This window comes from Protopterus annectens, chromosome 2.part1 (genome assembly GCF_019279795.1).
Source record: "Protopterus annectens isolate FY-2018-M chromosome 2.part1, PAN1.0, whole genome shotgun sequence".
NCBI classification, from domain to species: Eukaryota; Metazoa; Chordata; order Ceratodontiformes; family Protopteridae; genus Protopterus; species Protopterus annectens.
The window spans coordinates 272,693,461-272,765,549 of NC_056729.1; the positions used below are offsets into that span (position 1 = coordinate 272,693,461).

General features: G+C 39.5%; 1 long non-coding RNA gene across 1 annotated transcript; it reads left to right on the plus strand.

The window, feature by feature from the left end:
* The first annotated feature begins 5,344 nt into the window (after nt 1-5,344).
* Nucleotides 5,345-39,666, plus strand: LOC122794742. Its single transcript, XR_006363683.1, has 2 exons — nt 5,345-5,441; nt 39,491-39,666. It is a non-coding gene; the product is annotated as an uncharacterized LOC122794742 (long non-coding RNA).
* Nucleotides 39,667-72,089: the final 32,423 nt, after the last annotated feature.

Here is a 72,089-nt window from a genome sequence, read left to right on the forward strand (position 1 = left end):
GAACAGATGCCCCAGGATGCCCCACAGGGCAACCCCTCTTCTTCCAAGACCTCTCCTGAGCATGCCTAAGAAGAGTTTCTCAGGAATAAAAAATGTAAGAAGAAGCTTGTGGACTCCCATGAGTCCATCACTTCTGACACGGACTTGGATGGCTCGGAAGGGTCCCCATGGTCTCCCTCTGAGGATGTCTCATTCTTAGACATCCTGGAGATCCTTAGGCAGGGGAGAAACTGGAAGTCCCTTGCCCTTTCTGAGGACGAGTCCATGTACCTGTAAGCTTTTGGTTCCCGACCCTCCACCTCCTGGGTGTCTCCGCCTTTTGACCCACTTTTGTCTGTAGTGAGTCAAAAGGCGTAGAGTGCTCCAGAGACCATGGGTCCCATTCTGAGAAGGCCTAACAAGTTTATTACCACACCAGACAACAAGACATTTCTCTCTAAAGGCATGCCAGTTGATGCTATGGTGTTGGCAGCAGCCGCCAAGAAGGAACTTGCAGAGACTTCCTCCACTATCCATCCACCAAACAAGGAGTCTAGAGCCATGGATAGATATGGGAAGCATGTTTTCTCTTCAGCAGCCTTTACCCTTTGGTCGCTGAACTATTTGACACATATCACAAGACTTCAGAGGGATCTCCTTAAAGAGCTGGGAGATACCTTCCATGATCCTTCAGCTGTGAGAACGGCTTTCAAGTCAGCTAACCAGCTAGTGACCCTAACTTCCATTGTTAACTCCTCCATGCGCCTAGTTTCTTATGCAGCAGATGGAGCAAGTAGGTCTGCAGGCACAGGAGTGGCTCTTCGCAGACACTCCTGGATGCCCCTTTGTCAATTTGCAGAGCCTTTCAAGTCCTCCTTTACTAATGCCCCCTTTGATGGCTCGGCCTTGTTCGGGCCGCAAATTAGAGAGAGACTTACCAGGAGTGAACATGATGGCAAAGCTCTGTGCTGTAGGAGTCTGTTTTTCCACTCCATCTAGGCCTTATCCCAAAGGCCAAAAGAGTGGTATAATGTGGTTCTGTAAATCCCAGTGAGCTTCGCCGGACACTTGTGGAAAGAATTCCCCCAGGGGCAGAGGGGGAAATAATAACAGGAGACGCCGGCCTTGAGGCAGGGGGGGGGGTCCGCAACAGGATGACAGGGATACGTTCTCTGACAGGCCCTTTCAGAATCCCTGAAGGATTGCCCGGCTGCCCACATCTGGAGGCAGTCGGGGGCAGAATATCACTGTTACCCAAAAAGCCTGGCAAGATATAACAGAAGACATGTGGGTATGGTGCATAATATCCAGGGGTTACAAAATTCCCTTCTCCCAAACACCCCCAAGAAGTCAAACACTATCAATCCCAGATGTTCCACCCAATCTTCGGGATCAAGCAGCCTTGGAAGTAAAACGTTTGCTGCAAAAAAGAGCCATTCAGGAAGTCCCCGCAGACCAGATCAAATCTGGAACTTACTCAAGTTTCTTTTTAGTTCCAAAAAAGACAGGGGAGCTGAAGACCTCTCCTGGATCTCAGCAAGTTGAACAGGGCAGTAAAGAAGACCGAGTTAAGGATGGTGACACTGCAGTCCATTCTACCTTTTTTGGGTCAGGATGATTGGATGTGCTCTATTGATCACCAGGACAGGTGTTACCATATAAAAATGGATAGACAGTCCTGGAGACATTTACGCTTCTGGCTGGGAGCCAGTCATTACCAGTTCAGAGATCTGCCCTTTGGTCTCAACACAGCCCCCAGGGTGTTCACCAAATGCATGGCAGTAGTGATGGCTCATCTGAGACGTTTGGGATTGCAGGTCTTTCCTTATCTAGACAACTGGCTTCTCACTGCCACCACCGGGCATCATCTCTGAAGGGCCATGAACCACATGATTTACACTTGTGCACGTCTAGGAATCACAATAAACTGTGAAAAATCTGCCTTGTTGCCCTCTCATTGTATTACTTTCATAGGCGCTCAGCTAAATACAAGAGACATGGTAGCCAAGCTCCCACAGGAAAGGGTGCTTACCATTCGACGTTAGGACTCTCTCCTCTTGTCAAAGTCAAAGGTTTAGGCATGGTTAGTCCTAAAGGTCTTGGGCTTGTTGGCAGCTGCCATTACTCTAGTCCCGTTAGCTTGTTACCATATGAGGATTTTGCAATGGCTCCTTTTCTGTCAGTGGTTATATCAGGATCTACCAATGTCACACACAATCTTAATCACAGATGCTTGCAAGAAGGATCTACAGTGGTGGCTCCACTCTCCCCTAGTCATGCTAGGCAGACCCTTTGTAGCCCCTCATCCAGTAGCCACAGTGACTGCAGACGCTTCCCAGATAGGGTGGGGGGGGCATTATCTGGTACAGACAGTCCAAGGAACTTGGCAGCCTCATGAGTACCATTTGCACATCAATGTCCAGGAGATGAGAGCAGTGTTATTAGTGTTGCAAGCACTTCACAACTCTCTTCCTTTGGGCTATATAGCAATTCAGACGGACAACATCTCAGTGGTGTGGTACATCAACAAACAGGGTGGAACCAAATCTTACCCCTTGTGTCAGGAGTCCCTCCGAGTACGGCAATGGGCGATTTCCTCTCAGCATTTTCTGGTTGCATCACACATCCTGGGGAAGTCCAACGTGATAGCGGACAAGCTCAGCAGGGCAATTCTCATGCCCCACGAGTGGTCTCTGAAACAAGATATGGCGGATATGATCTTCTGCAGATGGGGCCTGCCATGCTGCGATCCTTTTGCCTCACACCTAAACAACAAATGCAGCAGCTACTTTGCCCTAGTTCCCCCACTGGGACAGTCACCCAGAGATGTACTTATCCACGATTGCCCCCCCCTGAGATTCTTTATGCCTTTCCTCCTTTTCCTTTAATTCCAAAAGTTCTTCAGAAAGCAAAGTTGTTGAATCGCACAATGATCCTCATTGCTCCTTATTGACCTCATCAGATATGGTTCCCATTCCTTTGGCATTACCTGCAAGAGGAGCCTTGGATTCTGGACCCGTTTCCAGATCTCCTGACACATCATTCGGGTGCTCTTCATCCCTCCAGTCATACTCTCAAGCTGACAGCTTGGTTTCTCCACTTTCAGTCCTAGCCAGGCTTCCGGATGTCTCACCTATGGTTCAACATATTTTAGTCTCTTCTCACAAGTTAACTACTAGGAAACTTTATGCTAGTAAATGGAAGAGGTTCTCTTTCCGGGCCGAGCAAAATGGCATTGATCCCTTTACAGCACCAATTTCAACAATTTTGGACTTCCTAGCCGAAACCTTTGAGAAAGGAGCAGCGGCTGCTACGATTCGAATTCAACTGGCTGCTATTTCTAACTTTCATGTGGGCCTTCTAGGTTCTAATGTCATGTCCCACAAGCTATGTAAGGCCTTTTTGAAAGGTGCTATCCTATTAAGGCCTCCCATCTGAAAACCTCTCCATCCTTGGGATTTAAATTTAATACTAGCGGCTCTAATCCTCCCTTCCTTTGAACCAGCCGCTTCTTGTCCTCTAAAATTTTTATCATGGAAGATCCTCTACCTGATTGCAATTACATCAGCTAGTTGGGTTTCCGACTTGCAGGCACTTTCCATCCGCCCGCCTTATATGATTTTTCACAAGGATAGAATATCTCTTAGAACTAATCCTTCCTTTTTACCAAAAGTCTGTTCAGAGTATAATTTGAATCAGTCAATTGAACTCCCTGTATCCTTTCCAAATTATGGCAACAAGGCAGAGTATAAGCTACATCAATTGGATGTCTACAGGCAGTTACGATTTTATATTCAAAGAACCAAGGACTTCAGAAAGTCAGATCAGCTGTTTGTGTCCTTCTCACAGAGTAAGCAAGGCTCATCAGTTTCCAAAGTGACTTTGTCAAAATGGCTGTCCAGTGCTATTACTTATGCTTATGAGTCTCGGAATGTATCTGTCCTGGGTAAGGTCAGGGGACACTCTACTAGGTCTTTGGCTACCTCTACAGCTTTTCAAGCCAAGCTTCCATTAGATACTATTTGTGCGGCAGCAACATGGGCTACTCCCCATACCTTCATTACTCATTACAGAGTGGACATGGCCTCGCAGAACAGGGCATCTATTGGTTCCATGGTTCTGAAGTCTCTTTTCCAGTGAGCCACCCATGTTTGTTGTCTTTTATCTTGCCTTCCTTCTTGCATCCCTCTATCCTTCCCCCATCCTGGATGATTGAGAGAGATTCCCTTTTTGGCTGATTTGGCTGAGTTCCTTTGCTTTTCAGTTGTTGATATAGTCCTTGTCACCATTGTTGTTGTGTTTTTTCGGTACAAGGAAGCAGTATTGTCTGGTTACCTCTTTGATTTGGTATTTTATAGTTCTCCTATCTAGTGGTTAGTTGTCACAAATGAAATCTGGGTAGCTATCGCTAAACATACTGAGATAAGGGGCTAGCCTCGAGCCAATAAGGACTCTTTGAGCTTTAGAAGTGGCCAAGCTGGAGCCAATCCAGAAAGGAGGAAGGCGAGATAAAGTACAACAAATATGGAACGTTATGGTAAGAACATAACTTCTTTTTTTATGCAGTGGACTCATTAAATTTAATACAACAAGACAGTAATCAAAATATGTTTCTACCAAAGGCCAGGTGAATGCATTTCAAAAGAGCTAAATGAATTACAGTGAAGGCCATGTTTCACACAGTTTCATTTTTTCCGACAGAATCACTTGAGGGACACATTTGAGATGCATGGTTAGGCTTATAAAGGCCCTACTGGTCATTAGCCTAGTATACGCCTATGAACTTGTATATATATGACAGTTTACAAGCAATGTTAATAATTCTGTCCGGCCTGTATCAGAACCTTTAATTCAGGGTTTTGTTTCCACACCTCATTCACATATTAGTGGATATCATTTTATTTTCATGTTTATAGGTCCATATGCAGGAGTAACTTATATACATGATACACTTCTATGTTTCTTTTGTAAACTGAGGTTATGTCATAGGTCTATAGTATTCAGAAAGTTGAGTCTGCACCTAGGTCTGAATTCATAGCTTTAAATGCAACTTCCATATTCCTCCATTGTTACTTTTATATATATGGTGATTTTTTTTCCCTAGGCCATATGCTGAAAGAAAATTATTAAACAAAATACAGTTATGTTCTTTATAGTCACAAAATTCTTTTGGAAATGGGGACAGATACTTTCAGGACTTCATTTAAGGCTGCAGGTTTGTTTATTGGACTTGTATGAAATGTTTTCTATTAAGTTATTTTTTTTTTTCATACAGTATATCCAATAGGATAGTAAATCTTGTCGCATTTACCTTAGGAAACAAATCTTTTATTAACAACTACTGGTAAATATATTTTTGGTAGTTCACAGGTACTGAAGAAAACATCTGCATGTAACAGCATCAGCAACAGAAAGTTGCAGTCTTGCAGCACCATTTTTTCCTTGAAATGTCAAGCATCAAAGTAAGTAAGTTAGCTTTGGAAATGTCCTGATATTTATATTATTTCGACAAGTTTTAACTTTTCCCAGTAAATTTGCTAACAAATAGGTGCAGATGTATCGATATGTATTATCTAGATAGAGTCAGTGATGATGCGGAATTACAGGCACAGCTTTAACTTCAGTCTTCCTTTAAATCTGCTTTGCAGTAGTTGACAAGCTGTTGTGTCATGGATCTTTCCTCCTGTATGATGATGGATTGGATACGAGTTCAGAAACTGGACTTCTCATGTATATGTTCATGACATTAGCATTCTCCAGCTGGACAGGCACTATTCCAAGCAACTTACTTAACTTTGTCCACTTTTACAAGAGCTAGTTGAACTTGGGTTACAGAGGTAAAATTTGTTGTTTTATTGTCAATTTTGCCTATGTTTGAAGAACAGATAATATGGAAATACCTCACTTGCATTATGAAGGGTATATTTATAGCCACATTGCTCAAGTCACTTGTAGGTAATGAATCAGGTTCTACATAAAAGTCTGTCTTTCAGCTGTTCTCTCTAAAGTCTAAATTTAGCGTCCTGTCTTTTGCAGAATGATTTCATCTTGTGCAAAACAGCTTCCATCATTATGATCATTATGACAGTGTCAGATATATAAAAGTTGTGACAGTGGTGTTTTTAAGATAGAGCTCAACTGATTTAGTCCTTTGAATGGAGGCAGATAATATTGGAATGCTTGTTATTGGCATAACAAGAAATGTAGCTACAGACTTAGCAGTTAGTTTTTCATAAAACTTTTCAGTGCATTGGAATTGCCATCTCAGTCTATTAATTGCATTATAGGCTGTGCAGTTCCATAAAATATACAGTTATTATTGGCTCTGTATCTGTATTTATCAGAAAAAGCTTAGCTGAATGAGTATGAAATACATGGTCAAAGTCTTAATCAAGTTTTTAGTAATTGTGTGCTAGAGTTGTAGTACTCTAGGGCTGACAGATTTTGCTGCTTTGCCTTTTTATTTGGAATGGTCCCCTTACGTTGAGCTGCGAAGGTGACATCTGATATGTCCACAGGAATCTTGTACCATCTTCTGCTATAATTTTAAATGGTAATTGGTCAGTAGGGCAAAATCTACATTTTGTTTTGGGTTGCAGCAACTTCAGGAAATAATTGTCAATGATATGGAAAATTTCCCCTTAGGGGTACAGAATTTGCAGGTTCAGTTTTTGTCTTCCTTCTGATTTTTGATGGGTACTGATGCTGCCTGGATGTTCACCTCTCTTTAACTTGTAGATTTTTGGCTCCATACTGTTGAATATTAGGTGGCATTGTACACAGAGGGCTGACATAGTTTAGGAGTTGCTAGTTGTTGATCTCTCAGTCTGGCTTTATCTGTAATTAGATTAATGGTGCTTTCTTAGGACAAACCCAGAAGCTGGCTTTGGAAGCTGGACATAGTGGTTGATTTTTAATTTGCACTAGCTTCATGGTTTAGTTTGCGCTGATTGGGTTGGTATTTCTCATATTTTGAACAAGTAAAACCACAATAACAGTCACCAAACCACACAGGTTCCTGAGTTCTGAATAAATTAAAACTCAAGTAATGAAGAACTGAAGAACTAAGGTACGACCAAAGTTTCCAGTTTCAATTGAAGTTTTAATGTTAAAACATAGGTTCATAGGTTCATAGGTTTATACTAGGCTATCTGTCCTAAGGCATTTATAAGCCTAGCCCAAATTTTTGTGGCTTACGCCACCCCTTATATGAAAAAATACTGTGCCCATTAGTTTGTTGTGCCTCTGTCCAGCAGTGACACAGAGATGATTCCCGGGGTAAACCTACGATCTCCCATCCACAGGTCAAGATTTCTCTTGAACAGAGCCAGCGAGGTGCTCTGCCTCACATGGACTGGGATTTTATTCCACAGCATAGGGAGTCTCTGAGTGATAAATCTATCCCTCCAGCACGTCCTATTTATATCCGTGCTAAGGTTTAAGTCGCTTGCTGTAGTGGTTTTGGTGGATTTGGATTTTTTGAGGTGGAGTATGTCCATTAATTCCGGGTTGGACATGGCCTTGTATGTCAGGCACATGTCACCTCTGAGCAGACGGTATGCAACTGAATAGAGCTGGAGTTTCTTCAATCTGGCAGCATATGACAGATTTTGGAGTCCCTTTATCCTTTTGGTGAGGAACTTTTGGGGTCTCTCCAATTGCTGCAGATGTCGGGTGAGATACATCCCGAATGGGGCATTGTACTCAATCATTGGTCTGATAAGTGAAGAGTACAGGGGAACAATGACCTCACTAGATCTGGATGTGAATCCCTTCATGATCAGGTGTGCAATGTAGAAGGTCTAACATGTAAAACATGTAAATTTATTTCTCTGCTTAGGCTATTAGAAGTTTTAAATAGCCCATACTGCTATTAAGATTAATTTTCTGCCATTTAGTAAGTAATTCACGATCACAGTCTATATGTGAGAGCATTTTAAGAATACGTAGCCCCGACAAAGCCTTCTCTCAAGCAAACCTCCAAATGGTATTTCTGATATTGCTGCCATTTAAATTTAGAGTTCTTTCTCAATAGCATGCATCTTGTTCTTCAAGGCTATAATATCCACTGACAAACCTTCATTGTCAGCAGTATCTGTTATGCAATCAATAAGTGGGTTTGCTTTTCAAGGTAAACTTAAGAACTTTAACAACTTCTACATGGCAGAAAATTTATCTTAATGCCAGTATGGGCTATTTAAAACTTCTAATAGCTTTAGCAGAGAAAGAAATTGACATGTTTTATCATTAAAACTTCAGTTGAAACTGGAAACCTTGGCCGTACCTGAGTTCTGTGTTTTTATCATTACTTGGATTTAGATTTATGCAGAACTCAGGAACCTGTGTGGGCTGGTGGCTGTTTTTGTGGTTTTAGTTGTTCAATTTATCACCATACCTTCCAGGAGCATGGCTCACTCCTCCTCGAGTGGCTTTCTGAAAGACATGTGCGAATGGGTGTGCATTCGTTGAAGGTTGGGCGTGGAGCTGGCAACTCGGCACCGTAAAAATCTACTGCCAATCATTAGCGGACTGGAGTTCCTCTGTGGCGACCCTTAACCAGGAAAAGTCGAAAGACAAACAACAACAACCTTCCAGGAGCATGGCTGAGGGCTGTGATATCATCGAGTTGGACTACACCCCTATGGATTCTTTACAAGGTAAACTTAAGAACTTTAACAGCTTACTTGAGGCTATTGACAACAAAGCAACCCCACTTATTGACTGTATACCAGATGCTGCTGACAATGAAGTTTTAATGTTAAAACATGTCAACTTCTAAGTGCCTCAGCAGAGAAAGAAATTGACATGTTTTAACATTAAAACTTCAATTGAAACTGAGAAGGCATCTTTGCCTAGCTTACAGGGCTTCTTCAGACCCAGTCCTGATGGATCTACTGTACATGTTCAAAACAAACCGCACCAGAAACACTAGATCCAGGGATCTGAACTTCACTTGTGACATAAACGGAACAAGCTGAAGAGATAGATTTGTGTTCCAAAGGATTCCCACATTATGGAATAGGCACCCCACCCATGTAAACAGAGTTCATCCCTGACCTTATTCAAATGAAACCTTGACAACTGGATGGGAAATCTTTTATTTACCCCTGGTCTGCCCCCAGTGTTCCTAATGGACAGAGGCTGTCAATAAGAAAAGTATTATCCTAACTACCCCCCCCCCCCCAGAAAATCCTTAGTCTCCTCCCTGCTAGCATGCCACCCCTTATAGATGCCAATTATACATGGGACACAAATGGTTTGGGGTGTGTGGCTAGGCTTGGAAGGACCCCAGTTGTTAGCCTAGCAACAACATATGAACCTATGAACTATGAACTATGAATCTATGTGTATTAAGGTAAACAGGAATATAATTAATAATGGTAATTATTTACTATCAGAAATTGTTTAAATGATTAATAAAAAAGGAATACCAGTAAAGTGTACAGTTAAATACAAAATTCTTGTATTTCTTTTATTATGTTATTTCTCAACTCGTGGCAAGTTTGCTATTTTAGGATATAGTCATTTGGAACTAGTGTTAGGAAAACAAAGTCAGAAAATTAAAATATAGAAATAGAGTTTTAATGGTTTAGGACAGATAGATTTTGCTGCTTTGTATTTTTGTTCAAAATGGTCTTTTTACTTTGGGCTGCAAATTTGGTTTGTGGTATGTCCATAGGAATTTTGTGTCATCTAATACCTACCATATAAGGGGCTTAGCATGTTTATTATTCATTTGCAAGTCTACAGGTTTGTCAAATGCTGGAAGAATATTTGCCTACAATAATATGTTTATCAATTAGTTTCTTGCTTCACCCACTTTCATTATATTATTATGTTGCGGTTCCCTAATTTTAGATCCAAGCAATTAACTTTGATCATATTTTGATTGTACAGAATACGCTGAATGTCCATATCAGTGACTCTGTAAAAGACTGAAAAGAAGATCATCGTCAACAGCAAAGACATTTACTGGGAATTAATTTTGAAAATGATTTTGTAGCTAGTCTCTAAACTCCAATATGTCTCACGTCTACTCATCATGTACTCAAGCTACAACTGTCAAAAACTGTAGTTTGGCAAAATAAAAATATGCACATATGCACATTTGCTTTCTTGGCTGAACAAAAGGCACATCATTGTCAGGTACTCCAGGAAGTTCATTAGCTCCCATTTCCAGGCAGGACTATACTGATACTAGAGACCCTAGTTTTCCAAATTCTTAAATTAGGGTGCTGCCCACCTGTAAAGAGAAAACTTCTTACCTACAACAGCTGTTCATTTAGAAACAGCCAGGATGACAGATTTAGTACTCCCCAGACCTAGATTCAAAAAAGCCATAGGTGAAAAGCATTCTCCAGAATAGAGCCTTCTCTTTGGAATCATCTACCTTGTGAAGTCAGGAGTTGTCAAACCTTAGAGATGTTGAAAGCATCCTTAAAAGAATCCCTGTTTAAAGAAGCGACAAGCTTATGCTTCCCTGATACTGGCAAAAACATTGGTTTGACAACTAAAACATTTTTTGCCATATGGTATTTATGCACTTGTACATTGTGGGTAATTTATTTTATACTGGATACTTTACTCTAGTGTCACAGTTGTAAATATTGTATATACCAAAAAGTGGTAATAACGAACTCAGCCAGCAGACTTAGAACACTAACCACAAGACTTTATTACTGTAAGCGCTTTCGGTAGAGACAATCTCCCCACCTTCATCAGACATTGAAAAACACCAAAAACACCCATTAAATACATTGCGGTGTTCTAATTGATGTTCTGATTAATTAATTATTTAATTAATTATGACATCATACCCCAAGTAAATCAAATAAAAAGATGAAAGTAATAATAGTAAATGGTTTCATAAAAACATATTATAATATTCAAGGAATACATATAAATGTGTCACACAATATATTATGTGCTTATAAAATACTATAATGCATATATATCTATACACACACCCACATGTATATGTATATATTTGATCAACATGATTGTGTGTATATATAGTTATCTAAAATTAATTATGTTAAAAACAAATATACATAAATATCTACTTATCATATATACTACTTAAAATATATACTACTTAAAATCTACCTACATAAATATAAAAAAATATTATTTATTTTCATTTAACTTCATTTAAACAATGCATCTACAAGCCTTTTAATAAAACTCAATTCATAACATATAGCAAGCGAGAATATTTTCATGTATATATATGTATATATACAAGCATATATACCAACCGCTCTTAAAGCCACTCATGGCAAAAAACAATCATACCATACCCATATAACTATATATATATGCATATGAATATATATGTATGCATACACATTCTTAAAAAGTGCCCAGTTGTAAAAAACACTTCAAACTGTAATGCTGATTATACTGTCCATGTATTATCATAACAATGTTCCCTTTCGTTCAACATCCATCCTATCTTTTAAGTGCTTTTAATTTTAAAATACATTTTATGGACACAACCTCGTTAAGTCCTGGAAAAATATATGAAGCAGTACGGATCTGCCAAAAGGCCTCCTGTTCTTCCAATTGCAGTTGCCAGGGACCCCCCCTAAAATGTGGTTGTACTTGTTGCACAATAGTGAAACAAAATGAATGGTCAGGGTTTTGACAGACATGTTTTGCAAGAGCATTGTTCATGTCCCTATTCTCAATGGCATATAAGTGTTCATAGATCCTTTTCTTGAGTGGCCTATCGGTCTTACTGATGTAAAATGCAGGACAAAGCCTGCAAGTTGCCACATAGACCACTCCTTTTGAGTTACAATTGAATTTTCCATTTATCACATATTCTCTCCCAGCCATATGAACCCTTGAACCCAAGAAAATATGTTTACAATATGAGCAGCAACCACATTTGCTCATTCCTAGTGTCATCCTGTTGGATTTCAAGTTGGGCCTCTCCAAGAGGTTCTTTAAATTCTGACCTATTCTATAGGTAAACCTAGGCTTTTCCCCAACTAATTTGATAAGCTCCTGATCTTCCATGAGTACCCTCCAGTTTTTAACAAAAATGTTCCTAATGGCCTTAAAATCCATGCAAAAGGTGAAAAGGAAAGAGATGTTACCCATCTTGTTTTCATTGTTGTTATTATTAGATATGACATGCATACTCCCTTCCCTAAGTAATGGCTGAAAATGGCCTGATTCTCTTTTGGCAATAACCTCTTGCCTGATCTCATCCACGAATGTTTTAGGATATCCCCGCAAACGGAACATAGAATGAATGTTCTCACATTCCAACAAGAAATCATTCTTTTCGGACACCATCCTGGCCGCCCGAACAAACTGCCCCTTAACAACACTTCTTTTTTGGTGAACGGGGTGTGAGCTAGTGAAATATAAATATGTGTTTGAAAAAGTTGGTTTTCTAAAAATGGTTGACTTAAGTTTGTTAGATAATGGATCCTTACTAATTCTAACATCCAGGAATGTGATCTCATTCATACCAGTGGAGTATGTAAATTCAAGAAAATTAGTCAACTTGGAAATACTTTCAATGAAATTTGATATTAAATCAAAGGGACCTTTCCATAGAAAAAACATGTCATCTTGGTACCTAGTGTACCAAGAGACATTTTCCTGATAAAACTCATTTTGGAATAAACATTGATGCTCCCATTGTGCTAAAACACTATTGGCAAACGTGCAGCCACAGGGAGACCCCATGGCAATACCCGTTGTTTGAAGGTAATAGTTGTTTTTAAACACCAAAAAATTGTTAGTAAGAATTACATCCAATAATGTTTCAACAAGATACATTTGTTCACTTGATGCCCCTTTACGAAGCATAAAATCCACAGTCCACTCCACTCCTAATTGGTGTGGAATGACTGTGTATAGATCTTTAATGTCAACAACTAGAAATACATGAGTAGGATTGTATGGAATTTTACTAATATTCTCCAAGAAGCCCCAAGAATCTCTGCAAATTTGTGCCTCAAGCTTCAACATGGCCTTCAAAATGCTATCCACTAATTTGGCACAAGCGTACGTAATCGAGCCCCTTCCGTCCACTATCGGCCTAAAAGGGGGATCCACTATATCTTTGTGGATTTTAGGGGTGCCAAATAAAGTGGAGATCCTAGGTGCTAGCATGGTAAGATATTGCAAAGTATCGTTGTCTATGGTTCCCTCCAAAAATAAATCATCCAAGATGTTCTTGATTTTACTATAAGCTCTGTTTACTTCATTAATGCTAGCTTTAAGATAAGAATCTGAATTCAAATATTCAAGCATTTTATTTTCATATGCGTATTCATCCATAAAAATCAAACTCCCACCTTTGTCCGGTGCCATGACTCTAATGTTGCATTCATTGAGCATTTGAATAAATGCAAGTTCATCATCATTAACATTACGACCAAATTTACTCTCTGTTCTAGTAGAGAGCTTGTTTTCCTTGGCCATGGCCCTCAAATCTAATACACATAATTTTTCAAAAGTGCCCAATGTTCCAATAAGCGGTGGATTTAACACACTGGAAACTCTAAGTGAACTGAGAAGTGATGGGGTGTTCCCTAGCATACATGCTAAATTTAATTTCCGAACAAAGAGCTTTAAATCTACTATGGTTTTCACTACATCACATTTCCTGTCCGGAATAAAAGACAAACCTTTTGCAAAAAACTCAACAACATTATTAGCATCAATTGTTAACACTGTGTAGTTGTAGATTTTAAAGTCACCATTAGTATTATAAAGAATGGAAGATCCCTGTGGTATAGATGATGAAATGTAATCTAATGGGTGTTTTTGGTGTTTTTCAATGTCTGATGAAGGTGGGGAGATTGTCTCTACCGAAAGCGCTTACAGTAATAAAGTCTTGTGGTTAGTGTTCTAAGTCTGCTGGCTGAGTTCGTTATTACCACTTTTTAAATATTGTATATAGTTTATCACTTGCTAATGAATTTCTCATGTTTGTACAGATTTATCTTTAGTCTCACATTCAACTTCTTTTGTCACTTATTTCCTCTGTATCTGGGTCATGGCTGAAAAAGGTCAGCAGATCAGTTCACTTACCTAGTAATCAAATTGAAATAAATAAAAACAAACACATGCCATACTGTACAGCTTCATTCCTTTTAATGATTGTAAAGTGAATTGTGATGCTAGATTTGTTCTATCAACATTTTAGTGAGTTCATTTAAAATTCCCCCTGGTATCATCTAGTGTTCTTCCTGACTTTTTCTCTAAAGTCTCCCCCACACAGACACCTCCATCCCTCTCAACTGTCCATGATTTTACAGACCACTTCTGATGTTACTTCTTATAAGTGATGTAACCCTCATGACTCACAGACCATTGCAATCGGTGAATAATGTCAAACATTAAAGTTTCATATTTCTTTTTATGTAAAAAAAATACCCTTTTACACTAATTCCTGCATTAGTGAAGTGGATAAAGGCTCCTGCTTTTTGTGTCAAATGTGCAGAGTTCAAATCCCCCTTTACTTTAACATTTTTTTTTAAATTTTCAAAGACTTAAGGGAAGTATATGAGGAATATCCCTGATGTCTGGTAATGGCAGGCCTGAAATAGCTAACTCACCGCTAAGGATATATGTGTGACTGCCTAGTACTACAGGGTTTGAATTGTTGAAATTACCTTTAAGGCATGATATAATTAAACAATAATCCATGGCTGTGTGTGGGTATATCAGAATTTACTCAAGGGTGGTATGGTTTGATAAGCAGGGTGAAGCCCGGGTGATTAAACAAGCCAACTATGAGAAAATCCTAATATTCCCTCACACAGGCATGGATCATTGCTATTATACAATGACGTTATTTAAGAAAACAAATACTTGCTTTTCTTAAATAATGTCCTTGTATGATGGCATTCAGTCATCTTTCACGTTATCTTATATATGCTGATATACTGTGTATATATATTTATATATATATATATATATATATATATATATATATATATATATATATATATGGGACTTGGGATCCCATGCTTGCAGAATAGATCAGTGCAGTGCAGGAGAAGCAATGGAGAAAAGCGAATCTTTGTTGCTGTTTTTTTTTTCCACTGTTTAAAAAATTGAGGTTTTAATAGGGACATTACAGAAATACAAGGAAAATCAGTTATGCTTCTGTTTCTGTAGTTTTGCAGAATGTACCCGATTTTTCTCATAATTTGCTGTGTCCTCCAGCAGATACCAATAGGAAGTTTGACTGCTCATTGGTACTTCAGCAGCCGGACTTTTTTCTGTTGGCATATACTTGATTTACAGTGGGCATACTAGTTGGGCTGTCCAATCAGCATGCACATTTTGGAATACTAATTGTCTTTTATACCAGGTTGGTTATGATCGAAGTTATTCCCATTAAGGGTAATATATAATTATCAACCATGGGATGGGTAAGGCCACTCTCTAACCAAATGAGATAGGTTAATTCAAGGTCAGAACAGGAAACTGGCTAGGTTTAAAATGGTCCTCAAAGGCAGCTAGCCTAGTAGTTACCTATGAAGCTGTATGGTATCTGTTGTTCTCCCTGCCCCATGTATTTCATACTGCAAAGTATCGTTCTATTATATTTTTAAGTGCCATCAAGACACAATATAAATAGATGATCATCATTCCAACTGCTGCAGTAGCCCATGGGTTGCGTCTTGCCCAAGACACAACAACCAGCCAGCTTGCAAAAGCTCTGGATGTTCTTCATATTGATCACTGCTGCAGTAGCCTGATCCACATGGGTTATATCTTGCCAAGGATATAATAGCCAGCCAACTTCTAAAGCGTCATGGCACCTTCCATGCACCCAAACTGTCAAGCAGCTCAATTTGAACTGACTAAAAGACAAGTCTGGGTGTGGAGCCCTTCAGAGCTTTACTGCTGCAGAGGAGTACACACCTCTGAGGCTTTTGAGGATCGACAGTCAGTTTTTGCTTTCCTTAGCTGGGAAAATAAGTTCCCTTTAAGGAAAAAAAAACTTCCATTTTATTACTTTTTAATGATGTTTAATTACTTTCCTGTTCAGGAAAGTTATTTTAAAGCTAGGAGTGTTGTGTTTTAATGGAGTGTCTCAAGACTGTAAGATACTTTTAAACATAGCACTCATTTCTGTTGTTTTAAAAGTAATATTCTCTCTCTGGTAATTTTACTGGCATTGTTGCTTGTTTTCCCCAGGATAGAGGCACCATTTTTGGCTTGATCATGGAACAGTTTGTCACACCCATGATCAGTCTTTCTTCCAGCCACAAAAGAAAAAGTTAAGCAAACAAATGTTGTGACCACAGCAGGCTAGCAATTTGCCTCAGCTGCAGATTAGTGACTCTGCTGTGGCCATTTGTTGTACTTCAGACCACTCATATTTTACCCCAGATCCCTCCTGTGTAGCACATACAGTCACTATGGACCAAGGGTTAGCCATGTCCTCTGCAGCTGTTAGGGTCCTTTCAGTGGGCAAGAGAGAATTACTCTTGTCAGTCCTGAGAGAGGGAAGAGGGAAGGTTTCCCTGATGTGTCAGAATGCTGTGCCCATCTCTGGGGAAGCAGTGGCTGCCATGGTTGGCTCCATTTTTCCTGTCAAAAAGAAACAGACAACCAAGCATGTATCTACTCCTTCTCAATTGTTTTTGATAGGAAGGTTTACTGGGACTAATTCAGGCTATTGATCCTTCTTGTAGAGTAGTTTCTGGTGAAAAAAAAAGAGGGATGCCTCCTTTCCTGAAAAGATTCAAGATTCTGAATCTGAACAGGAAGGTGCAGGTATGGATTCATTGTTTTGTCTTCAGATTTCTGATTCAGACTCAGAAAAGAGCTCACTTTCTGATTCTTCCTGTGGGAGCTTGTCTTCCTCTGAGACTACTACTAGAATGTCCCAGTGTTTTCCGTGGGAGAACACTAAGGTTTCTCAGTCCTTCAAAAAATACTGAGTTGTTACAGAAGGATTTTCCAGAACCTACACCTATTTCTCCTGTCCTGTCTGCTTTAGAGGATGTGTGTCTTACTGCCTGCAGTTTTCCTGATAGTCAGCCAACTTTCCCGAAAAAGGCAAATAGGATATATAAATTTCCTCAGTTTTTAAATTTTTATACACGGTTCCCAAACCTGACCCAGTAGCTATAGCCTTAGTGGACTCCTCTGCTGCTAAGCACTTAGTTAATTCCAATCCAACTCTTTCTAATAAGGATAGGAAAATTATTGATAGGTATGGGAAAAAAGTGTATACTTCTGCAACTTTGAATGTTAGAATTTTAAATTGTCAGGCACTCGTGTTAAAGTTTGTTCTGACATATTGTGAAATCATGAGGAATGTTTTATCTACATTTTCTTCTTGTTAAGAAAAAAATCTGCTTTAAATAAATTCATAGATTTCATGGATTCATAGATTGTTACTAGGCTAACAACTGGGGGGAGGGGGGGCTTTTTAAGCCTAGCCAGATTTTCCTGAAAGAATAATGATGTCCTGTATCCAAATAGGAGATTGAGGGCCAGGCATTCATAAACTACCTCTACCCATAAGGGAGATGGGTGCCACTCCCAGTATAAAGTTACTGTTCCCCATCCACTGTTATAGGTTGAGCGTAAACTGGGTAATAAACTAAAATAAATAACTTAGTTTCTTTTATTGCACAGGTCACTACTCCTTGTTCTATGACAGAGTCTATGACTCTGTTAACACTTCCTCCAGGGCTATGGCCACTGGTATGGTTTTAAGGAGGTTTGCTTGGCTGCATTCTCAGAACTTTACAGATTATGTTAAAAATGAGATGTTAAACTCTTCCTTGGATAGAAATTTAATGTGTGGCCTCTCTGCTGCAGAGGTGATCATGATAAAAAAATGTGATGAAAGGGGGAAGCTGATCCAGGGAATTTCTAAGATTTTTCAGCCCTTCTTTTCCAAATTACCCAAGGGATTTTCTTTCTCCTCCTCCAATTTCGGCAAAAAAAAAAAAAAAAAGAATAAACAGTCTCAACAGAATTTGGGTAAACAGATATTTAAGAAGAAGTGGCAAGGAGGTTCCAAAAAGAAGTCTCAAACTTCCCAAAACCAACGACACTCCATCTGAATGACTGTTCAAGAGACCTTAGGACCCCCCTCCCAACTTGGCCCTCTTTTTCTTCCAGAAAGTCTTAATCTCCATTTTTCTCTTTGGCAATAGATTGTTTCAGACAAATTTATTCTGAAAAATCATTTGTCAGTGTTACAGATGGCAGTGGGAAGAAATTCCTCTTTTCCAGGGAGTTCATTCATCATCCTGCAGATCAGACTGTTTTGTTTCCACATCTTCCTCATCAAATACTTTCTCAAGGGGTGATAGAACCAGTTCCCCATTGCCAGGTGGAGGAGGGGTTTTATTCAAGGATGTTCCTAATCTCAAAGAAAGAAAATGCTTTGAGACCAGTTCTGGATCTTTCTTTCCTAAACCTGTTTGTAATAGTGCCCAAATTAAATTATGTAATTTTACAACCTGTTGCCGCTTCTTCTCTTTCAAATTTTCTGGTAACACTAGACTTAAAAGCTGTTTATCACATTCCTGTTCATCCAGACATCAGGCATTTCTTAAAGTTTTGTGTGTCTGGGTCACATTATCAGTTCTCTGCCTTACCCTTTGGACTATCCAAATCACAAAGAGCGTTCGCAAAGTGTCTAGTCCCAGTTATAGCTCATTGCAGGCTGCTGGGTATCCACATTTTTCCATATTTAGATGACTTGCTTAACTTTGCAGAGTCTTTTTCAAAATGTCAGTACTCTCTGTCTTGGGTGAGAGATCTCTTGCACAAGCTGGGATTCCAAGAGAACATTCAAAAGTATTTCTTGACTCCATCACACAGAATTGTGTTCCTGGGATGTCAACTAGATACCTCAGTTCAAAGAGCTTTTCTTCCACAGGAAAAAAAATAGATTGTTATTTAGATCTACTTCTAAGCTTTTCCACTCCAACTTCAGTCACTTTGATGGAATATCTCATGAATTTGGGTCTCATGGCATCTGTGATTCTCACAATATCCCTGGCAAGACTGCACATGAGAAAGATGCAGTGGTATCTGAAATCTCTTTGATTCCAGTATCAGCATCCATTATCTTTTCAGATACCAGTACTGAGGTTTGTCGGAAGAGAAATCACTTTGTGGAGACAAAAGATATCCTTAAATCAATGTCTCTCTTTCTCCCTCCCTGTTCCAAAGCACTCAGTCACCACAGATGTTTCCAACTTTTCTTGGAGAGCAGTTTCAGGAGAGATGAAACTGCAGGAGGTGTTGGGACACCAGGAGCAGATACAAGCACATAAATTTCAAGGAGATGTTTGTTCCTATCAAGGCACTCAATCCTTGAATCATCTTTGGTCCCCAAGACCTCTTCAAGTGGTTACAGATAACAAGCAAGAGGAAACCAGGTCATAACCCTCTGCAGACTAGCCATGTTAGCTTGGGATGTAACTTCACAGCCATACTTCTCAACTGTCCAGATGTTTGTATCATAATTTTGGTCTATTCCTCAAAAAATCTTTGGCAAATCACTGAAGAATGAAGTCACTAAATAGTGGTATACATTTGAGTTTCAGACTTCATATCCTTCAGAAAAATGCATGACTGCACAAATCCTTTTATTCTAGCAACTTTCTAAGTTTATAAGAGCAATATTTAAAATTTGTCCCTATTTTTGGGTCCTTGTCCAATTATTTTAGGCTTTGTCCAGATTTCTTGTGCTAAGAGGTTGAGAGGTATGTTCACAGCACAGTCTCACTCTACAGACATCCTACATTCCATCAGAGCAAAATTGTGTGGCAGACCCTTACAAATGGAAACTAGATCCTGGGGTCTTCCAAGATTTGATACATCTGTGGGGAGTTCTTCAAGTAGACCTCTTTGCCTACTCTCTGAACTATCAACCAGCAAATCTATTCCAGCACTTCAGGCAATAAGTCTTGGAAGACAGATGCCTTTTTTTTCTTTGTACAAGAATGTTCCTGTATGCCTTTCCACCCTTTCCACCATTATCCAGGGTACTTCTGAAGATTCAGAAGGAATCCCCCAAGATCACTGTGATGACTCTCTTCTGTCCTAGGCAACCATGGTTCTCCCTTCCTCTTGCCTCCATCACAGCTTCCCTCATAGATTGGATTTATTCACACAAGAACAGGAGTATTTGATACACCCCAACATCAGTCATCTTCAATTGACTGCCTGGATGATATGGTCTTAGTTCCTTTTAGGCACCTGTTTTCTGAGGACATGCAGCAGGTACTAATGGAGGCAAGAAAGCCTGCTACTAGAAAATCATATATTAACAAATGGAAAAGGTTTTCTTGTTGGTGCCAGCAACATAACTGTTGTTCTCTGGTTTTACAATATTTGTGTGAGTTACTGCCATGTGGCCTCTCTTGTTCCTCTGTCAAGGTTCATTTATCATCCATTTCAGTATGTCAGCCCATGGATCCTTCTCTTTCAAGGCAGTCTCATGTCAAAAAGTTCTTGAAAGGGGTTTTACATAAGAGGCCTGTATAAACTTGTGGTCTCTCCTTGGGATCTTAATTTTTTTGTGAGACAAATTTAACACTTGCTCCATTTGAACCAGCTATTCTGGATGACTTGAAGTTCTTAACATGGAAAACAGTTTTATTGATTGCTCTGACCTCTGCAAGAAAAGGATCTGAGTTGCAAATTCTTATGGTAAAACACCCCACCTCATTTTCAACAAGGACAGGGTTTCTTTGAGAAATAATCCTATTTTTATGCCTAGACTGGTATATGAGTTTACTTTAAGCCAAACTATCCATCTCACTGTTTATTTACCTTAACCTAAAAATGAGGGAGAAAGGATTCTCCATACCTTGGATGTCCACAGGCAACTCGGGTACTATCTTGACAGAACTAAATCTTTCAGATCAGTGGATCAATTGTTCATTTCTTGTGAAGCTAAGAAGATGGGATAACCATTGTTAAAATACACTATTTCCATATGGGTATTTAAGGCTATTTCCTTTTGTTATACTTACCATGACATATCTGTTCCAGGCAGGGTCAAGGCCCACTCTGTAGGAACCTTGGCTTCTTCTATGGCTTTTTGGAAAGGGTTGGATTCTAGAAGTATTGTAGAAGATGCTACTTGGTACTTTGAACATACTTTTACAAAACACTATAAACTGGATTTCTTCTCTTGGCTTAGATCACACTTTGCTAAGACCATTCTCCAGGGCCTCCTGGACTCTTCTCCTTCCACCTCCCAAATATAGTTAGCTATGGTAAGCTACTCATATAAGGTTACTGTAGCAGTGATCAGTTTGAAGAGCATAGTACATTTGTTTAAGATGAACTTACTATAACAGTAGATGTTCAGATGATCACTGCTGCAGTAGCTGCTCCCTGTCGCCATCCCCTTGTTTTTTAGTGTGTCTTTTGTGCCAGAGTCTAGATATTTATTAGATGTTAAGTTGTCAATCTCGCCTTCATTCTTGCTTGATGGGTTCGGAGCCGACTCGGCACTTGCTAAGCTCGAGAGTCACTTTTACCAGCTCGAGGCAGCCCCATATCCCATGATGCAAGGCGGTAAGTACCCAGATCTCGTTTGCCGCTTCGCTTATGAGGTCCTCCTTTTACCAGCTCCTGGTAAGTGATTCACTTTTTTGATATTTAAGCCCCTTTTTGCTAAAAAACCTTTAATTTTTAGTTTTAAGTTAATTATATAGATTTTCTGACAGAAAATCCCTGTCTCTTCTAATTTTTTTTAGTCAAACTTTACCCATCCCATCCCCTCCCTGTTAGGGTGTGTGTGTTTGTTTTTATAGTAATACCTTTTTGGTATTTTATTTAATTTAATTCTTGACTGGTGTGTGTGTGTGTGTTGTGAAGCACCATGTCAAAGGAGAGGGTCTCAGGTTTTAAGAAGTGTGACTCGTGCTGTCAGAAGATGTCTCTGACAGACGGTCACACTTCTTGCCTGTATTGCCTGGGGCCTCTTCACCTGCAGGACTCCTGTGCTATTTGTCATTCCTTCAGCCAGAGAATCCTGCAGGAAAGACGTAACAAGCTGATACTTAGGGGCCTTCTTAAGCCGGAGGGCTCTCCGGCTAAGTCGGCTCCATCAAAATCAGCCAAATCTTCCAAGGCCCAGGCTTCTGTGTCTAAGCCTGCGGCCTCGGCTCCGACTCGTTCTGAGTCGAGATCGGCTCCGGCTGGAGCCGATTCTGGCTTAACAAAGCCTTCGGCACTGATGGCTATCGGTGCCGATTCTGCATCGACCACTTCGGTGTCGGCTCCGATCGGTTCCGACCACCATGTGGCACAGGCATCGGTGTCGGCTCCGATCGGCTCCGACACCGTTACTTTTGTGGCTGTATCGGCTCCGGCTGGAGCCGATGCATCGAGGCTTCCTGTCGGCTCCGATAAGTCTTCGGCTCCGACAGGATCTATAGTATCGGTTCCGATGGCTCATTCCAGGAAGAGGTCGAGGTCTCCTTCCTTGGAGCTGATACTTTCGGCTCCGGCTTCACCTCTCCTTTCGGAACGGAGCCATCGGAGCCGATCTTCAAGGTCATCCAGACTTTCAGACCATGACCTAGAGAGAGTGGTCAGCAGATTACTTAAGTCACAGGTACTGGCCCAAATGTTACATAGTCCGTCTCAACAGACGACTGTTGGTCCACACCCCATTACAGTTCCTCCTTCAACTCTACCCCAGAGCTTGGAGTTGGAGTCTTCGGGAATGGTTACTGCTACGGCTGGAGGACAGATACCCCTTCTGTTCCTTCAGCCTCTACTCTTATCTCCTCTTCGAGACCTTCCTTAGAGGGATTCGGTGGTCGGGCTTCCATGGTCTCCTCCGAGGGGGTGAGTGGCATCGGACCCTTGTCCGAGCCCGCTCTTCCCCTTGGAGCCTCGGCCTTGGTGAGCTCGGCTCCGACATCTGCCTCGGAGACTTCCATTTCGGTGGTCCCTGGAGTTCCTAGTTCTAAGGAACGGGTTCTCTCGGACCTGCCTGGGAGGGGAGCATTCGAGGTGATGAAGAGTGTGCTGGCCACTGGTATCAGTCAGCAGTCTGTTCCCGTAGCTCCTCCCTCTATAGTGCCTGTTGACATCTCTGCCACTTCTCTTGCTACAGGACCCAGAGATCCTCCGCCTCAGGTTTCCCCATTGGGAATTTCCCCCTCTTCCGAGGATTCTCCTGATGTTTTGGGAGATCCTCCTAGGAAGAGGACTTGTAAGAGGAAACATGTAGACTCCCCCGAGTCTGTCACTTTGGATACTGACTTTGATGAGTCAGAGGGATCCCCTAGATCCCCCTCTGAGGATGTCTCCTTTTCAGACATCCTAGAACTCCTTAAACAGAGGGGAAACTGGCCCACCAACAATCCCTCTGAGGATGAGTCAGTATACCTAGAGGCGTTTGGATCTCGGCCCTCCACCTCCTGGGTGTCTCCGCCTTCGACCCCTTATGCAGGTTATTGCCTGAAAGGCGTGGGCAGCTCCTGACTCTGTAGAGCCAGTCCCTAGGAGGCCTTCAAAATTTATCACTGCCCCGAGTGACAAGCAATTCCTCACTAAGGGTGTCCCGCTGATGCCATGGTGGTGGCTGCGGCCACCAAGAAGGAACTTGCAGATCCTTCCGTGCCGTCCATCCTCCTAATAAGGACTCTAGGACCATGGATAGGTACGGTAAGCGGATGTTTTCCTCAGCGACCTTTGCTATGCGTTCGCTGAATTACCTATGTCACTTCACCAGACTCCAGAGGGATATCCTTAAGGGGCTGGGTGAAGTAGTACAGGATCCTACAGCTGCAGGAGCTCAAGAAAAGATTGCTTCGCAGCTAGGAACCCTTAATTCCATTGCAAACTCCTCCATGCGGCTAATATCTTATGCTGCTGATGGAGCAGTAGAGCCGCAGGTACAGGTGTGGCTCTTAGACGCCAAGCCTGGATGCGGCTATGTGATTTTGCTGATCCCTTTAAGGCGTCCTTCACAAATTCTCCCTTTGATGGGTCAGCTTTGTTTGGCCCTCAGGTGAAGGAAACTTTGACCAGGTGCGAACAGGACGGCAAGACTCTTTCTGCTGTAGGAGTCAGTTTTTCCACCCCTTCTAGACCTTATCCCAAAGGACAGAAAGGTGGGAAAATGTGGTTCCGTAAATCCCAAGGAGTCACGCCGGATTCACGTGGTCAGTTTACCCCTAGAGGCAGAGGGGGTAACAACAACAGACGCCGCTCTAGAGGCAGAGGGGGTCCAAAAAACCAGGGAAACAGAGAGCCTCTCTCTGACAAGCCTTTTCAGCATCCCTGAGATGTTGCCCGACTGTCCCTCCTTGGAGGCAGTCAGGGGAAGATTATCACTGTACCCAGAAGCCTGGCATTCCCTCACTCAAGACAGATGGGTACAGTCGATCATATCCAAGGGTTACATAATTCCTTTCGAGGAAAGTCCCTTCCCCTCAAATTCCCTTCCAGATGTACCACCCGGTCTAAGGGAAATTGCAGAGTTAGAAGTCTCAAAACTACTGCAAAAAAGAGCCATTCAGCCAGTTACAATAGACCATTCAGAGCCCGGAATCTACTCAAGGTTCTTTTTGGTCCCCAAAAAGACGGGAGACTGGAGACCAATATTGGATCTCAGCAGACTCAACAAGTCTGTCAGGAAGACAAGATTCCGAATGGTCACTCTTCAGTCAATTCTGCCCTTCTTACAGAAGGACAACTGGATGTGCTCAATAGATCTTCAGGATGCGTACTATCACATCAAAATTCACAGACGCTCCAGGAGATTTCTCCGCTTCGGCTGGGGTCCAGTCATTTCCAGTTCAGAGCCCTGCCCTTTGGTCTCACTACAGCCCCCAGAGTGTTCACCAAATGCATGGCAGTGGTCACGGCTCACCTGAGACGTCAAGGATTCCAGGTGTTTCCGTATCTCGACGACTGGCTCCTGTCAGCCACCACCAGGCATCAGCTTATACAAGCCAGGGATTACACAATAAACCTTTGTTCTCATTTGGGCATCTCGATCAACTTCGAAAAGTCATCCTTATCGCCCTGCCAGTCTATTACCTTCATAGGCGCAAACTTAAACACTGTTCGGATGTCAGCTACCCTTACAGATCAAAGAGTTTCAGACATTCAGAGTCATGTCAGGATCATTCTGGCCAACAAGAAAGTACAGGCCAGAATGGTTCTAAAGGTATTAGGTCTCATGGCTGCGGCCATTACTCTTCTTCCCTGGCTCGATTCTACATGCCTTCTTCAGTGGATGCTGTTCACACAATGGTCATACCAACAACTTCCAATGCGTCACCAGATTCTGGTGACACAGACATGCAAAGAGCATCTTGCTTGGTGGATCACATCTCCTCAGGTTCACCAAGGCAGGTACTTTGTACCCCATCCCCGATAGCCACTGTCACCACGGATGCCTCCCTGATCGGGTGGGGCTCATTATCAGGGCAGGATGGTTCATGGGACGTGGCAGCCGTTCGAGTACCATCTGCACATAAATGTCCTGGAGATGAGAGCAGTGCTTTTAACGCGTTGCAAGCCCTCAACGACTTTCTTCCCGTAGGGACAATTGCAGTCCACACAGACAACATGTCTGTAGTTTGGTATATCAACAAACAGGGCGGAACCAAGTCCTACCCCTTGTGTCGAGAAGCGCTCAGACTATGGCAATGGGCGATCTCCTCTCATCGGTTTCTGGTAGCAACGCATATCCCTGGGAAAACCAACATTGTAGCAGACAGATTGAGCAGAGCTATTCTCATGCCTCACGAGTGGTCTCTCAAGCAATCTATAGCGGAAGAGATATTTCTGGAATGGGGTCGTCCATGTTGCGATCATTTTGCTACTCCCCAAAACAGCAAATGCCCAGACTTCTTCTGTCTCTTCCCTCTACCAGGCCATCCCCCCAGAGACGCTCTGACCCAGGATTGGCCCCAGGGACTTCTTTATGCCTTCCCTCCATTTCCTCTAATCCCTCAAGTTATCCAGAAAGCTACCGTTTTGAGAGCCAAATTGATTCTCATTGCCCCTTACTGGCCTCGACAAGTTTGGTTCCGGTTCCTCCATCATCACCTTTTGGTGCAGCCGTGGCATCTGGACCCAGTGCCAGATCTTCTGATTCACCAATCCGGTCAGCTGCACCGGTCTATCCCTTCTCTCAACCTCACAGCATGGTTGCTCCACTTCCTTCCTTAGCCAGGCTTCCTTTGATCTCTAACCCAGTTAGAGACATCATAGTAACCGTTAAAATCCTCTACCAGGAGGATTTATACAAGCAAATGGAAACGTTTCTCTTATTGGGCTAAGGCCAAGAATATTGATCCTTTCACTGCCCCTGTTCAGGCAGTCCTGGACTTCTTAGCAGAGATTTTTCATGCAGGCTCCTCTTCTTCCACAGTCAGAGTTCAATTGGCTGCTATCTCCAACTTTCATGTCGGGGTCGCAGATCATAATATTATGTCCCATAGGCTCTGCAGGGCCTTCTTGAAAGGAATTTTCCTACTCAAGCCTCCAATCAGGAATCCTCCTCCTCAGTGGGATCTAAATTTAGTGCTGACATCCTTGATTCTTCCCCCCTTCGAGCCAGCTGTTTCTTGTTCCCTGAAATTTCTTTCTTGGAAAACTTTATTCCTAGTGGCTATTACATCGGCCAGGAGAGTGTCTGAACTTCATGCTCTATCGGTTCGACCTCCCTATTTGGTTTTTCACAAAGACAGAGTATCTTTGAGAACTAATCCGACCTTTTTGCCTAAGGTCGCTTCAAAGACCAATTTGAATCAATCCATTGATCTCCCTGTATTTTTCCCAAACTATTCAGACAGAGCTGAACAAAAGCTACATTATCTTGATGTCCACCGTTAACTTAGATATTATTTGGACAGAACAAAAAAATTTAGAAAATCTGATCAACTTTTTGTTTCCTATGCGAATAATAAAAAAGGCCTTCCTGTTTCTAAAGTGACCTTGTCCAGATGGCTTTCTTCGGTCATCTCTGAAATTTATCTGCTCAGGGGAAAACAGCTGTGCTCAAAACCTAAAGCACATTCAACTAGGAGCTTAGCTACTTCTACAGCCTTTCAAGCTAGACTTCCTTTAGACACTATTTGTGCAGCGGCCACTTGGGCCACTCCTCACACTTTTGTTTCCCATTACAAATTGGACTTGGCCTCCAGGGACAGAGCCAGTTTTGGCTCTACAGTCCTCAAGAGTCTGTTCCATTGAGCCACCCAGGATAGAGGTGCTAGGGGCCGGTCCCATCAAGCAGAATGAAGGCGAGATTGACAACTTAACATTAAGAAGTTATGTACCTACCATAACGCGTTCCATGTTAGTTGTCTTCTCGCCTTCTTTCTTGCGACCCTCCCTCCTTCCCCTGGCCTGGACAGACCTTGTTATAAGAAACTGTTATGCTGAAGACCATTCAGACCTGGTCCTTCTTCCATCTGTAAGTTTTCTTTCTTCCTTTGGGAAGTATTTTATGCTTGGTGCTATTGCCCTTTGTCATCAAACGAGATCTGGGTACTTACCGCCTTGCATCATGGGATATGGGGCTGCCTCGAGCTGGTAAAAGTGACTCTCGAGCTTAGCAAGTGCCGAGTCGGAGCCGAGGGATCGGCTCCGAACCCATCAAGCAAGAAAGAAGGCGAGAGAAGACAACTAACATGGAACGTTATGGTAGGTACATAACTTCTTATTTTTTGCTATTCTAACCTTGTCTTTTCAGGGCTCAGCCTACCTCTCTGTGCTGGCAGGAAAGCTCTGTATGGCTTTGTGCCCAAACTTGTCTTTTAGTCAGCTCATCTCAAGCTGCTTGACAGTTTGGGAGCATGAAAGGTGTCCTGAAGCTTTGAAAGCTGACCAGCTGTTGCATCTTTGGCAGGATATAACCCATATAGCAGATAAAAGTAACATTGCAAATGCTATGTTTTTGAAACTAATGTGTGATAATTTGTTTAAAACAAGAACTATTTCCAGTTTATATATTTTTTTTCAGATTTTTAGAACAAGACATCATATGGTTCTTTTTATGCTGGAAGTGAAGTGAGGTTGTTGAGTAAGTATATAATGTCTAAAAGAAGAGGAAAACTGAATTATTTCTTACTACAGAGAGTGGTTATCTGTCATTGCACATTGAGGACTCTCAGCTCTCAAAGTAAATTGAAGATGTTAATTTGTTTTTATTGACAGTTCTGAGTATTGTCATCAAAAGAATAATTCCTGTTCTTATAGTTCCGTATGTCACGGAATGCATTATATTTTAACCTTTTAATTACAGAGGGTGCTTTAACTCTCAGTCAGACTATAACTCACATTTGTATTATGCTTTCCTGTTTCATATTTTAATAAAAATATTTTAAAAAATCTTCTGGAAAAAGAAATGTCCTTACCTGTCTAGGTCTCATGTAATTCCAGGAATGAATTTACATGTTACAGTATATATATATTTTTTTATTTTATCGCATGCTTGAATGTTCACGGCTTATTAACAAATTCTGAACATCTCCCTGCACTGTTCATTTTCTTAATAAAAAGTTACATAAAAGAAGGAAAGAACAGAAAAGGGGAAAATACCACTGACTAATATGTTGGATGTATGCTTGCTCCACTTGGTGTGCATTTTGCAGTCTGGAGATTCAGATATTTGCTTGTATTGTAAAACTTTTGTTAACAGTTTGTTAGATTAGAAGTCCTGTCTGAACTTAGGACGCATTTAAACAAAGAAAGAGATGAAGCTTAGGACTGCAGAACTGAAAAGTATAAGAGAAAAATAAACAGGTGGAAAAGCAATTCTAAGAACTGCAAGGTAAAATTGTGAAAAAGGTGAGGATTCTGTTACAGCAGAGGTAGAAAGGGTAATACAGGAATAGCTGATAAAAAGTATGGAATAATTACATCTTTAACTATCTGGATTGCTAGAAAACTTTAGTGGCTAGACTCGGACAGCAGAAAAGCACAAATGATCATACTAAATATGAAGACTTAAGAGGAAAGCAGTACCAGAAATAGGTCTGACATGATTACTGAGCATTTCAGGGAATATTATGAAAGACTATGTCAATCACAGGCTAAGTGGGGGAGAATGAGCCTGAAGTAATGTTTTTTTTTTTAATTTAGTGCTGTTGAGGCTTACAGGGAAGGATGGAGATCGGTCAATTCTTCCATTGTAATTGACTGCATTAAACAAAGTGTTTAAATGACAAGGTCAGGTGAAAACCCCAAGAAGTCTGCTGATTGAGTTGTGAAGTTTGGATTCTGAGGAAGTGAGAGTTAAGTTAGGTTCATAGATTAGTATTAAGCTAACTGCCCTTGCGAGCCATTTTAAGCTTAGCCAATTATCCCTTGTGAGACTCAAACCCTGCACCTTGTGTTTGTAAGGTAAACACCTTAACCATTAGGCCACCCACCCACTATAGTAGTAATAATATTTAGTTTGGTATTGGAAACTATGGAAATGCTAAAGACATAGAGGGCAACTGTGGTAGCAGTGATTCCTAAGGGAAGGTATTACCAAAATTTGATTTAATCATTTAAATAAAAATCTGTTTTGAATCTTTTTTTCTTGGCAATATTGGAGAAAAGGGTAGTTAAATTAATACCAAATTTGATGGGTGGTAATTAGTGTGAGTTTGTTGTGGATAGACAGATGTTTGCTAATATTTTAAAAATCCCTTTGTTGCTGAAAGGAGAAAACCTTTGACAGGGTTGAGTGTCACTATTTAATGCAAGCAAGTGTTGGCTTTTGGATTTTTGAAGGAATTTGTAGAGGTATTGAGGGTGGTTTCTGATATCAGTTTGCATTATACTTGGAACCTTTGGTGACATTACTGCTGTTGGACATGAAAAGGGTATACATTTCTGGGTGAGGAATTTAAAATTTCATGATTTGCAGATCATGATTTGATTGATCACCTTGTGCAAAATTGCATCCAGACTGTCTTGTAAGGTGATAAAATCCTGCACAGGAAAAGGAACAACATAGCTGAACATTTTCACCATAGTACTGATAACTTTAAATAATGCTTTCGCACTGTGACAGCAGTAAATGGACCATGAATAACAGTTGTGCCAAGACAGAGTACTGAGGCATTCTGTGAGTCACCTGCTGGTACTGGGAAAAGTAATGCCAGAAACCTTACTTTGAAATTGACCTGAATGTTAAAAGGCAGATCACTTGAACACTGTGGACATTAAACCACAGTGAATTCGGAGGAAGTTAGACATGATTCCCTGTTCTACAATGTTAAATGCTATATAGGGATCAGGAAAGACTAAGATGGAACATAACTGTCGGCATTTTGCCAGAATGAACGCACTAATCATTCTGGTGAGGTTGTTAGTTCTGTGCTTTAAACTGAAACTAGACTGATAAGGGTTACGTATGTTGTGGAATATAAAATATTAGTGTGTACATATACAGACCACTTTCTCACTGACCTCACTGATACATCGACAGAGTTCAGGCAATAATCTATCTTGACCAGATTTAAAGATGGTTTCTTGAAAATTGGGGTAATCTAGGCCCTTTTCAAGATGGAAGGAAAATCCTCTCAAAGCGAATATGACAATCAGGAAAGTAGTAAAATGAAGAGAGTGTTCAGTTCAGGTACCCAGCCATGAGGGCCCTGGGTTCAGATCATAGTATGTCACTTACACATTTGAAACCATTTCCATTGTCTCATCATAGCTGGCATAAAAAAACTCCACACAGCAGAAGCTGGGACCGTCTGCATAGAGTACACAGCAATGCACCATAAATACATCTTGGGTAAGGAAGACTTGCCTGATATTGACAAATTTATCTATAAAGAAGAATGTGGTTTCCTCAAAACAATGAGAAAAAAAACTATGGGGTAAGCCAGGCTGGGTTAGACAGCCACTCACCAACTGAAGGCAAGCCTCTGGACAATTAGATACAGCAGAGCTCATTTTGGATAAGAACATTGTCTTCTTATAGGATATCTGTGTTTGACATGCTGCATAATGCATATCCAGACTCTTTGCCCTCTGACATGTCTTACTACACCTGTGCTATAACTGCCACCTCAGAAATCACATCCTGCAAAACCAAAAATCTTATAGTGATTTGCAGGAAACCACATAACTAGAACCCACATTCACAGAATGTAAGCTTTTTTTCTGGCGTTTATGCCTCCCCACTGATTGCTGAACATCAAACCATCTCTCATTCTGCTGGTCAATTTGTTCCCTATTACTAGGGTGAGAATCTGGCTGATCTGTTTCTCATTCACTGAGGTGAGAACTTACCAGTAGGAGCTTTCCTTTAAGCAGCTGTCAGGAGTTGTTCACTTTTTCTTTTTTGTGTTCCAGTCCCCACTCTGCAAGTCAGTAATGCCCAAGGTTTGCTATGCAGTGGGCATCAGTGAGGGTGTGTAACCCTTCAGGACAGCCCTGCCCTCCTAGAAGTCAGCACTCATATGGAGACTCTGGTCTTCACTGGCAATTCAACCATGGCAGCATGCACCCTGAGCAAGTGGTCCCATAACCTACCCCCAGCACACCCCAAGTGTTGCTCTCCTATTTTGGACACAATAGAAGAGTCTTCATGGGTTCTGCTCAAGCAGCTTTATTGTATACAAACGCATTACTATAGAGGTTTACAGACTTTAACTAAAGTAACTTATATACAACTAACAACTGCGATCATACATGCAGCCCCGGCTGCTGTTCCAAAATGCCACTAGGAATTGCACATGTTTGTAATTTATACATGCCCATACAGTCTTTGGCATGCCTCTTAAAGACATAGCACCCAGGATATACACCCTGATCTACACCAAGGAGAGGCAAGCTGGCATAGCTGCATTATTCCTTCCATCATCCAGCAGCTCTAAGACACTATTTTTTAATGCCTTTGTTAAATCACATTTTAAACAATGTCAATGGTACAAATAAATTAACTGAAAAGAAAGCAAACCACAGTAGTATTTGTAATTGTTATTTTCATGCAGTATACATATTTTATTTTTAATAATAATAATTCACTCCATTATTGCAAAAATTGTTCAATTCCTGCCTTCTCTTAAACCTCAGTCCACCTCCTCCTGATCATTATTCTGCATGCATTGTTCCAACAATTTCAAATCATTTTTATGTCCTTTGGTCTTTCCCTTTTTCAAAAATCTTACCTACATTTCTTTTATCTCCTTTATAGTAGTCAGCACTTCAGCTGCAGTTGGTTTAGATTTTGATTTCAGTTTACTAATACACACATTTCTATGTAGTTCCATATGAACAGTGTCAGTGTGGTAGGACTGACAACTGATCTATTTCATTCTCATTGTTTGGTATGCCAAAACTACATAAAAACATGGAAGACCCACCAGTGAGGCCCCTAGTGGATGCCAGAAATAGCATTATATATGCAGGAACTAAAATAGTGGATAGCATGTTGAAGAAATATGTTAAACAAGAAGAACAAATCTGTAAAGATTTGTGGACCTTTTTAAGTAACAATAACAAATTGGAATTTAAGAGGGAATACAATTTCCTAACAGTAGATGTTAGGGACTTGTATTCTTTGATTCCCCCACCTTGAAGGAATAGAATGGGTTAGCCAAATGCTGAGGAAAAGTGGTGCCCCAAAAGAAAAAAATTACTCTAATTGAAGAACTATTGGATATAACATTCTACAATAGATTCTTCCTCCAAAAAATAGGGATAGCAATGGGCTCCCCTTGTGGACCAAGCTTAGCAAATCTTGTAATGGCCCACTGGGAGTATAAATTCATTGAAAAGGTGGAGGAGATTAAAGAAAAGATCCACTATTTTACAAGACTTTTGGATGATATTTTCATGAGTATTAAAGGGGATAGAGAAACAGCTAATTTCTCTATCCCCTTTAATAATCATGAAAATATCATCCGAAAATCTTGTAAAATAGTGGATCTTTTCTTTAATCTCCTCCACCTTTTCAGGGATAGAGAAACAGCTAATTAGGATGGTCACAGTGGTGCAGCGGTTAGCGTTGTCGCCTCACAGCAAGAGGCTCTCTGGTTCGATCTTTGGCTGGGGTGTCTTCTATGCGGTGTCTGCATGTCCTCCCTGTGGTCGTGTGGGTTTCCTCCGGGTGCTCTGGTTTACTCCCACATCCCAAAAGACATGCAAGTGAATTGGACATGCTAAAATTGGCCCTAGGTGTGAGTGCGTGCATGCGTTTGTGCCTTTTGTGGAAGGTTGGGTGCCGGGCTGGCAACTCGACACCATAAAAACTCCACTGTCAGTTGTGAGAGGACAAGGTGATCCGCTGTGGTGACCCCTAACCAGGAAAAGCCGAGAGAGAGAGAGAAACAGCTAATTACTTATTGACATATTTCAATAGTACTACTGAATATTTACAGTTTACATCAGATTATCAGACTGAAAGGATAACATTTTTAGATGTAGAACTAAAGAAAGATGAGGGAAAGGAACAATATATAGCAAACATACATAGGAAAGAAACATACTCGAATGCATACCTACACTTCTCTAGTTGCCACCCACTACATCAGAAAGATCAGTAGTGAAGGGGCAGCCCGGATGGTAACTAGGGATGTGGATTTTGATTTTGAATGCATGAAAATGATTGAAATATTTATGAGAAGAGGTTACCCTAAAGCCCTAATAGAGAATTTAGTTGTAGAGGTACAGAATAAGAGGAGAAATGGAGTATATAAACCAATTTTATTTGAAAATACTGATATGAATAATACTGTATATAATAACACTGTTATAGAACAGGTAAAGGATACTTTTGTGCTACACAATTTAGTAATAACCTACACTCTGGAATTAGGAAATAAGGAACATCATTGTGAAAAATTGAGGAATGGTGGTTTTATTAGACAAAGGGTACAACTTTTTCCATAGGTCACCTATAAAAGAGGTCCTAATTTGAAAGAACTCCTGGAAAGAAAAAAAGAAAAAATTCCCAGTAGACAAGGGATATATGGATGTGGAATGTGTAACTATTGTAGATATATGATAACAGGTAGGAAATTTTCAGTGAAAAACAAAGAATATACAACCAGACACAGATTAAACTGCAGCCAATATCAATAGTATACATTGCCCAGTGTTAGCAATGTCCAGCCTTTTATATAGGAAAGATGCACAGAAAAGTGAGAGAATGGACTTATGAACACTTCTACAGCATAAATAAAGGCAAACAGAAAAATGCTCTGGCCAGACATATTATAGAATACCTTACTCAAATTTAACTTTAGAGGTATAGACCAAACTAAGAGTAGTAATAGAGGGGGCCCAGAAACATTGAATTTAGAAAGGTTGGGACTCCTATGGCAGCTAAGAACAAGTGCTTGCAATTTTCCAGGGTTGAATGAGGTAGCCTCAATATTGTGTATATTAAAACTAAAAAGTTTTTTGAGATAGGATATTTTAAGTACAATGAATGAATTTTATGAACCTAGTTTAACCCATTTGCTATTATTAGTTTGTATTTTTATCAAATAATTAACTGTAGATAACCTATATATATTTATATTTTTAGAATTTGGTATTTTAGCAAAATGCTTATAGGGTAATTAAATAATCAATGGTAAATTGATGGTTGTTAAAGATGAGGAAGGGTGGGTATAAGAAGGCAAGAATGTAATGGTTTAGTATCTGAAGAAGTCTCTCTACCCAGAGAGATGAAAAGCACTTTATAAAATTTGTTTTTTCTTTTTTACACTTGATTTACAGTTTCCGTGCTGTTTTCTGAAGTCTACAGCAAGTTATGTACTCATTCTCATTAAGGACTGTGTTAGGCTTCATAGTTTCATGGCCCATGCTTATCTCAGATAGTAAGTATGTCTGTGTGATACTGTTTCAGCAACTCTGCTATGCCAGAATTGAATTGTAACTTTCTGGTTTTTACTAAAAAGGTGTTGCAGTCATGCCTTTTAGCCTTTGTTCACCAAAATGTGGACATCTACCTGTCATGACGTAGAATAAATGGAAAAAATGTGGAACATCTGCTAACAGCTTCACATAGAAAGCTCACAACATTATTAAACTGTGTTATTTTATACTTATACATGGTTATTTTGATTAATATGATTACTGTATATATTAGTTAAGAATTTTTAACTAATATATATGGTAATATATGATTACTGTATATATTAGTTAAAATTTCTTAACAATGAAATTGTGACAGACCCTTCCAAAGTGGAACCGTTGTCATAATGAGGTACAGCTGAGAAGTATGATTGCAGTTTAGCACTTCATAGCAGAAGTTATAGGTGGCAGCCAAGAAGAACAGGAACTCTTGACATCAAGTACTAAAGATGCATAATAAGAAGCCTCTTGGGGAAGAATTGTCATGTCACTGCCACCTATTGTTGAGATGTAATAAAGTGTGTAGAGGAAAAGTAGGAATAATGCACACAGTTTGTGAAAGAAACATCTTATAAGGTAACTGCTTCAAAAATAACAAAGACGTAGGATGCTGGAGATGTAAACTGAATGTTAAAACTGACTGGCAGCATATGTTTTACAACTGTATAAAACTTAAAACATATTGGAATAATATGAATTCTCTCTTACAGTCTGTTTTAATGATATATTTATGCTGACCAACTCTCTCATTTTATTTACTACACATATTCCTACTTGTGTCATGAAAATAAAATACCCTCTTTTATGGAGTAGCTTAACATTAGTAAGAAAAGTCATCACCAAGAATTGGAAGAATCAGACAAGTCCTACTTTGAAGGAATTTGGACACTTGGCAACTGAAGTTTGTCATTTTGAACTTATCACGATCAAGACGTTGTCCTGTTCGATTCTCAGCTAGAGCGTCTTCTGTGTGGAGACATGCGTGAATGGGCGTACCTTCGTTGAAGGTTGTGCGTCAGGGCCGGCAACTCGGCACGTAAAAATCTACTGCCAATCATTAGTGGACCAGAGTTCCGCTGTGGCGACCCCTAACCGGGAAAAGCCGAAAGACACAACAACGATCAAGACAAAAACATCTAGAATTAACTCTTCGTATAATATAAAGGTTGAAATTCTAAGAACTGCTGGCTAAACAGACTTTAACAATTGACTAACAATTACTCATCACATTTCTTTTTCTGTTTAAAAAGCTTTGTTTTATAGTAAACACCATTGTAAATAGTTATCGTAGTTGTTTATTATTGTTCTTTTAGATATGTATATTTGTTTTATAGTAATTCTGTTATCATATATAGTTTCATAGTTTCATAGTATAGTACTAGGCTATCTGCCCTGGGGCATTTTTAAGCCTAGCCATAGTGATGTGGCTTTTGCCACCCCTTGAAATGGTACAAAAATGTACAGAATAAATCTAGAATACTGTGCCTCTGTCTAGTAGTGACACAATGAATATAAATGTTTTGTTGTTACAATTTTCAATAAAAACATTTGAGAAAATATCTATTACTGGTATAACAGTCTAATTTCAAATACCAGTAGAAGGATATACAGTAACTCTGTTCATGTGCTCTCCTGCTCATTTTCATCACTGTTTCTGCTTCAGACTGTATCCATCCAAGTAGGATACATGCAGCTTTCTACAAGCAGCAGGAAGCTTGTATCCTTAATGCTGCTAAATTCCAATATTACCAAGACTAAGTGTTCTACCGTACTGCTAACCAATGAAGCCAAAAGGCAGTACTGCACAAATATCCAGCTGCAATATCTACGCATCCCCCAGAAATTCTGGAAGTTCATAAAGTCAATCAATGCCAATAAAATCCACCCCCACAAAAAAAAAAAAAATTCAAACTCGTCACAAGAAATGATCTGAGATATTCACTACAATATTTCCTCAGTTTCCACAACCCCATTCTGTTCCCCTCCTCTTCAAGGCTGCCATCCTTCTGCACCTCTGCATAATATCATTGATTACCTTTGTTTCTGTTTCAAAACTATTTCTTACAAACAATTCAGAAATCATCTCAAAGCTACCAACTGTAGGTTCAGCCCTTACTTTGACTATATATATCCCAGCTTTTAAAATCCAGTGCTGGTTCCTTTTCTAAACATTTAGCACATATATTCAATCTTACACTAACAACTGGATCAATGACCTGTAATTTGAAGCATGCCTTCATAATTTCCCTTCCTAAACTACCTCACCCTAGATCTGCAACAGACCACAGATCAACAGCTAACCTCGCAAAACTCATACATGAGTAACTGCTAAAATATATTGGAAGTGTGACCTGTTGTCCAACAAAAACATGGTTTTCATCATAAATATTGTGCACAAATTTCTATTTGCTCCCTAACCTCTCAACTTTTTGATAAGCAATGTCTTTTGGCTTCTCCCATTAGGGGTCACCACAGAGGATCACTGGTCCGCATATTGATTGGAAGTGGAGTTATTACGGTGTTGAGCTGTCAGCCAGCACCCGACCTTCACAGGAGGCACATGCACACACACACGCACCTCCCTGCATGTATTTAAAACTCACTCGACTGCAGGGAGGACATGCAAACTCCTAACAGAAGGCGGTCCAGCTGAGAATTGAATCGGAGAACCTCTTGCTGTGAGGCAACAGTGCTGACTGCTGCACCACCTTTAACAATATGGAAAAAGGCTTGATAACAGATCATCCTTTTGGGACTAACAAGATCCTTTGAAATAAATAATCATGTTCAATTATTGCTTAGAGTTCATGATTATGTTTTTTTTCCCCCACAGAAGTAGTCAAATGGTTTAGAATTTATTTATCAAACAAATCCTTAGTTATTGCCAACTATAACAACTTCTCTGATGCTGGTTTTATCAACTGAGGTGTCACGCAGAGATCTGTGTTAATCCTTTTGTCTTTTCACTATATATTAATAGTCTTCCTTGGGGTTCTCCCCATCTTGTCATTACCTTGTGTGCTGATAACATTATAATCAAAGCAGTGTACAGTCAGCACAACAACTCAGTACTATACTACAACATAATTTTGTAGTAAATTAGAACTTATTTTATTATAGTGAATTAGCTATCAACGCAAACAAATCTTTAGTTATGATATTCTGTACAGTAAAGTAACTAGCTAATATTCCTTACCCATATATCACAAACTCTTTTGGCACCATGCAACTATTATCTACTGAAAAGAAATATCTGGAAGTCCTCCTGGATAATATGTTATACTTTCACAAACACATTAAAAAGATCACTTCCACTCCAACAACTTGAAGTGGCATATCTCAAGTCTACTTATCACCGAAGCCTAGCAAGCAATTAGAATTAGTGGTAATCATTATACCTGAATATGATTTATCAGTCACTACTTTATTGTTGGCACAAGATACTGCCATACTTAAAATCACTGGGAATAAGAGTTTTAGATTTAGTCATCTATTCAACATGAATGATCATCACTGTGTTTCTATTAAAGAGGCTAAATGGCTTCCCATCACTGTCAGAGCTGTATATCTGCCCAGTATACTTATCTGCAAACTACTACATAATAGGTGCTGCCCTTCATGATCAAATAAACTGTCTTTACAAGCACACAGCTGATGTCTTCATTCAACCTTTTTGCTCAAACTTGATAGACCCCAGTTTTCACTAACCATTTGTGAAAGATCTTTCTGCAAACATGCCCTAGCCTCCTTGAACTCACTTCCTAAAGAAGTATTCTGCCTGACCCCAAGTTTGAAGCATGCCCTCATAATTCCCCTTCCTAAACTACCTCACCCCAGATTTTGTCCTTTAATAAAAAGCTGAGGGGACACAACACAAGCTGTCAATGTACTTGTTTCTGAGATAAAAGATAAAACCTACCCTCTTTTCTCAACTGACCTTGGATGATTTCACAGAATTGTAAATATTTTATTTTTGGTATGGACTAGTATTTGAACTGCTTTAGCCTATGTAAACAGTGTACTCATTTATTTTCATTATTTGTCTTTGTTCATCTTTAATATAGACTCGTAATAGTTAATATGTCTTTTCATTGCCAAACCTTTTTCTGTTTGTTTTTGTGACTGCTAGTATTTCTGTAAAACAGTGTACTCTTGTATGTTTGCCACTGGGCCTGGGTAGTGGTTGAATAGGATCTTATACCAGGCCAGCCACCCAATGAACAAACAGTAAATAAACAGAATAAATAATGGTGTACACTAACTGGTTATTTGGAGGTATGACTTTTGCAAGAGTTGCCTTGAAGTGTACAGAGAGGAAATTGTAGTGGCAATAATATTCTTGCTGTTTGTTTGCTTGCAGCCTTTAGCATGGAAAATGTTACAAGTCTTCACAGAGCTGTGAAGATGTTACGGTTTCTGACAGAAGGCACTGTCGGATAGCTTTTATGATCCGCCACTTATAGCTGAATTCATTATAAGTGCTAATGGTTTAATGTAGTGAAGTGCATTAGTGGCAGTTATTTTTACTGGTGAACCTTGCTAGCATACTGTTTAATCCTGTGGCTTATCAGATTCTGAACTGTGAAGATATTAAAGAAACATTTGCTGCTGCATAATATATTTGCATCCTCGTTTTCTGTTTTGCAAATGCCTTGTCAGATATTATAGTAATACATCATTATTTTGCATTTAGGTTTGAATGATGAATAAATTACGGGACAAATATGAAATGCAACAAAAAGATGAAGTGGAGAATGAGTATATAATGCATTCTGACAATCCAAGAAAAGCAGATTGAAAGTTGGCATTGTATAAATTGGAAAGACACCAGAGAAGAATGCTACCTGAATAATAAATGCCTAAAATTGCTGTGCTTGTGTAACTATTTATTTTGTTACTTACCTTTATTATCTTTGGGTATGTAGAACTAAATAAAAGAACAATCTTTAATAATCCTGTTTGATATTCTAACTTGAGACAGCACTGATGTATCTGTGTGCTGCAGACGACCAAAGTACATTCATAAAGAAGGCACAGATAAAAAAGACTGAAGAAAGAACAGAAAAAAAATTGAATTAAAAAGGATTTAAACAGGCAAGGAACTATGTGATGAATACTTGACAATACAACTGTTAGGAATCTTTAGAATAGTACTTTAAAATGTGTCCTTGAATGGTCTGTGCAGGCAGTATAACTCAAGAACTGTATCAGTTTAAGTTCTACACAAAAGCAATGTAGTTGCCATTTCTAGGAATAGAATGCGGCAGATGTGCCAAATGCTAATTTTTGACAGGGATTGCCAGTAATGCAGACTTTAAAAACAATATTATACTACATTTAGGTCTGAGTGTTAACTTTGGAAAACTTTGTAATGAGAAAATCTCTCTTTCGGCTTTTCCCGGTTAGAGGTCGCCACAGCGGATCACCTTGTCTGCTCATGATTGGCAGTGGAGTTTTTATGGTGTGGAGTTGCCAGCCCGGCACCCAACCTTCCACAGAAGGCACACACACACACACACACACACTCATGTCTAGGGCCAATTTTAGCATTTCCAATCCACTTGCAGCATGTCTTTGGGGATGTGGGAGAGAACCGGAGCACCTGAATGAAACCCACACGACCACAGGGAGGACATGCAGACTCTGCACAGAAGACACCCCAGCCGAAGATTGAACCAGAGAGCCTCTTGCTGTGAGGCAATAACGCTAACCACTGCACCACCGCGGCCATGAGAAAATAAAGGTATAATAGTGAAAACTGACTAGGCAGTTTTGTGTTATTACTAATAAGTTTTAAGAAGTTTATTGTGAACAAAATTAAAAGGAAAACTGACACATAATATGGAAGTAGAATTGACATCCAATCCTTAGCACAAGTAGGGAAATCTTAATGATGTTATATAGGAAAGGTGAGTGGTGTGGAACATATAATTTTGAATTAGCCTTCTATATAATGTGTTAAACTAGACTAAAATGAGAGACTTGTGGAAGGACTAAAATACACTGTATACAGAAGTCAGCAAAATGACACAGCACTAATGTCTAAATTATTTGGTCTGGAGTAAATTAACAAACAAGACATATTGGACAGTGTTATTCCTCTTTTCACTTTGTATTATAAATGCTGCTATACCTGGATGCATATGTATAAGCTTTCTTCCTCAGTTTCACTTTGTCATACTATTCTAAATTTAAAATGTCTCATATGCACCAGTAATGGATTAATGGTTAAGGTCATTTCCATACAGATACAAGGTACAGCGTTTGAGTCTGACTGCTGGTTATTGGCTAGACTTGTAATATTCTGCAGAATGATAGCATAGTATAAAAAATAGGATTGGAGGTTGGTATAATGGTTAAGGTGTTTACCTCACTAACACAAAGTACAGAGTGAAATTGGCTAGGCTTAAAATGGCCAACGCAGCAGCTAGCCTAATACTTAACTATAAACAGTGACAAGTTAAATTTATTATTTCATTTCTGTGGTTGTGCTTTTATATTACAAGCAGCCTCATTTTCATGTTGCTATAGATGCATATATTACTTTTAGACAGTTCTTTCTTTTTCTGTTTTCCAGGTTTTGGCCAAAACAGATTCATAGTTCACTCTGTTTACATGGTTACCAAAAAAAAAAAGAAAAGAAATTATTGAACAATAAATAAATAAATAAAAAAATAACCTATCCTCATTGGACTCCCGAGGAGAAAAGCTCTGTAATATTATGACTTGTATGTTCATAATGTAATGATAAACAGAATATGTAGATGAGTCCAGTTGTAACCAACTTGTTATGTATTAGAGAAGAAATTCTTCTTGAAAGTGGAGTGAAGAGAAGCTCAAGAGGTAACATCTAGCTTGAGAACATATAACTAGCTAATTATGACTGCAGATACCTGATCATAATTATTTGTAGTACATGGAGCTTTAGTAGTCCCACTGTATTGCCAGTTACATAAAGAAGAAAAAAAAATATGTAGGAACGCAAAGAGTTTTACAGCTTTGAAAGCTGTAGCACACTTAGCACCGCCACACAGGTGGTGTCCAGGAGTGAAATGCACCTGTCATCAACTAACATCTTTAAAAATTGTTGCATTACTCTGCCACACTTTTTTGTGTGGCAGCATAATGTATATTACAGCTTTTAAAGTTGTTGATGGTTCTGACACTTTTCTGTCAGAGTAAGACTACAGCATAACAGCTTTGAAAGGAACATAGCAAACACTATGGACTTTTCTGGCATGAAATAAAAGTATAAAACATGTTTATTTTTTCCAGTTTCAGAGAGTACTCACTGCACTATATGTTCTACATCATGATTATCTGTGACAATGCATGTGTAACAAAAACAGCTTGCATCACATACAAAGGAGGTGAGCGCTGCATAAAATATTAACAGTGACAGACAGAACACAAAACATATGTAGAGTAGATATGTAAAACATTAATACTAATTGTTTAATAAATTAAATGAGTGTTACTAAAGTGTGTGATACAATGCATTTGACTTGAATTTGCTAACTTAGTTACTCAACTAACTGCACAGGTACAAGAGCACATCTTGTTGAGGTAGCCTTTTAGGTCATGTCTGGGGTTAAATGCATTTGGTGCCTACCTTAGCAGGAAAAAAAAAGGCTGCTCCATGATTTGCCAGTGAACACAGAGTAATAAGTAAAACCAAAATGAATTCTGATTTTTATGAATATATATTAGATATGAGAAGAATAATCTTAAATTACATGATGGCTGGTACCCTTTGGTAATGAACATTTAGACAAGTATAAATTCCAGCTGATAGCTGAACTTAAACAATCCCATTAATTGGAATGAAGAATATAGCTGATGGGTTCTGGGAGTGAAGACAAGAAGCATATTTTATTTATTGTTTATAAATGGTAACTTAAGATTTTTGAGAATATGTTCAGAATGTAACAAGAAGTAATTAGAAAATGTAATTGAGGCTAGATGTGCTTTTTGCTGTGAGGAATCTGTTAGCTCTGTACAAACATTTAAACTTTGGACATTTTTCAATGACTGAATTGAGTTGACATATTTATCCGATATTAACTGATAATCTAGTTTTATGACTGACATTTTTATCAGTGACCATTTCAGCAACTGACATGTTAAGGGGTATCTGCCTTAGACTGCATTTCAATGGCTGTTAAAGACTAATATGGATTTTATTTCACTCATAGTGAGATGTAGGCTTATGGAGTACACCAAAATGATTTGCAGCTCCATTTGGATAGTGGAAGAAGTGTCATCTGTATGTACAATGGCCGAGACATCTGCATATTAGCTCATGTTAATGTCATTGTAAAGAACTACAATGTTTTTTGAATCCCCTTTATTAAAATATCACTTACGTCATAGGCACACATTCATTAATAGAAAAGAAAAAACATATTAATATTTTTTTAATTTACATGCAAAATGAATTACAAGTTTTCTTTGTTATTAACTGTCTTTCAGTCTGACATTACACAGATAATTCAATTTCTGCCTTCTCTTAAAACCTCAGCCCTCCTGAACATTATTCTGTATGTATTCCCACAAATTCCATTTATTTCAATGTAATTTGCTCTACCCTTTTCTAAAGACTCATCTTCTAGTTCTTTTAGCTCTTTTGCAATATTCATTACTTCAAATAAAGGTGGTTTAGATTTTGATTTCTATTTTTAGTAAATGCTTTTTTGGCAGCCAACAGAATTAAACTTAATAAGGCCTTAACATGTCTGAGCAATTTAGATCCTGTGTGCCAGCTCAAAAGAATCATTTCCTTAATTACCACCATTTACTCCCCCAATATTTCTGGCAGAGTACTCTGAAGGGATTTTTTTTAATTTGTCAACTCATTGCATTCCCCAAAAAACATGTTCCTAGTTACCTCTTTCTTCCCAATCATATCCTCAACATTTGCTGTCCACTTAAGGAATTTGTTTTTGAAGCCTGCTCAGGGGTAAAAAATGTGCAAACACTTTAAAGCAAAAATCCTAAGCCCTCTGGACTTTGTTGCATACTTGAACCATACATATACCCCCCATTGTTTTCTTGTAAATTGCTTTCCCAGAATCTCGTACCAATCTTTTCTAACCTGTTCTGAATGATTCTTTATTACACAATATTTTATATGTCTTACAGATTATCCCCTTTTTAATGGCAGTGTCTCTTCTAGATTTGACTAAAAACTCTACCAGAGTAGGTCTTTCCTTAGGACTACCCTATTCCTTTCTACTTTTCTATACTCTAATATCAATCACTGATAGGGACGGCAGTCTTGAACCTGCAGTTTGATCTTCTTGGCCTCATCCTACTCTATTACATTTTCCTCTCTAGTTATTTGCTTCCAGTACATTGGATCATTTGCTATTTTTTCCAGTAAATTACAGCCTCCTCTTCCAGTCATCCCAATAGGCAAACCCTCCTTTCTCTATTCCTGTGTTACCTTATTTCTTAGAATACTTTTTGCAACTTTATGAATATAATATTCTGTATGGCATTTATTATTCTCCTTAAGGATATGAACCCAAAATTCCACTCTTTATTTCTTGAGCCCCCCCCCCCATTTATCCAGCATCCATTTCCACTTTGAATCCTAACCTTATGCTTGTGTTATGTATATGAGCCATAACCATTTAGCCCTAAAATATCCCTTCAAATCAGGTAATCCTAAACCACCTTATTCTTTTGGGAGGATCAACTTGCCCCACTTAACTCTTCCTTTTTTTCTTTCCCAGATACATTTGTTTAACTCTTTATTAATTATTGTCCACAGATTCTCTGGTTGATAAAAATATGCCTGACCTGTATATAAAACTAAAGGGACTAAAATATTTTCACTGCCTTATATTTTATTATCCATAGCCATAAACAAGAGCTTCCAGTTATTTAGCCTTTATATTATCTTTGGTTTAATCTCTTCCCACATATCCCTAGCTGCCATAACAGAAGCCTTTTTAATCCAAACACTTAAATACTTCATATTATCACGTCTCCCTAAATTTGGGCACTGCTGAACCAAGTCATGAGTGAGTGCATATTTTATGGCTATAACCTTTGTTTCATTTTCATTAATTTTATATCTTGAAAAGACTTGAAACTGTCTTAGAATATTCCACAACACAAATTCATCAAGTATAAAATAATATCATCTACAAATCAAGCCAGCTTTTCTTGATTACCATACCTATGTCATTAAATCTCTGAGTCCCTTATTTTCTTTGCCAGTGGCTCTAAATATAAAACAATAACAAATGGGAAATAGGGCACCCCTGCCTAGTTCCTCTGTACAAATACAGCTTATTGGAGAGGAACCCTCCATTTTAATTCTTGCCTCTGATTTTTCACATATCTTCCTAAATAGCCTTACTATTGTATCAGGGAATGCAAATGCTTTCATTTCCCTACTCATATAATCCCAGTTTACTGTGTTGAATGCTTTGTCTGCATCAAGACTCACCAACAACAGCACTGTTGCCTTACATTTTGCCTCCCTCTGGATTACCATTGTTCTGTTAATGTTGTCAGTTGTTTGCCTCCCTTCCACAAAACCGCATTGATCCATATCTATCAATTTTGGAAGCACTTTTGCCATTTAGTTAGCTAGTATAGAAAAAAAAACTTTGTAATCATGGCTTAAAATTGCATTGGGTCTATATGAGGCTGGATCTGGTGGGTTTTTACCCTCTTTGGGTAATATAACCATATAGCCACCACAGCGTTCTTACAAGATGTTTGCACTTCCCCTCCTTTTAAAATACGAACATACAGAATCTTACAGATCTTCTTCACTTTCTTTCCTTCTAACCTCCATCAGTGAACTACAGTGTTCAGAAAGATAGAGAATATAAGTGGAAAAAGGACAGAACCCTGAGGAACTCTGACGGGATGGAAGTGAGATGTTCTATTTGCCAAAGTGAGTTCTATCTTTAAGATAATGGGAGGACCATCTGCAAGCAATGAGGGACCATGAGAGGTGAGATGATTATTAGTAGCTCACGGCTAATCATACCAAAGGTTTTGTAGAAATCCAGAAACAAGGATCCAACAGCTTTTAATCTGTACTGTCATTCATTAAGCACAACACACACACCTACAACACACAGCGCATACTACTTCCCCTAGAGCAGCTTACAATGAGGTTGATAAAAAACACTGCCAAAGCTTCCCAAACTAAAAACTAAGACTACTCAGCTACTAGTTTGTATGGCAGTACACACCTTCAAGTTGAAAGTTCCTAGCCAGTGAACTTGCTCAAAATCTTCACAAGACTACAGACTTTATGTTCTTAATGCCCACTGAGACTGATCCACCCATGGTAATGTTTTAGTAACAGATGGCCCTATTGCCAGGCATTCAGATTCCAACCTTACCAGGCAGCATACTTATAGTGTTTGTCAGTTATCTGTCTTTACAGAGACAGATTCTGTGATGTAATAAAAGGTATTCGATATCCTTACATCTTGGCAAATATTATTATGACCTGATTGTGATCCATGTTGCACTGAATAACCCAAATCTGCAGGAGCATGGGGAGGGAGAACTGTTTCCATTATTTAAAAAGATAAAAAAATAATTCAGCACTTAGCACACTCAGGAGATGGTCAGATTGACAGCAGACCAAGTAGTCAATATTTCTGGAAGAAATGATCAGACCACTTGATATGGGTGACTTCCTCAAGAAAATTAAGGACATCGCAATAACACCTGAACCCTTGCTAGTCACCATAGATGTGGAGGCCCTATATAAATAATGTACATCCACATAAGTAGTGTATCAGGGCCGTGATTGAATCCATACAACTACAAGTTCAGAACACCAGTTCTCCAATGAAACAACAGAAAGGCTCCTGAAAGCACTACTGGAAAACAACTTATTTTACTTTAACAAGAAACATTACCGCCAATTAAAAGGTATCTCCATGGATGCCGCAATGGCACCGAGGCTTGCCAACACAGCCCTGGGAAAATGGGAAAGGGACTATATATACAACTCACCTCATTTTAAACAGATGGGGTGTTACTTACGTTATACTGATGACATCTTTATTATTTAGAAAGGATCAGAAACAGAACTGGCAGCTTTCTTCAGACATATTGACAGCTCAACAAATTTCTTGAAATTCACAAACAGTTATGACAAGAACAAAGCAGTATTGCTAGATCTCACTATCACCAAAAATAACAACGTGCTTTCAAACAACTTATACAGGAGACCAAAAAGGGTAAACCTTTTACTGCATAAACAGAGTATGAATCCACTTATCACCAAATGGATTGTGATCAAGTTCAAGGGCATTAGAATGGCGAGAGTTTCCGAAGAAACCTCTGATTTTGCTAAAAACATCCTAGACCTGGAAAGGGACTTCTTAGCTCACAGATACAGTGCCCATTTCATCAATAACATCTTAGACCCGATCATGGAAGCAAAACTGGAAGACCCCAACTTCCTAGACAAAAAGTAAATGGCCACACAAAGAAAAGGAAGAAACAGGGAAGTAACAAGAGAGATGTCTCCATGACAATTTTGTACTCATTGGACTGCAATCAGAAAATAAATGCTATAAGGGACAACTAGGTCATTCTGCATAGCAACACAGGCTTAAGAAAAATTATCCCCAAAAAACCCTCAGTCAACATCAGAAGAAATAAAAGCTTTAGAGACTACTTAGAAAGCAAAAATAAATCAGAAGCAACAGAGACACCAGAAGAACCAAAAGACACCTTTGGTTGCAGACCTCCTGAGTGTTCATACTACCACTACATGAGCTATGAAAATGGATTTCAATGCCCAAACTCCAACTTTTACTATTGTAGCAAAGGATATCACAACTGTTCTACAAAAGGAATTGTCTACCATGCTCAGTGCTTGAAATGTGACTGTTTCTGTGTAGGGAAAACCATTAATAAACTAAAGACACGGATTGTGAGGCATCTGACCGATATTAAGCATAAGGTTATTACAAATGCCCTGGCCAAACACAGCATCAGCTGCAAGTGTCACAACCATTTAAAGTTTCATGTACTAGACAAACTGGACTATGAAAAACGCCAAGGGGACTTTAATGATCATTGGAAAAAAGAAGCTTGAGTGGCAGCTCAAGCTTGAAGCCAACAAAACTCCAGGTTTGAACGTCCAGCTTTCCATACAGAGCATTCTCCAGTTAAGGAAACTGCATCATCATGCCTATTACTAACTATTAGCCTATCTCAAGGAACTATAAGTAAATTCTGGCTTAATAAGGTCTATCTATCAGCATTGTTTTCCTTAATCACTATTTTTCCTGATGTTTAGGGACCCTCTTTCATCTGCAGACAGATCTGAGGAAGCATTAGCGAAAGTGCTGCTCCAGTACTTATCCTCATATTGGATACCCAGACACCATAATGTTCATGGATTTTTTTATGATTTGTGATAATCTTCTCACTATGTATAACACAAGTTTTTTAGCGATAATGTTTTTGCTTTACTGTTGCATGTTTAAATTGGATGCTATTTTTCATTCTATTTTTTTAAATTGTTTATCTGTATTATTTTTATTTGATAAGGTAAATAATTGTCCTCTGACTTATCTTTCTTATTGTTTTGGGATATTTCATAAGTGATCTTGGGGACTTCCAGAGATGGCTGTAAGGCTATAAAAATGGTAGGTTTAGCATTGATGTTTTGGGCTATGCAAGTGTTAATTTTGAAGGCAGGCGTTCTCCCACCAGCTTCAGTCCGTACATACATTATGGTTTAATCATTAAGATCGCATTGCTCCACCTGAGTCCAGTACCCAACATATCTAGGGATTTCCATAATCAGAGCCTTATTTTAATGTTTATAGCAAAACGCTTATAACATAATGCATTTTTATAGCAAAACGCTTATAACATGGTGTATATTTACCATGTGATTTCTGATCAATTCCCCGGGGACACTGACCTGGAGTACTCTATGTTTTTTATACTTAAGGCCCCAACATATATATCATTTAGCCTGGTTTCTCTGCTTGTTGTATGCTTTTTACTCTGAACTAATTTTTGTAGCCATACTTTTGCTCGCTTAATTGTCCCCTTCCCATTCTGTTTTATTTATTATTTTTTGTCCTTTACCATTATTTCCTTTTTATTTGAGTTTGCATTTTAGGATGGACCTTTGCTGCTTACACTTCCAAACTACGGTCCTCGTAATTCTTCTTGGCTTTCCTTTACTATCCCCCATTCCACCGTTTGACTAGAACCCCTCCCCCAACCTTTTTACAGCCCCTTTATGATCTCTGCTCCTATTATTCCCCAGGAATGTCTTTCTGATGCTAATTGATTAACAGTTCTAATTGGTAACCCCATCCCAAGACTTACGTGATCCTGGAACCGTGCCCTTCGATGGTCAGAATCTATTGGCCATGGCACCGCCTAAATGCACAGCCATAGGATAATCCTATTTTACTTTCAATTGGCTTTGATAACACACAGGCAAGCAGCCATTGGCCTACCCATTCTTTTTCACTATTGGCGATGACCATATCGGGCGAGCCACAACAAGTCACTAATGTAGCCTACTTTACTATAGGCTTGTACCCTCCCTGTCCCATTGGTTTAATATACCTTATTCACATCCCTTGATTAATACACTTTGTTCTCCCTTGCTTGACAAACTCCAAAGCCATCTGGCAAAACAGAGACACTAATTTGGGCATGACTGACTTCTAGTCTACAGCCAACTTTTCTAAGTATTTCCATAGTCGGTGCCCTATTTTTATATCAAAATCCTTATAACTTAATGTTATAGCAAAATGCTTATAACATCAATTATATTAACCACTAGATTTTTGATAAATTCCTTGGGGACTCTGACCATGACTACACTGTGTTTTATACTGAAGGCCCCAACATTTATATCATTTAGCTGTGTTCCACTGTTTATTTGTGTGAAGGTGGACAGCCTAGATAGATAGAATTTTGTAGATAATTCTATGTCATTGTAACATAGTAATATAATCCACAGGCTTGTTTGTACAAATGTAAGAAAACTATATGTAAGAAAACTGTGTTATATGCTGCACTTCAAAAATGTAACCACAGTGCACCCTGCTGGAAGAAAGCTGTTAAGTAAAGAATTGCAACTGTGTTGATCTCAAGCTCAGGGACAGGATGTCTGGGCTAGCAAATTATTTCTGTTGTTATTAAGACAGAGATAATTGCAAGATTTTACATGTAAACATGTCTTGTATTGTTGTGGCTTCCTGGCCAGGTGCAGCGTACAAAGACATTGTAAATTTTGAGTTTCTGTTAGCCTGGGAACTAAAGGAGAAGTGACAAAAATGATGTAATGTGAAATGACTCAGCAGTACTGGGTATTATCAATTTAAGACTTTCTCAGAGAGAAAGATTGAGCATTTTGTATCTTGATCTAGATCTGACAACAATTCACCAGGCACTTGCTTTGCCCTGTAAGTAAAGTTATTTAGAACTTAGTATTTCTCTTATAAATAGATAGAATACAGCCAGATTAGTCTAGTTGTTTTCTATATTTATGTCAGACTGTCCTACAGTATGGTTTTAAAGCATTTTCCTGTGATTTCTGAAATCTTGATTAGCACTGTGTTGAACTGATGAGATTTGTCTTGTCTTTTTATTATTTACTATTAAATATTTTTAAACCTTTCAACTGTGGCTGTTTTGTGTACAGATAATTTAAGCTCTTAGAGAGTACTTGCATGTATTTGGTGATACTGTCCAAGCCAGTCCAATAGTCTTGCTGCTCAGTCACACTTACTATTTGGGTGACAGTAATATTACACAGTGAAATTGGTCACCCTTTGGGAAGGGCCTTATAGTAGCTGATGTTAGTGGTTGGTGGCAGTTGGTACTACCTTCTAGTCTGGGCAGAAAGGGGGCACAGCTGGTGAACCTGTGCCAGCCTTCCCCAGGAGTGTCTGTGTGTTTGTATATAAATCAAATCTTAAAGTGTGTGTGTCAGCTACTTGGGCAGGGACACGAAGCACTAGTTGGACATAGAGAGTGCTGGAGATTTTAGCTTGACCACTAGGCTGAGATCTGGACCCTCTAGCTATGCCAGTGGGGAGTCTAATTGGGCATCTGGAAAGAAAGGGAGAAACCAGCCCCAGACTGACTGTAATCTCTGTGTGCTCTTAAGGGAAGTTGTAATTTACTTTGTGTGTATTTGTTAACCCCCCAATGTGCATGCCCCTCACTGGTGCTAGTGGTGAGGATTGAGGCTCCTTCATTACTGAGCCAGTGCACAGGTGTCACAATTTCATGTTTTTTTTACTCTGGGCTTGTTTCACGCCACAATACTGCGGTGGTGATGCTGTGGTAGCATTGTCGCCTCACAGTTAGACGTTGCACGTTCGATTCTCAGTTAGAGCATCTTCTGTGTGTCGACATGCGTGAATGGGCGTTCCTTCGTTGAAGATTGTGCATTAGGTCCGGCAAGCCAGCACGTAAAAATCTACTGCCAATCATTAGTGGACCAGAGTTCCGCTGTGGCAGCCCCTAACCGGGAAAAGCCGAAAGACTCAGCCAGCTTGTTTCACAGCCATACATTCGCTCGCTTATTTGACCCCTTCCCATTCGGCTTCATTTCTTTTATTGTTATTTTTTGTTATTTTTATTTCTTTTTTATTCTTGTTTTCATTCTTGGTTCCTTACTTGAACTGGCCTCTGCTGCTTACACTTCCAAGTTATGTTCCCCACAATTCGTCTCAGTTTTCCTTTACTATTCCCCACTCCACCGCTTGACTAAACCCCACCTCCAACCTTATTACAGCCCCCTTACATTCTCCACTCCAGTCATTCCCCAGGATTGCCTTTCTACCGCAAATTGATTGGCACTCTAATTGGTTTCTCCTTCCCATGGCTTACGTAATCATGGAACCGAGCAAACCGCCTATCCCTTTCACGCGTTTTGGTATTCAGAAACTATTGGGCACTGCTCCGCCTAAATGCACCACCATTGTACAATTCTACTTTACCTTCAATTGGTCTCAATAATGCATAAGCGAGCAACCATTGTCCTACCCATTCTATTTCACTATTGGCGTTTGCCTTATAGGATGAGCCACAACCATTCGCTAGTAGAGCCTACCTCACTATAGGCTTGTACCCTCCCTGTCTAATTCCCCATTGGTGCAAATTACCCTGACTATTTTCCTAGTTTAATAAGTTCTCCATTGCTTGCCAAACTCCGAAACCATCGGGCCAAATTGTGACACTGATTGGGCTTGAACGACTTCTACTCTACAGCCAATAAAAAGTAATGTACGATTTACTTAACAGCCAGTCCTCTTGCTTATGTTTAAACCCACTGAACCTAGAATACCACTTGAATGTTAATTATATGTATACGTATAAATAACAGCTCTATCTTGTGTAAAAACCATGTAACAATTCTGGAAAACAACAGCGATCATCTGTCTGCTCATTTGAAATTACCCACATGGGTTTATTAAAGGGTGTACAACTTATACAAAATTTGTGATCTCTTAAATAAGTAGTCACAAAGTTAAACTTCATAATCTTTTTTAGTAGCAATTGAGTTCTGATTTTTATTTTTATTTTATTCTAATTTTAATCTATAAAAAGTGTCTACTAAGGATTCCTACAAGAACTTTAAAGATCATTTCCTGAAGAGCAGCATTACAAATAACTGGAAACGACAAGGAAGCTCATCTTGTTTACAAATGAGTTCAGTTTGAATACTTGGTTCATTGCGATCAACAAAAGAATATTGGGCATTCACATGACTTCAAGTACTTGTTAGTTATTTAATTATTACAAAAGATATCAGACACTGATAGAAAGAGAGGAGTTGGAAAAGACTTTACATGAATTAAGGCGTAAAGGAATAAGTGATGCAGAGAACAACAGGCACTCAGGTGAATTAAAGTGTTGGATAACACTTAGAGACTAAGTGTTGGGGTAGTATATCATAAATAAGGAGTAATAAAAAGTGGATAAACGATGGAATATTAGTTGATTATGTTCAGACAATATAGGTTATGTGAAGGCATATACACAAGTAAGTAGCAGGGGGTAGCAGAGGCACACACTGGCCTCCTAGGATAGCATTTGCATGGTTTTCCAGTTGATTCTGTGACTAGAGGTCGAGTGCCTAGCAGGAATATGAACCCTCACCTTAGAAGGGAATACATTTGTGCATAGATGGATATTGTTTCTCATGGGGAGGGATTGGGGTGTTACCAATGGGAGTGTACAAAGGAGGGAAAGAAGGAGAGGGAGGGTAGGCATAGAAAAAGGACATGGGATAAATTGGGATAGAGATATATGATAAATGAAGCTGTTATTAATGATCATACTCATTTTTTTATCTTGTAATGGGTTTAATCTAGTAAGACTGATAAATGTTCTGAAAAGAAAATGGGACCAAAAGGCTGTTTTACAGGTAACACGTATCTCTTAAGCAGAGCACTGGAAATTAGAGCACATTCGTTTTAGAGTGCTTCTTCAAGACAGTTATAAAGAGGTTAGAAAGAGGTGTGTGATGATTCTGGCAGATAAAGTATTACGTTTAGTACAAGATGGAGTGATGACTAATGGTGAGGGCTGTGTAGGAAGGTGAACTTTAGGGGAAGTAAGATTACATTGGTTTACTTGTATTTACTTCCTTGGATGAAACATAATTTTGTCAGAAAATGAATGTTACAGTTAGCTTAGTCCCTTCCAGGAACATTAATTTTAGCTGAAGACTGGAATATTATCTTTAGGGAGCAGGAAGTAGACTGAAAAAGGAAATATATTCAGCTGTTGAAAGTGGAGAAAGGGATGATAGTGCTCCTCAAAATACTGGGTGTGACAGGACTTCTGGTTCTGCCAGTGAGATGAGGGTAGCATAAATCCTAAGCTCTGCTTCCTGTGTTATTTAATTAATTTGAGATAAAATTTAAGACTCACTGTCAGGAAAATGAAAATCCTAGAATGATTCAAAGGTTAGACTGTTCTTGGATTAATATGTTCCACTGTATACCTTGAAAAATTAAAAAAAAAACAACCCTTTTTCCATCAGGTCTGCCATGTCGAGCTGCACACAATTTTCCTGTGCACTGCACATGGAATCCCTTGTACAATGTGTCTCTCCAGCAGGAGCAATAGAAACTCCAAACTGAAAGTTTGGTTGATGACCAAGCTACAGAAAAGAAACTATGCAATAACTAAGTCAATAGCAAGATCTGGCAGTAAAATACAGGATATAGAATTCACATTATTGCACATGCCAAAAAAGTCCCCATGTAAACCTCAGATATTCAAGAGCTTCAAGAGAGACTGCAACAATCTGAAGCTAAGGTAGAACTACTAAAGTCGAAATTAATAGGCCTTGAAAACAGGAGTTGAAGAAATAATTTTAGTATTGTAGGGGTTCCTGAGAGGGCCAAAGGAGCTCAATGTATGGAATTTATTTCTTTTAAACTTACTTAATCAACTGGCATACAACAGCAAGACATCATCATAGATGGAGCTCACTAAATGCCCCTTCCCCAACATACCAGGGATCATTTTCATAGACCAGTTGTAGTCTGACGTTTAAGTTATGCCACAAAAGAACTTTGTTCTGTGGCAGCTTTGAAAACCTCCTAGTAAAGCCCTCACTCTAAACTGATCCAGACTATTTGTGGAGCAGGATTATGTGATGGTCACTTGTAACACATAAATGAGTTCCAGACTGCTATGAAGTTAATGGAAATATAAACTGTTATCAGGTTAGGGTTGTCGCCTCACAGCAAGAGGTTCTCCCATTCGATTCTCGACTAGAGTGCCTTGTGTGTGGAGTCTACATGTCCTCCCCATGGTTGAGTGACGTTTAAAGACATGCAGGTAGGTGCGTGCATGAATAGGTGTGCCTTCTTTGAAGGCTGGGTGTCGGGCTGGCAACTCGGCACCATAAATATCCACTGTCAGTTTTTAGTGGACCGGAGTTCCACTGTGGCGACCCCTAACCGGGAAAAAACAAAAGACTCATCATCAGCGATACTTAAGGTGGCCTTGCTGGTGGTGGTGGTGGTGGGGCAACATCTTTTATTTCCCTGGAAGATACAATCTCAGAATAGCAAAGTCCAGCATCTACAGTTGCAAAAGAACCTGCTACTAGTGGCACTCTACAAATTGAGCCGCCATTACCTGTAGACCCACATCAACCTGAAACCCCAGAGACTCTTTTCTACTTTTTAAGAAAACGTTGCAAGACAAATAGAAAGGAACGCATGCAACTGCATTATTAGTGGGATCAGCTATGTTATCTACTTGAGTACTTTCTCATGTATCCTTTGAACAGCTTGCACTGTTTAAATAATAATTATATAAGGGTTTAGCTGGCTTTTAGCTGTTAACAAAAGCAATGCTTAAATGGCTTTCAGCAGAACTTGAGCTTTATTATAATTGCTTAAATAATATACATGATCTCATGGGATGAGAGAGCTTTAAATAGCTGGCTCTCACTTGTGTGTGGGCCTCATCTAGTTTCTCTCCATATATCTTTATTGCTTTGTGCGTGCAGAAATGAAATATTTCTACTTGCTTTCTTCATTAGGAAGCTTGGAACACTCTCTAATATTAGCATTTGAACAAATATGTTCCAACCTATGCACATATCTATACAATTTAATCTAATTTGTTTAAGGTTTTGTTATTATCTTCTTGTATTTTGTTTAGAACCTATTAGGAATGCCAAGCTACAAGGTTAATAATTTGTGGGCTTAGTTGTATAACTGATACAATATTAAACGTGTTGTATCCGAAATGTGGCAGTTTTATATGCAGAGACTTACAGTGCTGGAAGAGATTATATTAATTTAGGTAGTATGTCAGTTATGGATCTATATTCATAGAACGTGAGCAGTCTGAATGAGGCTCAGAAAAAAAAGTAAATATTTGCCTTTGTACACCTTTTAAACCACATTTTCTCTGTTTACAGAGGTCTGATCTATCTGATGATGAATCTGAGAAATTAATAAAAGGGTTTTATAACAGGGGTCATTAGTCATCTTTTCCAACTGCTTGTAGATGAGAGGTAATCACCCTAGTGAGAAAAAAAAACACTTTCAGTTTCCAGATAGTAACAGTAATGATCAAGGAGGATGCACAGTCATAAAACACTTATTTATGGGGCAAGAGATCACTATTACTGATGTACATTTCTTGCCTGGGATCCCCACAAAAGAATTAGCCTTTCTGCTGTGGGAGCAGGTGTGCTTTCAAATGGGGATAACTATATGGATGGAAGACAGGAAATTGGTTACATCCCCTAAAGATGTATTTGCAGGGCCCAAAAAAACAGTATTTATTTCTAGTGGGGAAAGTTTTTAAAAAATGTTTCAGGACGTTGGTGATGATGGATGTAGCTATTTATTTGAATAGGACTGACAGTGCATATATATATATATATATATATATATATATATATATATATATATATATATATATATATATATATATATATTATTCTCTGCACTTTTGGATGCATCATACTTCACTGCACTCAGATGAGGGGGATTCAAGTCTATTAATGGAGAAGGTGCAAAGATTCTTCAGGCCACTCCCCTTGGCTATGTTAAGCTTAAAGGAAGCATCCTCCTTGATGTCTCTGATCACACACCAGGAATCACTAGAAATTTTAAGTGTGTCAGCAGTAGGGAAGTCTCCAGAGTTAGATGATGTTCCCTTGGAAGTTTAACAAATGGAGAGCCAAAATTTGTTTCAACCTTTACAATTTTAAGCAATGACCTATTGAGGGATGACTTTCCTCCCCCTCTTGGAGTGAAGCTATGCTGGTAGTGATACATTAAGGGAAAATCCCAACTGTCCCCTTATTGTATTACATAATATCTATTTTAAACCATGATTATGAATTATTCATGGCCATTATGGCTAGCAGACTTACAAAGTTTCTTAGAATTATACATGAAGTCAGGTGGGTTTGGTGCAGGGAAGGGTATTCTTTGATAATTTCATTAAAACTATAGTAATGGCTGATAAAGCATCCTCCACTCAACACTCATTGTTAAGGATTAGCCTTGCTGCTGAGAAGGTGTTCCACTGGGTAAGATGAAGCTACCTACGTATTCTACTTACTCACTTAAGGTCTCCACAGGCTTTGTATCTATACTTCAAAAAATTTACAGAAGTACACAGTGACCCTAAAATTAAACAGCCACCCCAATTTCCATTTAACAGTGCACAAGACAAGCCTGCCCCCCCATCCCCATTTCTATTTCTGTCTACCTGAGCTGCTAGTAGGATGGCGCAGTGGTGCAGTGGTTGTGTTATCACCTCACAGCAAGAGGTTCTCTGGTTCGATTCGCGTCTGGGGTGCCTTCTGTGCGGAGTCTGCATGTACTCCCTGCATTCATGTGTGTTTCCTCTGGGTGCTCTAGTTTCCTCCCATGTTACAAAGACATGCGTCTGGAGCATTTCTCCCTGGGCCTCAGCTGAAAATCGGTTTTGTTCCAAGTCGGACTTTCCTGGTAAACAAATGATAAATACATATAAATAAAATAAACAGTAGCCTGGCTTTGGCATTCATCCATATCTGGTTATGCTTATGGCGGAGTGCATTGTCAATTTTCCCAATAGGCAGATGACCCAGAGAGGGATCTTCCACAATGATTCCATGAGCTGCATTATTTTCGTTCCCTTTTGGCAAATAGGGTTAGTAATAATAATAATAATAATACCCATTTGTTAACCAGGTAGGCCACCTAGACACACACAGTCCCTTTTCAGGGGCAACCTGAAAGCAATGTACCAACATCTTTGCCCAACGGTTCTTGGAATTCATAAATTCCAATGCCCTGAATCAACTACTCCTTAGTCCCACCAGGGGCTCCAGTATCCTAGACCTGATCATTACCAACATAGGGAATCAATGTTTCACACCTGTGGTCACCCCCTCGTTGGTCTGGTCTGACCATAAGCTAATCACCCTTGACATCCACATCTCACCCCCACCTCCCAGTAAGGAAACCTCCGTAAAAAACTTCTCCAAAGCCAACTTCATGGTACTCAAGTCAGAAGTGACAAACTTCATGACACCCATGCAGACAGGAACTGAAAGTTCGACTGCTGAACCCTACACTAAGGCACTGTACGAACACATCGACCCGTGCATGAATCATGCCATCCCCAATAGAACCAAGACGCTCTCCTCCAAAAAAAAGGAAGCCAATCTGGTGGTCCCTTGCCGTAAACAAACTTTACAACAAAAGGAAGAAACTGTTGCAGAAAAGAGGAAATTCCCAGGATGCAAAAAACTCCCTTACCAGCCTCAGTAAGAAGCTGAGATCCCTCATAAAATCCTCCAAAGCTAATTACAAAAATAAAATTGTCAAAGATTCCAAAGACAACCACAAGGCATTCTATAGCTATGTCAAGAATCTAAATGGCAATGCTCCGATCTGCTCTGAACTACAACAGAATGGCATTAAATATACTGATGCAAAGAATATTGCCAATATCATGGCAGATCGATTCAGTGCAAACCTCACCCCCCTCTCACCCCCTAAGGGTCCCATCTCAATGCTGAAAGATTGCAAAATTCCGGTAATAACGGCCACACAGGTAAAAAATGCACTCTCCAAAGCTAAGAATACAGCATCCATGGGACCAGATGACATCCCAGGCTGTGTACTACATGAACTACAAAATGAACTGGCACCTCACCTAAGTGTCATGTTTAATCATAGCCTCACCTCAGGCTTCATGCCCACTGAGTGGTGCACAGGTAAAGTTATCCCACTCCACAAGTGAGGATCCACCTTGGATCCCAGGAACTACCGCCCCATCAGTCTGATGAGCCTGATCTGCAAGGCCATGGAACGTATTATCATGGAATTTATAAACAAAGACATTGGCAACCTTCAAACACTGGACCCCACACAGTTTGGGTTCGTGAAGGACCGATCTTGTCTCCTGAACCTGATTGACTTCTTCGAACGTGTCTCCAGAGCTGTGGACAAGGGTAAGGTGGTCCACGCAGCCTATCTGGACCTCACCAAGGCCTTCAACATCCTCATCCCAGTCTGGAATCATAGATAAACTTACTAAACTGAGGGTTAAATCCAACATCACTCGATGAGTTGCCAACTGGCTTACTGACAAAACCCACACTGTAAAAGTAGCCGACTCCAAATCCAGCTCCAGACAAGTGACAAGTGGAGGACCTCAGGGTTCAGTCCTGGGACTGCTCTTTTTTGGCATCCACTTCTCTGAAGTACAGGCCAACACTAAGGGACTCTGGCTAACAAAGTTCACAGATGACTGCAAACTGGGAGCCATTATTGAATCCCCAAATGATGTGGATATTCTACAAAAGGGCCTTACAGAAACAGATGCTTGGTGCCAGAGCCATGGGCTCAAGCTCAATGCCAAGAAATGTATAGTTATCCCCTTTGAGAAAAAACATGTACCCATGAATTACCACATAGGTGGCAGTACACTAAACACCAAAAGTGTGATAAGAGACTTAGGGACACAGGTGGACAGTGGATAATCACATAGCCACAACAGTCAGGAAATCCTTCTATGTGGCACACCTCATCACTAAGGGCTTTTCATCCAGAAAAAAGGAGGTCATTGTCCCACTGTACTCATCCCTCATTAGACCCATTATAGAATACAACGCCCCGTTTGGTATGTACCTCTCAAGACATCTGCAACAACTGGAAAGGCCGTAGAAATACCTCACTAAAAGAATCACAGGCCTAAAACATATGCCCTATGCTGACCATCTAAAAAAACTCCACCTATACTCTGTCGCATATCGTCTACTCAGAGGCAATCTCTGCTTAACATACAAGGCCATGTCAAACCCAGAGCTGTTGGACATGCTACACTTAAAGAAATCCCAATCCCTCAGAGACACACGCTTCAGGGATCTAAACCTTGTCATCACAATGAACAAAACATGCTGGAGGGATAGGTTCCTGACCCAGAGACTCCCCAGACTCTGGAATAGATTGCCCATACATGTCAAGCAGAGTGCCTCTTTGGACCTCTTCAAGAGGAACCTTGATGATTGGATGGGAGATAGGAAATTCACTCCGGGGATCACGTCAGTCACCCTGCTAGATAGGGGTCCAGGGAAGTAAATACTGTGGAAAGAAATAGCCAGGGAATTGTTATAGCTAGGCTTGTATAGGCCCTAGGGCCAATAGCCTAGTACCAACCTATGAACCTAAGTAGTTTACTCAAGGTCACATAGTAGGTAAGAGGGCTAAGAGAATCAAACCCTGTGCCACAGGAAGTACAGATCAGAGCCTTAATCCTCTGTGCCAAATATCTGACTCCTAATAAGTCCAAAGTAGTGAACATTGTCAAATCTCTGTTCTCTGATATATTGTTTGAATTTTTGTTCCTAGAGTGGGATGAAGTGATCACCTATCAAGGTTTTCAGGTGGGTCCCTTTTAGTTGATGTCTTTTAAGTCCCCTTATGACACCATCTTAGGGAAAGTAAAGAATTACTGTAGTACCTGGAAATGTCTCTGTTTAGATATGTTGCAAAGAGACCACAATGCATCACAAACACTACCTGTCCCCACCTCATCAGTACTTTGGAAGAAAGTCATTTCACGTTTAGAGGATTATATTTGGGCAGGTGAGAAACAGACTTAAATGGAAGCATTTGTCACACCCTCTTTCTCAGGGTGGCATTAGGAGATCAGGTTTAGCATTACTTGCCCTTGATGCAAGGATCAAAATATTCAGCGAGTATTATTAGTCCAGGTAAATATGCAGATTGGAGTATTATCCTAGAGTTCTTACTAGGTGGCCACTCAAAGATATTTGAGGAACTCAAATACAAGAGATCTGCCCAGCTGCACCAATATTCAAAGATTCTCTCTGAGGTAATAAAAACAGTGAAAGAAGAATCTTGAATTTCTTCAACTGTGGGCTGGATGAAAGACCTTATGCTTGTTGACATCATTATTTATTCAGGAGTTTGGTCAGCTTCCATCTTAAGGACACTAACGATGTGCCTTAACTTGTCTTATTGGGAAAGTTCAGCTGTGTAAGTTAACGTACCATAACAGTAGATGTTAAATGATCAGTGATGCCATAGCCTAAGCTTCTAAATCTTCTGGGCACCTTTCACATATGTATGTATATATATATATATATATATATATATATATATATATATATATATATATATATATATATGGTTCTACTTCTAACCATCGAAATTTCAAAACATCGAAATTCTGATCATCAAGACCAGAACATCGAATTTTGAAACATCGAAGGTTACAAGTGTAACCAAAAAAAAAAAAAAAAAAACACAGAAAAATAAACTTTAACAATTGTATGCAGGGGGGCTTCGTCCCCCTGCACCCCCCCATGTGGGGGGCTGTGCTACCCCCCCTACTTTAATATTCCAACTCTGAGACCACACTACAGTGGAGTAAAGGGAAATCTCCTGTTTAGCGCTATATGCAGAAGCGCTAAACAGGAGATTTTCTGTACCCTATCTGTAGTGCCATCACACAGATGGCACATAGACACACACAGTATGCAGGGCACCCACCTACACTTACCTTTTTCTTACCCTTCAAACCTTCAGCATTTTCAAACTCGATGTTCTGGTCTCGATGATCTGAACTTCGATGTTTTACACATTCGATGGTTTGAAGGGGAACCATATATATATATATATATATATATATATGTATATATATATATATATATGTATATATGTGTGTGTGTGTGTGTGTGTGTGTGTGTGTGTGTGTATATATATATATATATATATATATATATATATGTATATATATATATATATATATATATATATATATATATATATATATATATATATATATATATATATATATATATATATATATATATATATATACATATACACACACACATATGTTATTCAAATTGATGACTGCTGCAGTAGCCTAAGGTATATGGGTAGGTTACGATAGCTTAGAACAACTGGGAGGTGGAAGGAGAAGAGTCCATGAGCCCCTGGAGAATGGTCCTAGAAAAGCCTCTCCTAGACCTGGAGAAGGAATCCAGCTTGTAGTGCTTTGTAAATGTATGCACAGAGTATCAAGTTGCTGCTTTTGGAATACTTTTAGAGTCTAACACTTTTAGAAATGCAATAGATGAAGCCAAGACCCTGGTAGAGTGTGCTTTGACCCAGACTGAAATAGTTTAGTTGTAATGGGAATAAGAAAAGTTAATAGCCTGAGACAACCATTGGGAAATAGTCTGCTACACAGGTTGTCCTAATGGTGAAGGTGTTTGCCTTGCAAACACAAGGTGCTGGGTTTGAGTCTCACAAGGGATAATTGGCTAGGCTTAAAATGGCTCGCAAGGGCAGTTAGCCTAGTACTAACCTATGAACCTATGAACAACGCTGGAACTTCCCAAAACAATAAAATAGCATCAACAGAATGAAAAGTATGTACTTAATGATACTAATCAATTTTTCTAAAGTGGGAGGATGGCATAATGGTTAAGGTGTTTACCTTACCTTCACAAGAAAATAAGAACTGATCGTTCTGAAAGATGTTGTTCTGTCAAGATAGTACCTGAGTTGTCTGCGGACATCCGAGGCATGAAGTATCTCCTTTCTCTTTTATTTGGGGGTTCGAATAAGAATACATACACATGTATAGTTTGGCTTAAAGTAAACTCAGATACCACTTTAGGCATAAAAGGATTTGTTCTCCAGGAAACCTGGTGTCTGTGGAAAATGAGATAAGGTTGACTCACCATAGTTTAAAAAAAATTAAAATGAAAAAAGACTGACTCATCATAAGAGCTTACAACTCAGAATACTGAGGTATTCCCTCATAATGACCATAGTCTGAGTGGAAAACCCCTGGAATAGATCTAACTATAAAGCTATACAAACTAGTTTAGGAAAGAACGGTGCAGAGCTGGTCTCCAGGCATTTTCTTTCTTTGGAACCAGAAACATTCTTGAATAAAAAACTCTTCTCATTGGAGAGGAGGAACTGTTTCTATTACCCCCTGAGAAAGCATGTGTTGTAGGACACTAGGAAATAGAGGGGTTTGGTCTGGTGGATGTGGAATAATTCCCTAGAAAGGAGAGATTTCTTCCCACTGTGATCTGTACCCCTGCCGAAGCAGTCTCAGAACCCATTTGTCTGAAACAATCTGTTGACAAAGAGGGAACTGGCAATTCAGACTTTCTGGAAGGGATAAGGGGCTGTCAGAATTGGGGGTGGGGTGGTGACAAGGTCCCTTACATAGTCATTCTGCCTTATTTGGATGTCCTTTGTTGGAGGGGGTTCCTGTTTTCTTTTTTTTTTTTTTTTGACTCTCCCTGCCATTGCTTTTTTAAATGTCAGATTACCAGAATTTTGTTGAGGCCATTTTGTTTCTTGCCAAAATTGGAAGCAGGAGCAGGAAAACCCTTGGAAAATTTACAGAAGGAGGACTGACAAACCTGAGAAATTCCCTGTATCAGCTTGTCCCTGTCATCACAAACTTTGATAATCTCTTCAACAGAAGGACCAAATATTAAATGTCTATCCAAAGGTGAATTTAAAATCTATTATTTTTACATCTTCTGTGTGATTTTGAGAATGCAGCCAGGCAAACCTCCTGAGCACAGTATCAGTGACAACAGCCCTGTTCATACCTCCTAACTGTCTACATTTTTGCCTTAAAACATTTGGTCTGTATCTCATAAAATTTGTGTTTTCAGGCTAATGGACTAAAGTCCCTGAATAATGGTACACCTTTAAATTTTATACTTCATACCATTTAGAAAATATATGCTAACATAAAAACCTGTTATTCTAGCAACTTACTAAGTTTATATGAGCAATATTTAAAATTTGTCCATTTTTGACCTTTCTCCTCCTCCATTATTTTTGTCTTGTCTAAATTTCTTATGCAGTGAGGTTGAAAGATATGGCCCTAGCTGTAGTACGTACCGAGTCATAAACACACTTGAGCAATGAGTAGTGACATGACAAGTAGAAGAAACTAAGCCACACAGAGCAGATTTTCCTCACAGAAAGGAACTGCAGATAAAACATTCCTCATACTTTTACAATTAGTCAGAATATACTTTACCATATGAGCCTGACAATTCAAAAGTCTATAAATTACACTTTTTCCCCCAAACATATCATTTACTTTACCATCTTTGTCAGACCGGGAAGGATTCATGTTAACAAAATGGTTGGCAGCAACTGGATTGACTACAGCTGTAGCTATAGTTGTTTGGTCATGTCTGGGGTGAGTGTATAGTAATTTGAAAGACTGAGGAACTTTGTACATTCCATCTGGTTTCTTACGTGCAACAGGCTGGCTATCAGGGAAACCACAGGCTATGACAAAAACATCCTTCAGTGCTGGTGGCAATGAGATATGGGAGGAGGTTCTGGGAATTCCAGTTGTAACATTTCATAATATTTTCAGAGGCACTGAGAAACCTCAGTGTTTCCTACTGAAAACACTGGCACATTCTGGAATTAGTCTCAGAGAAATATAATCTTTGACACTGAGATTCATGTAACATTTTCTCCTCACATTTCTGATTCAGACTAAGAGGAGAGTCAGCTGTATCTGTCCCATCACATTCCTCTCCAAATTTAATTTCTTGAATCTCTTCAGGAAAAGAGGAATCACTTTTTCCTGTTACCAGAGACCATTTGATAAGAAAGGTCAATAGCCTCTTCAAGACCCTGAGCCAGACTTAATAAACTACTCTTGGCCAGTGAAACTGTAGCAGGAGAAGATGTTTGTTTAGTTTTCTGTTTCTTTTTAACAGGAATATTAGGGGCAAACAGGATTTTGTATGTCAGAAACAGCTTCCTCAGGGATGGGCACAGCAGTCTGGTTTAGCAGGGGCACCTTCCCTGTCACGTCTCCCAACACCAATAACATTTGTTTCCCTTGCCCACTAAGGGGATGCCAACAGGCACAGAAGACATAGCTAATTCTCAATCCATAGTGGCTGTATGGGCAATACCAGAGGGTTCAGGGGAATCAGGTGAGGAATCAGCTTTGGCCACAGCAGAGTCACCCATCTGTGGGTGAGGCAAATTCTAGCCTTCTGGGGAGTCAAAGGCTGTTTAGTTAATTTTTCTTTTTATGGCTGGAAGAAAGATCAACTGTGGGTCCATAAAGCTGAAAATGGGGCCTTTTCCCCTGGGAAACTTGTTATTGTGTCTTTTGGCTTTTCCCGGTTAGGGGTCACCACAGCGGAACTCCGGTCCGCTAATGATTGCTAGTTGATTTTTATGTGCCGAGTTACCAGTCCTGACGCACAACCTTCAACGAAGGTAAGTAGCATAAAACAGCAGAATTTTAAAAGTGTTATAAAGACACTTTTTCCCAATATAAATACAGTAAAAAGTACTCTAATACACTTTATCAGCCCCAAAAAGTAATTTAAGTATACATTTTTAACAGCAAAAAAATTTTTTAGAATGTTTAAATTAACTTCACAAAAAGTGTGTTCCTGTTTAAAAGTACAGCAAAGTCGCATGACATGACAGTCAATAAAAACACATACTCCTTGCTTAAAAAGGTCTTTCTCACACAAGAAAGTAAATTTAAACATTAAAAATAATATGTGGAAGGCTTTCTCCAAAGGGAACTTATCTAATTAGCAATGGAACAAGGCGACCATCAATCCTCTGAAGAGCTTGGCATCCAAACCTGTCTTTTTAGTCAGTTCAGCTCAAGCTGATTGTTTCATTGTGTGGAAGGTGCCCTGAAGCTTTGTAAGCTGGCCGGCTGTTATATCCTGCAGGATATAACTCATATAGCTTAGGCTGTTGCAGCAGTTATTAATATTTAGAACATTAACTATTAGGGAACAGGTGGAGGAGACCATGGAGAGGTGGAGATATGCTCTAGAGAGAAGAGGAATGAAGGTCAGCAGGACTAAGACAGAATATATGTGTTTGTGAATGAGAGGGAGGATAGAGGAATGGTGAGGATGCAGGGAGTAGAGGTGGCGAAGGTGGATGAGTTTAAATACTTGGGATCAACAGTTCAGAGTAATGGTGAGTGTGGAAGAGAGGTGAAGAAGAGAGTACAGTCAGGATGGAGTGGGTGGAAAAGAGTGTCAGGAGTGATTTGTGACAGACGAGTACCAGTAAGAGTGAAAGGGAAGGTCTACAAGAGGGTAGTGAGACCAGCTATGTTATATGGGTTGGAGACGGTGGCACTGACAAAAAGGCAGGAGTCAGAGCTTGACGTGGCAGAGTTGAAGATGTTAAGATTTGCACTGGGTGTGATGAGGATGGACAGGATTAGGAATAAGTATATTAGAGGATCAGCCCAGGTTGGAAGGTTTGGAGACAAAGCCAGAGAGGCAAGATTGTGGTGGTTTGGACATGTGCTGAGGAGGGATGCAGAGTATATTGGAAAAAAGATGCTAAGGATGAAGCTGCCAGGTAACAGGAAAAGAGGAAGGCCTAAGATAAGGTTTATGGATGTGGTGAGAGAGGACATGCAGGTGGTTGATGTGACACAGCAAGATGCAGAGGACAGGAAGAAATGGAAACAGCCGAAAGAAGAAGAAGTAGAACTATTAATAAATGAGCAACCACATTTTCGGGACAAATTTAAAAACAGTTATGATCTTTCTCAGGTTCAATATGCCTTTTATGCAAAGGTAGTGAGCACACTGAGAAATAACAAAATGTTCACAATTAAAAATGAAGAGAGTCCCAGATGGATCTCATTACTCTTGGACTCCAAAAACAATTCCTCTGGTTCCAGTAGGGTAATAGATACAATACGTATAATCTACTGTCTTACTCCCAGATTATCCCTCACAGAAAAGTACAGGATATTGTGGGAACAAAAGTTGGTTATAGAACTGGGTAATTGGCAGTGGGCCTATATTCTCCAAATTCTGAAATTGGCTAACTGGTCCCAGAAGTCCAGCTTCTTTGGCTGAAAATGCCATTTTAAATATTTTATACACCAGTTAAGCTAAACAGAATTTACACTAATGTTGTCCCTATCTGTTGGAGGTGTTCATTTGAATCCATTGGATATTGGGTATATATTTCCTGGTACTGCTCACTTTTAAGAGAGATTTAAGAATTTGCTACAGCTGATTTGTGATATCATCTAGATAGCTTTGTAAAAACAACTAGACAAATTTTTCTCCTAGGAGCTTTTTCAATATTTGCATTGGGTTCACCTGATTTGAGACTGTTGAATTTGTTTTGCTTAGTAGCTAAGAATGTATAATGAGAAACTGGAAATCCTCTTAATCTCCCTCACTGTTAGACCTTAATATCTTAATGGATGATGTGATCAACCTGAAATGCTCCCTGCACGGCAAAGTTACTAAACAATGGGCTATACAGAAAAGGGCCCTGTGGCTAAAATTTGCTAATGCTTCTAATGTAACAATCTAAGGCATTTATTTTACAAGTATAATAATTTGTAGTTAACTGTTTGTTGTTGCTGTTATGCAGTTAATGTTTAAATTAAAAAAAACACTGGGTGTAATAGTTGAAAAAATTCAAGGGAGTTCTACTTAATTGCTCAGGTGGGCTAATGGACGCAGAAGACTCCTAAGAATATAGGATGATATCCACTTATTTCTGATTATGTTTGAAGATGCCTTTTGTGTTTGGGCCTTTGATTTCATGAATAGTAAGTAAGAATATTTATTTAAGATGCCTATTGTTCATGAGACACAGATGGGAATAGTTTAATTTGCTCATTGTAGCTGACCTGTCCCTTTCTGTTACTGCACAAGACATCTTCTTTTTAGTTTTTTTTTTTTTTTGTGGTTTACTGTGTTCCTTCCTTCCTTTTGTTTCTCTGCTATGGCTTTTCAATATTCTCCTTTAGACATCTCCTTGTACCTTTTGAATATACACATTTGTGGCCTGACATTACTTGTTGCAACATCTGAATGTGATCACTGCCTCTTGTTCACAAAAGCTACATTCATGTACTTACAAGACAGGCTTCTTGTCTTCTGAGTTCTTTCATTTTACCAGGTCAGTTTGTAAAGCAGTTGCTCTTCATTATAAAATCTGTCTGTCTGACATCCAGGATCTTAGTTTCTTACGTAGTTTATTCAGCTGGATTCTTTTTGTTTCACAGCACCATGTGGTGAGTAATGGCTCCATGTTGATTTCACAACTTGATACCTTGATCGCAATCTCTGTCTAAGTTAGAATCCATCCAAGTGTAGCGGGTTTGGTGGTAAGATGTCTACAAGAGCTGTTAAACTTTTACCGACTTACTGTTAGCACCAGTAAGCTGAGGGGAATCTGGCACGAAGAGACACTTCACCTCAGGGACTGCAATAGATCGCACAGCAGAGCTGCTGATGGGGAGAAGGGTGCTCCAAATGTGGAAAGGCTAAGTCATCTCCCAGGACTGGCACACTGTCCTCCTTCCCACTGCCCAACTCTTGAAGAGAATAGGGAGCTTTGCAGGACTCCTGGTTGGGAAGGAGTGGGCTGGAGGGCTCTTGCCCAGCCTGGGAGTACCTGGCTCCTGTAGCCCTGGAATGAATGTGTTGATTGGGCATTGGTAGTGCAGCCATCAAGCAAGGTCCTGGGAGGAGTGAAAAAATACAGTGAGTTCTAACAGGATATGTTTATGGGCTAGTAATTAAAGATTATGAACTGATATTCATGTTGCCTTTTTGCCATATCCCTTTGTACACCTCAGGAGAAGTATGGGACTAGTAATTAAAATTGAACACCTTTTTTTACTTTACCAAAGCAATGCCTTTCAGCTTTTCCCATCAGGGGTCGCCAGTCTGCAGAGTGATCGGCAGTGGAGTTTTTACGGTGTTGAATTGCCACCCCAATGCCCAACCTTCACAGAAGGCATGCACGTGCACACACACATGCACCTACTGCATGTCTTTAAAGTTCACTTGACCACAGGGAGGATGTGCAGAATTTGGACAGAAGGCACTCCAGCCAAGAATCAAACCAGAGAACCTGTTACTGTGAGGTGACAACACTAACCACTACACCACCATGGCTGATAGCAATATTTTCTTTACCATAGTCAGAATATTATATTTATTTAGTCTTAAGAAAAAAATGTTTAATCTAGTTCACTTATTACACTTTGATTTATTAATGTGCATTTCTTAGTCTTGCTTATTATATAAAACCATTTACACAATGGAAAAATTACGTTGAGAAAACATATAAGCAATGATCACAGAAAAAAATGCAACCCCACGAAAGGGCAACGCTCCAGTTGAAACAACAATAGTAATTACAGCAACAACTGCCCAAAGACACTCAGGACCAGCAAAACCATAAAGAATGTAGTTTAATATCCACACATCCACCGACTAAGCGCTTTCACCTAAAAAGGCATCATCAGAGTCGACTCTGATGATGCCTTTTTAGGTGAAAGCGCTTAGTCGGTGGATGTGTGGATATTAAACTACATTCTTTATGGTTTTGCTGGTCCTGAGTGTCTTTGGGCAGTTGTTGCTGTAATTACTGTTGTCATATAAGCAATGATATTTATGAAATGACTGGAGAAAATGTAATTATATCGATAAGCTGAATTTTATGAGCATGTTTACACTACACAGCTATCAGAAAATCAGAAGAGGAGATATACTTAAGGCAGACAGCATGATGCCATCAGCAAATGTTTACTTAGTATAATTTGTTTTCTTATATGCACAACATCATCAGGCATCACTGGAGAATGCTGATTATAAGCAATTGCTAGCAGCCAGTAGCCTTGTCTTTGCTTTATTCCTTTGAAACAGCAACATGGGTACAGAGATGATGGCTAGTCCAACAAAATGTGTGACTGAGAATAATAGATTATGTACTTCTTATCACTACTAGAATCTGTTTAATGGAAAATTGTCAGAACCTGCAAATTGGTGTTTGCATCCTGGTTTCATAATTATAGTAATTAAAACAGTACCAGTCAGCATCGGGCAAGGAGAAATGCAGAAAATGCTAGTATTACTTCAGCACTGGTAAATCCATACAAATGACCATGAACTTACCTGCGTGTGGTTGCAGCCTAAACTTTCTATCTAAGTATGTTTAGTGATTAAAGCACGTCAGCTCAAGCTATACTACTTTGGAACTGTAAGCTTAAGTGAAATAGCATTTTTAACAAAGTGCATTGTACAGAAGTCAGCCATAAAATACTACATTATGTTCCTTGGAGTCATAGATATGCAGTTAGCACACAGCTATCATAGGCACGCCCTTGGCAGTGTTGGCAATTAGCGCACACTATACATCTGCAACATACCTCTCAACCTCTTAGAGCAAGAAATCTGGACAAAGACATTAATAAAGGTGGGACAGAGGCCTAAAAATAGGGACAATTTTTAAATATTGCTCCTACAAACTTAGAAAGTTGATAGAATAACAGGTTTTGCATTAGTATGAATTTTCTGAAAGGTATGAAGTCTGAAACTCAAACATCTGTAATTATTTTCTAACTTCGTTCTTTAATGATTTGCTGCTAATTTGCCAGAAAAGCACACTTTTATGAAAAATGGACCAAAATATGAGGAACATCACTTTCAAAGCATTTTGGAAGCACAGAGACAAAATCTGATCATGTGCTTCTAGTCTTGTTTTTCACACCCTTTAGCAAAACAAGAGCTGGAGTCTGATTCCACATTACTATTAATGAAATACAAACTGAACAGAGACGACACTGACACATTCATTTTATTATGTGATGTGATTTAAATGACTTAACTAGTTCAGGCGTGAAGTTATGGGTCAATAACTGTCCACATCTGAGATGCTTTCAGCTAATGAAATCACCTTACTTTTTTACCCTTTATAAATTAGAAATATGCATTTATGATCAACAGACTTGTACAGAATCTGTCAGAAAACAACATGAGCAATTTGCCCACAAGATTATATACTTCTTATCACTACTAGAATCTGTTTAATGGAAAATGGTAAGAATAGAATGTACCAAAGCAAAATAAATGCAGTACTTCTGAGTTCGGCATGTGATGTTTTGCAATAATGAATATTGTGCGTGTGCATGTGAGTCTGTTTGTATGTGTGTGTATCTTCAATAGTTTTCCATTCCAAACAGAAAACACGAGGCTCATACTAAATGAATATGAATCGTTCCACATTGCATTGTATGTTTTATAGAACTAAGATTTCAGAATTCATTTGTGACTTTCTCTCTTGCTCTGGGGAGTTAAAAACTGACTGTGAACATTTTTGTTCTACTGCTCTTGCAAAATAATATTAAGGCTTCACTTGAGGTTTATTTGCAAGGTTTGCTTGCTGCAGTAAAAAAAATTGAAATCTTTGACATACATGTTCCGGTAAAAGATAATGCTTGCCTCATTAGTAAATTGTCATTCTGTGATATATAGTCCAGCACTGTTTTTCACTTTTAACTGTGTTGGGGACTAATGGCTAGAACTGGGAGTGGGGGCAGCTGTGAGCAGTGCTGCAGGTTCAGGCAGGTCCAGGCAGCAGAGGTGTTGCATTATTTATTAGCCATCAGACAGGAAAACTGTCTGAAGAAGCTGCTGATAGGGTCAAAAAACAGCTTCTTTGCACAAGGTCAGAGAGGAGGGCAATCGCTGACAGAAACTAATCTGTTCCGACGTCTGACTGGGTGTCACAGCTTCAGCCAGATTGGACAAGCGCCAAGTTGCAGTAACATTACAAACAGCTCTGCCCTGTTTCTTGGGTGACAGAGCTATGAGTACAAACCAGTACCTCTCACAATCCTGTTCAGAGAGCCACTCTTCACAAATGAAGTGGTCTGCAGTGCTAATGGGCTCCCAGAAAGAAATGATTGCAGCTGCTGACAGTGACACTAAAGAGGAACCCATCAAACTGGTTTGTTGATACCAGTTTCAGGGCTCCAGAATGATGGGACCTCTCTTTTACTGGATTGCAGCCATGCGGGTACCTTATTAACTGATTTCTTGTGTTAAATACAGAAGTAGTAGTTTTAGTTTTCTTCTGTGATTTTTGTATAGTCTAAGAGTTACATAAAGCCATGTCTGGCTTCTGTGGCAGTTATCCTAATGTGTGATGGAAGGTTATTCTGTTGTTTATTGCTCATGCTCTACATAAATTCATATACTAAGAAGTCTTTTGGCTTTTCCCGGTTAGGGGTTGCCACAGCAGAACTCCCGACCGCTAATGAGTGGCAGTGGATTTTTACGGTGCTGAGTTGCCAGCCCGATGCCCAACCTCCAAAAAAGGCATGCCCATTCATGCATGCACCTACCTGCATGTCTTTAACGTCACTCGACCACGGGGAGGACATGCAGACTCCACATAGAAGGCGCTCCAGCCGAG